The sequence below is a fragment of the Hippichthys cyanospilos genome, chromosome 19 (genome assembly GCF_059441005.1).
Source record: "Hippichthys cyanospilos isolate Australia breed blue-spotted pipefish chromosome 19, RoL_Hcya_1.0, whole genome shotgun sequence".
Lineage (NCBI taxonomy): Eukaryota > Metazoa > Chordata > Actinopteri > Syngnathiformes > Syngnathidae > Hippichthys > Hippichthys cyanospilos.
Window position 1 is genome coordinate 6,192,463 of NC_142387.1, and position 72,089 is coordinate 6,264,551.

Below are 72,089 nucleotides of genomic sequence, written 5' to 3' on the forward strand. Positions count from 1 at the left end.
AGGATTACTAGTAGCAGTAACCTGGATGGGGATGGTTGTTGTGGGTAGAGAAGCGGGCTTAGATACTAGACCATCATTTGTTTTGGAAGAGTCATTGAACATCGGAACACGATGGTATACATCTTTTGGTTGGAGAGGCTTTTGGTTCACAATATAACTTTTTATAAAGGCAAGATGCGCTGTAGTTGTTGCTGTACCGGGGTCTTTTGATGCTTGGGATGCAGAGCCAATCAAGGATACAATATTATCTGCTTTGGACTGAAATGAAGGACCGGCATTTTGACGCTGTGAAGAACTAGAGATATTTTTCGAAGGAACAACTTGACTCTTGAGAATGTTGCTGCCATCAAGCTGTAAAAATGGTTTCATTGTCTTGTTTTGGTGTGAGTTATTTGTAATGAGTGAACTCTGGTCTTTTCTATATTTGTCCTCAGAGGAAGCAGGGGTGTTTGGAATTAACAAAGAGGGTGCCATTTCACTCACGTGTGCTTTAAATGGTCCATTACTCACGACATGCTTGATAGAATCTCCCGGTTGGCTCTGACTAGGGTGGCCATCAGGTAAACTTTGAGACTTTTGCTGTTGTAGTTTTTTAAGACTGGACTCATGCAATTGTTTTGCAAGCCTTACCTTGTCAAATGAATCATCGGAGTGCTTCTCTTTGACTCTACCAATTCCTCCTTTCTGGGCCTTTATCACAGGATTGATGTTACCCTTGCAAACTGGCTCCATCGTAGCTTTATTGCTGCTACTTATGGGGATTTGACTGCTAAGACTTTTGTTATTTGGTAGACTTAGAGCTGGTGCGTCACAATTATTGTTACACAGAGGAATTAAGGGTGTGCTTGGCATGTTTTTAATGTTGGGTGTGTCCGTGAGAACCTTCTGGGTATTTTGCTGCCACCTGGAAGAGGATGACCCAGGTGTGTTTCTGGAAGATCCGACAATTTCTGTGAGCACCCCGGAGTCAGATTGGATACGTTTATGCGATGATACAGCACAGTCGGAAAATAGATTTAAGCCTCTGTCTGGACCTATCCAGTTCTGTTTATTTTCAGATGGTCGTTGACTGGGAAACGCTTGTCTGGAGCACGAAAGACTTGGCTGTGCTCTATTCAATAATTGAGGTGGTTTGGGTGTGTCAGTTGTTACTTTGTTTATTGTTGAAGAAGAAAACAAGCTTGCCTTCGATGTGACTCCTTTACTAGGATTTGTCAGTGATGGAGAACTAACTGGTCGCGTCTCAGGTGCTCTTGGATAAACAGACAAAGAAGAGGGAAGCGACGTAAACATTTCCCTGTCAAGTGTTTTATGAGAGGGTTGGGAAACCTGTGTAGAGAAACGTTTTCCATCGTGGTCACTCTTCAAAGGCAATGGCGTGACCTCAGATGGAGTAGTGTTATTTGAGTTCATGGTTTGATTGTTTATTCTTCTTAGTGACAGAAGAAGACTGCTCGTTGTTGGTTTTGAACTCAAAGATGAGCGTCGCACTAGATGACCATCTTGTGGAGTCCTCTTTTGCCCGTATAGATCCCAGGTCGTACTTGCTTGTGCTTTCTTGATTCCTGTCTCTTTAGCGCTTCCATCCAGTGAAACTGTACGAGCAAATTTACTCTTCAATTCATAGTCCAGGTTATGAGGACCGCTTTTAGAGGACCATCCTGTTGTGTTCTGCCTAGTACTCAGAAACGGGGCTCTCAACTGGGCTTGCGGTATGTTAAATGCTTTCTCCGCACCACTTTGAGATCCCTGAGAGTAATCCTGTGGACGATTTGCGTCGACATTCGCCACACCTGGAAGATGTGCCAAAGTTTCCAAGCTGCCTGTTGCCTCGAACCTTTTGGACCGTCGAAGTCGGCCACTCCAAGAGGGGGCTAGAACAGTCACCATAGCGGAAGACAACATGACTTTACTGGGTTCGGATAAATCCTTAATATCAGTGTGTTTATCAATCTTGGCACCGTCCTTTAGCGTTTGCTTTATTTCAGCTGATCCATAGACAGTTGTTCTTGGTTGCAATCCACATGGAAATATATCTCTCGACTTAGGATCATTGCAAACAACGTTGAGGATGTCTTTATCCTCAGCCAGAAATGGTATCTTCTGTGGTAATGGAGACTCGCTTATTACTTCTCTGGAAGTGTCTGGTAGTGATGTCGGCTTAGTCACCTGTCAAAACAATAATTACTAGGGTTAGGGTTAGTAGGGGTACTAAGGTAATGGTAACTAAAGGTCACACAGACAATAGTGAGCTGAGATACAATTAGGACATTTTGTTTTTGGTTGGTCATGACTTCTGCTTTTAAACCATCAAGCTAGTTTGAAGCAATGTACTGCTTTCCAGAAAACCGACTCAGATGAAGATCAGAACATACCATACCTGAGGTTTTACTGTATTTCTTTGAGCTAAACATAAGTCTACAGTGTCTGTTCACAAGGTGAACCAGGTTAAAATATTCATGCCTAGACAAACAGGTTATTTAGAAGTTCATACACACCCTGCCCATTCTTACTGTATCTTAGATGATTTAAAAAGGATACGATGCCAGAAAGTGTGTTGATATGATCATAAATTAAAATCTTTTGTTCTGACCATGTATTTCATTTTTTTTTCCACAGTAAAAGACCTAAGTAGAAAGATTAAAATAGTGCCGTTTCTACATTTATTCTATTATATTTTACAAAAACATTACAAATCACATTTTATTATCATGTCTGATCCATACCTGAGATCTGCTGCCCACAGTCTTACAGCGCAGTGGCTCATCTGAACTGGAGAAGAAAGCAAAAATTTAAATATAATAAATTAGTTGCAGCCATGTATAATTAGCCATCATTAATTAAATGTGCAATTGAACCCAATTGCCAGTGCAATTTGAGTAATCAGAGACAACTTGACTTTTCACAGCACTTGAGCACAAAAATGCTAGTTTCAGACGGATTAGATTTAACGTCAAACATTTAGGCCCGCAATGCTGAGCAACACGACGGCCAGCATTCCTTTCCTCTTTTCTCCTTCCTTCACTAAACAGTTTTCACACACTTAAGTCACACCTGCATCCATTTATGCAAGCATTTCGAAGGAATGCGTGTCTGTGACATGATTGCAAAGATATCACAGTTCTACAGACTCTTTCACACACAGTTACAGATGTCTACAGTACACGAGGAAGGTTGCGTTTTCAGGGATATGCAAGAACTGCAGGTGAATAGAATTCAGCTAAAGGGTGTGTCACTCCTTCATATGATGCTAACAGAAATGGAAATTCAAAATCTGACTGCAGATGATGACACATATGCACATGTCCAGGAGACAATAACAGGGACTTTCTCATTTCAGGGCGGGACACCTTCTCATTAAAGTTCAGGGGTTAGTGATTCATAGTTTTACAAGGTTGCAATTCATTAGGGGTGGCGCAACACTTTAAAATGATTTCTGTGTGAAATAAATAAATGAATAATGTTTGATGTTAAAGTGGAAAATTGGTGATTTACCACAGTAGTAATGTTGTGAAAGTGAAACCCATGGCTTCTCGAAAGGCAGAGAAATATTTAAATATTTTCTAAAATAATTGATGATTTTTGCTTAAAGCTCCTGAAAAATCCCACTTCTCATCTCAATGAATAAGAATATTATGCAATAATCAAAATCATAAAATAAGGTCCACTTATATCATATTAGTTGCACATCACAAACTACTGGGGGCAGAACTAAGCTTCAAAGTGAAACGTTTTTAGAATTGTTCCTCTAAGAAGACAATTAGACAAAAAAATCCTATTTTATAGGAAGACAATCACATTAACTCTTTCAGTGCCATGGACAATAATTCTCATCTTTTAAAATAGCAATAACGATAATAAATTAAAAAAATTCCCATCAAATACGTTTTTTCATGGAGGGTAGCTGCCACCCTTGACTAGTGCTCATCTAATATTAAGCCAATTGAGCACTGTAGTGATAACTGTGACCATTGGATGCCAGTGTTTCCACACTTACAACAGAGATATTACCTATATGCAATTCAGAGTAAGGAATGGAAATCAATCTTTCTTAGGATTCCACCCATATTAACAAAGAGATGGCACACAATATTCTGTAGGCCTTGAAAGATGAATGAAAATGCTGAATATAATTTTATACACTCAAAGAGTTAAAGGTTCAAGAGCACTATTACAAGTCTTTGTAATCAAATGTAATGATTTATCTAATAATTTGATGTAAATTCCAAGATTTTACTCAAGTAAATATGTTAATATGGAAATAGTTTTTTGAAAAATGTGAATAATTATGGAAAATTCAGACCAAGGGTCACCAACGTGGCGCCTGCAGGCAACCTCTTCCTCTAATAGCTTACAAGCGATAGAACAGTGCGATTTTCCATTTTTTTTCAAACAATTATACATTTGTTACAATTACATTACATATTACACTTGATTTACATATCTACTCCAGCTGTTCCGTAATGATTGCGAAAAATAATCAACATGTTCGGCGTCTTCACTTAAACTGTAAGCCCTTTTTATGATCAATACCAAAGAAGTAGCTTTCATTTTCAAAAAGTTTGGTGACTGACAGCAATTTAGATACTCTTTGTAGATTCCATCAACTTTCCTGAATTACTTTTATTTCGTCAGGATTATTCTGGTGACGTTTGTTAAGGCAAAAAAAAATAAAATAAAAGCTCTTTAATGTCTTTGCGTTTCTCCTAAAGAACGTGCCTGCCTGAGGATATTTTTTTACGTCTACATTTCGCATCCTTGGCATTCTTCAAATACTAGTCTATACAAATTAACATTTTTCAGATGCTGCCGTTCTGAAAATATGCCAAGACTTTCCGTGCTGACCTATATACACAGGAGTCTTGCTTCCTCTTGAGGCTGATCTCAGCTTTATCCAGGTCCAGGTTGTTGGCGAGGGTTAAAACAATACAGGTGGTGTATCTGGTCCCACAATCCACATCCAATTCTTGTGTCGGTCCGTCTGCTCGAAGTGCTACTGCTGTAATACATGCAGAAAACCCAATGGTACACGCTTAGTGTGTTTATAGTGTATATCCTTGTTGCGTGCCGACAGCATTAAAGGTTAATGTTAAATGTCAGATGTGCGTGTTTCACCTTTGGCCGTTCTTTCATGTGTAACAGCACGGCGGCAAGGACGCTGCGGATGTGATGCTTCACACCCGTCCCAATTTCTGGAAAGTTAAAAAAATAAGACATTTAGTATATACCCCCCATTTAATGCTGAGAGGTTATGTTTTTTTTGTATTGATTTTAAATTTGGTTTGAACCGTAAAACCATTTTTTTTGACTTAACCTTTTCACTCCCGTTGGGGCAATGTGTCCCACAGCTTTTCAAGAAAAAGGCAGTGGGTATAGGAATCGTAGCAATAAGATGAAATTGCAACCCAACGCTTAATTACACATCGATCTACGGATTCTAATGGCATTTATCAACTTTTCCATACACAACAAGCCACTGCTGGGCTGACTGTCAACAAGGCAGGTTGCGATGTACAATTTCTCGTCAACCATCCCCCCGGTTTACAACGTCCCTGCCCTGTTTTTTTCACCTTACGATGTCAACAGTGGTGTTTTTTTGTCCCCTGTTGGGGGCGGGGGGAATTAGTAACAAAACAAAAATCTTGTTTCCTCAAAAAAATCTTTTTGAAGTTGAACACAACTTGCATAAGTTGGTATTTTAAGTCAGAAACTCGAAGTCACAATTAACATTTTAAAATAAAATGATGTGACAGGCCAGATTTGGCCCCCGGGCCTTGAGTTTGACAAGTGTGATTTCAAAGATGCGAGTGCAGCAAATCAAACCAAATTGTTCTTCTTTGTCAGTCTTTTTTTAATTTTTTTTTAACCGTCTATTTTTGACCCAACATTTTTTACATTGTAAACTTTACATAACTAAATAAAATATTGAAAGTATATGTACATAAGCAAACCTAAACCAAAATTAAGCAGTTACCCCTGTCCCCTAATTATATCATATTTAATGCTGAGAGGTAGGGTTGAACATTTTGAAAAATAATTTGATCTGTTATACTGGGTTGAACCGTAAATCCGTTATTTGCCTTTTAAAAAAAGACGAGCAAGTGAATCGAACCGAATTGTTCCTCTTTGGAATATACTGTATATATATATATATAATACGTATCAAATTGTTTATTTTTTTTATTGAAGAGATATATTTTTAAAGGAAATGACTAATATTTGCTGATATATATCAAATCGAATCATAATCCCACTTTCTTGTCAATAGTCTGTACAGTAGTCTGTTTTTTTTGTCCCCTTGTTTGATTATTTGTTTATTGGTGTTTGTTTGCTGCCCCAGTTATTGCCAGTCTAGTCAACTTTTTTTTTAGTATTTGTTTAGTTACTTTAAACTCATTTTTTTAAAGTATCATGTTTGTCCTTTTGTAAATGAAATTACTCCCCTTGCTTACACACTAACACCAACTCCGTCAACCCTCAGCTTCAATTTAATCTTTTGTGAAAACATATGTAAATATGTAGACTTTTAAAGTGGGATTAAATCAGTGTTTCTCAATTATATTTTGCAACCCCCCCTCCCAAGAGAAAAAATGTTACGCCCCTCCACTTGCCACACTGTCCATAAACAAGCTTGTTATCTATAAAAAAGTTTATAAGTATACCTAAAACTTTATCCTTTTTAACATTGACAAAAGGAAACAGCAATATAAACCAACTTTCAACAATTATGAACTATTTTTTACAGTATTTACACAGGTTAAAGATTTGTCTAAGCAGAAAAAAAACCCCAAGTGCATCAAAGTGCCAGGAAAAAGAAGAAAAAAGCCAATGCCCCACTATTTGAGAAGGACTAGGTTAAATTGAAGCAAATATTTTGTCGGTCCCCTTTTAACCCATAATTCCGTGGGTTCTTTGTTGTTGTTTTTAATTTACTTTTGTAATTATGTTTTATGTTAAAAAAAAAAAAAAAAAAAAAAGATCCCACTTTTTTTACAGTGGTAAAACCCTAAATGCAAGATGTTAAAAAAATATTGCAGTTTTCCCTCAGCCCCAAATCCCGATTTGAATTTAAATATGGAGATTTATTTTGAGTGTGCATGTCCTAAAGTTAAGATTTGCACCACATCAGCTGTTTCGTGAGGAGGCCAAATTAGGTGAGCCAACAGCTAACCGGCAGAGCTACAGTAGATCCACAGCAGCCCATTAATCGGACCACAGACATTTCCCATACAAAGGTTGTTTTCTTTTAACGATAAGCAGTCTTATGTCAAGAAGAACAAACAATTGTGCTGGATTTCTTCCATCTTTGGCTTTTGTTTACCGTGTCGAGTTCCCGTTCATTGTTGAACTCGTTGGCAGGTTTCAACCCGAAACAAGGTCACATTATTTCAACTGCCTTTCCTTGTTTGTTGAGGAAATAAAAAAAACTCCCTGAGAATATCAATCAAAGCATTATGATTTTATACTGTTGGGATCTTAAACTTTGGCATGTGTGTAAATGCGCAGGGCTGTGTCTTCCATCCAATAAATGACACGCAACCTTCTAGTAAATCTGTCGTTAGATCAGCTTTCTCATGTACCGTAATCAGTTTGACTGATAAGCAGCGGTTATATAATCCAACTGTACACGCATACGCTTTCTTTTACACGCAGATAAAACACCCACTTGCATAGCTGCAAACGCGCGCATATGCTGATTCCACACTCACTAGTCTAAGTGAGCATGACAACACAACAAAGATGAGGCATTTATACAAATATGAACCTGCGACAGTTACACGGAATGATTGTAGGGGAGATAGAAAACGACGAGTCATCCATTTTTTTGCGGGAGGATATCAAATGATTTGCACATCATAAATTCCTAATACAAAAGCTAACCGCCTCAGGTCACATGGGTATTACAGGTGCTCTTTAGCCTCGGCATGATTGTATAATACAAGTAATGTCTGGTGCATAAAAGAAGGCTTGCATGATGTGACAGGTGAGAAACTTACAAAGAAGGGAGGAACATCTTCAGCTCAACACACCTTTCATGCAGATGTCTTTGGTACTGACATTCCCGCAGGCCATGACAAGAAATCAAAACACATCATGCATATTGTACCTGAACTCGCAAGACTTTTTGGCTATCATTGCGGCAAGGGATGAGGACATTAAACCATTTTGTCAAATACTTTGATCTTTACTATAAAGGCATTTCATGTCTAAGAAAAAGCATTGGAAAAAAAAAAACATTTGGGAGCTGAAATTTCACCCAGATGGTGACAACGTGTCGAAGTTCAAATCAAATCAAATTTTATTTGTACAGCCTTGAATCACCGAAGTCTCAAAGGCTTCAAAGGTGAAAAGAGGTCACAGAGATTCCTTTTGCAAAAAAGAAGTCGTACAGAGACATCTTTTCATTATAGGTGCACAACAGCATCCCCTGCTCAAAGCTCCCAGAAGGGGAAGGAAAAACTCAAAAACCCCGATTTGGGGAAAATCAGAAACCTTCAGAAGGGACCACAGGTGGGAGGAGCCCCCTTCCATGCTCAACAGGTTGAAGTGGATGCTGCACGTACCAAATACAATATTAGGCAGGAAACGTCCAGTGCAATGATGTCTTGACAGGAGGCGAAGCCATTGGGCAGGAACCTCCCCACAGTCCAGCCAGGTGGACCGCATGTGGTCGATCTCATTAGTTCAACATGGCACGACCACGTAGTTATATAGCAAAGTGTCATCCTTTGGCTAATATACTACGAGAATTATGTGGAATTATCCAGAAATGATCAAAATACTGCACAAGGGTTTAGAGCTACTGTCGAGACACCCACCTCAAATTTCACCAGTAAATCCTTACCATCAATGTCAGTTTCAAGTATGCAGTCGGTCTGATTTGTCTGTTCTGAACTTATTTGTGTATGTTATAATTTTACTTCCTTTTTTTTCTACATCTGTTCCAGTTTTCATACTCTGTGCAACGGTTTTGCAAATCCTTCTAGGATTTTTAGCAAGTCAGCATGTTATTCTTCGAATATTTTCCACACTGTAACACATCACTTTCCCTGAGGGTTCCATAAACTACTCTGATGCTGTCATTAATAACTGCAAATAAGGTTGCCAAGCACAGACTTGAAACAGACAAACCATCCAACTTAAGGACACCGATTTTTTTAAAATTAATATTCTTTATCTTTTCATATCCGCAAGCATGGCGCTGCAAATATAAGGTAAACATTTTTAAATGCAAACTCATTTGAATGTATCCATAAGTAGTCAAATGTATTTGCAAATGTTTACATTTAAATATGTACAAACATATTTTCAAATACATTCAAACACACTTGCAAACGTGTTCAAACGTACTTGAAAAAACTTTCAAACATCCTTGCAAATATGTTACAACATACAGTACTTGAAAATTCCCATAATGCTCGTATGCTCGTCAACTCCCTGTGGCATTATGGGAACACATGCTATGTTTTTAGCATTTAACCAACAAGCATTTTCAGATGTATTTGCAAATATTTTCAAGCGTGATTGCATATACATTTGAACGTAGTTGCAAATATGTTCGAATGTACTTGTAAGCCAAATGCTAATATTGTAGTATTTTTTTCATCATGCGTTGGGTGTGCTCAACAACACTCCATAGCATTATGAGAACAAATATTGTTATTAGCATTTAGCATTTTTCCTCATGCATTACGTTCAGCAACACACTGTGCCTTTATGGGAAGAAATGCTATGTTTTTAGCATTTAGCCTACAAGTAGGTTTGTGTATGTCCAAACATTTTTGAAAATGCTTTCAGACATACTTGTAAATACATTTGAAAGTACTTGCAAATACATTTAAATAGGTTTGCCAGTCAAACAAAGTTTACTCCACATTGGCAGCTCACCTAAGATTCCCTTTTGTTAAAAAAAAAGTAAACATTTTATGGGTTTGAATTAGTAATACATCATTTAGATTACATTAGAACCCATCGACAAAATAATGATTGAATGCTGTGAGAAATATTCTGCCTTTACAAAGCAATTCATGCTATGTTTGACTTGACATTGTCAGAGAGGTATGTGCATTATTGCGGTTGTTATTGAGAGCCATATTGTACTGCAGTGAAGTTTCACTTAGTTATGATAGAGTAAAAATACTTGACATGGGGATCAGTATGGAGCCATTCTGTAGTGTAAGGTTTTTTTTCTGTTGTTGTTTTTTTTTGTTTGTAGATTATTTTAAGTGGTCAAAACGTCACAGCTAGTCTGTGTATTGGATTTAGAGTCAAGTGTGAACTTCGGGTCTAATTTCACTTTCAGTCCACACATACTGTTAAAATCTCTTTTTTTTTCACAAGAAAACCATTGTCGTGTCTTTCCAGGCAGTGACTTCCTGTACTACCAGTGGCTTTGGCATGCACTTTTGGTGAGAGACTTTTTTTTTATGCAAGAGAGGGGACAACATTACAGCCATACAACCGGAGTAATGTTGCACATTTCAGCTACATTAACAGTCAATTGGGAACACCTTGAAATCTTGTGTTTTTCTTTTTCTTCGTTTAATTAAGAAATATCCCGAATTCTAGATCAATCCTTAAGTCGTCAACATTATGAAGAAATATGAATGGAATTATTGGGGTAAAAATTGTTAACAAAAAAAATAAATATTTTTTTTAATTTACAGATAACAGCTTTGCAAATCTTGGTATTTTCTCAGTCAGCTTTATGTCGTGGATGATGCTTTATAACTCGGAATGACTTTCAGGTGATGACAAGAGAGCATTTTCCAGAGTAAATGCCATAGCTTGATTTTTTTCTTCTTCTTTAACTTCCTCAACTAAAGTTTGAAATTTGAAGGCATTTCCAAACCTTTGCTGGTACTGCACTTCGACTGTGTCAAGTGTTGTCTCCAAAATAAACATAAAGTCAAATTATTATGATACTTTTGTTATTGTGATATGAGTTATTGTCATTATGAGCAGGAAAAATAAACCAATACGATTATTGAGCTCTAGAATGGCAGTTTTAAACAAACTTCTTCTGGAAACACAGCATAGATGGAACAAGTGTATATTACATATTAATCCGTCCCAGCAATCAATTGGCAAATATTTAGCCGTCGCCAAACAAATTAAATGTTCCCAGCTACATGCACATGATCGCCACCTACGAATTATGTCACGGTTTGTTTTTATGACTTTCAGGCAGATGACAAATTGTTTTCTTTGACAGGCTCGTTAGTCTGAAACATTGCGTGTGAGGTATGCCGACTCCGCTTTTAAGGGCCACACTTCTAGTGGGTGTGTGGCCTTTTCAGGCAACTAACACTTACATAACCACAAGGATCCCGTCTGAACTAAGTGTGGGTGTGTACTTAACACGGACAAACACGTAATTGAGATGTTCTAACTGCAAATGATTTAGACCCTAAGTGTCTCTTCATCTTGCAGTGATTTGCAGCAACAAAGGGAGGACGGGGCAGAACCAGACTTGTTTTCTTGAAACCAACACCTTCCCTCCGTCTCACTCTAAGCAAACACTAAAGCTTTCAACCAGTAAATGGCTCTTAGTGCAAAGAAATACAAGTTGTGCAGGCTGTGACTTTGTGTATCCATGGTGATAGCTCTGTTGTAGATCTGAATGTGCATCAAGTGTTACCCACGCGTCAACAAATTCATCTTAGAATTCTATCACAGTCATAGAGTACATAAAACACTGCGTTTAATATTGGCTTAGAAAGATTATATGTACGAATCTGCCAAAATATCCAATTTTAAGAAAGGGCTGCCGTTTGTTTATACAGTATATTAAAAAACACGCACACAGACCAATGATGCAATTTATTAAATTTGTTTAAGGGCGATTTCTTTGCTAAAAGGAATTTATCGAATGTCGATGTTTGCTCGTATCTTTTTTGTTGAACGACAAAAATATTTTCCCACTGAAGTAACTCGTGTCAGAAAAATTCAACGCCTATCGCTGTGAGCTGGTCAGCAACACTAAAAACAAAGCCATAAACACAAGAAAAACCCAATAATCTTAATGCCGAACGACTTGAAATGGCGTTATGGACAGCGAAAGGGACGTTTTGGCAAACTACAGCGGATGCAGGAGCATCATGAACACATCGAACATTTAAACACGCAGTTTGTAAACGAAGTTCGGCGGAGGTAACAGCTCGGCATTCCAGCCCATCTACAAGAACGCGATTGAGGAAAAAACACCAGCAAAATCCACCCCGAACACGATAAGCGGAACATAACCCCCCAAAACCAAATATAAGTACAAAACCAAATAGATTTCGACCCACCTTGCAGTCGAACTCCGTGCTAAGTGTGCTTCACCGTGTTGAGGCGTCACTCTCTCTACTCGAACTGTCAGCTCCGAGTGGACTGCGTCACTTGTTGACATTCTATTTGAACCGGTTCGTAGCTGCAGGTTGACTAGACACGCGCATCTTAAACACGACGTGAGGAATTTCCATTCGTAGCGTGATCTGCACAAGAGTAAAGCGCCCGTCGACGGAAAGCACGCAAAGAGGTCAAAGGGCAACCTGCTGGTCAAGCGCAACCATGGAACTTTCCCCCGACAATAAAACACATCACTGCTGGCAACACTCCACTTGAGTAAAAAAAAAAAGGCACAGATTCTTGTGTAAAAACGAATCTGGTAAATGTAGCAATATGGATCCAACACTTGAAAACAAGAAATCACAACTTTTACTGTCTCAATGATGCACAATAATGATAATACTTTACTAATACTTTGATACGTCTAAGTATATATATATATATATATATATATATATATATATATATATATATATATATATATATATATATATATATATATATATATATATATATATATATATATATATTTATGCGTTTACAACAGCATGGCATTCTGATAATGTCTATCACTCAATTTAAAACCATGAGTAAAGATTGCACAATATTTTATTCCCCGTATCTGATACACCATCATTAACGCAAAATCTTTCTCCATATTTCTCTTGTAGGCTCCGTGTTTTTGTTAATAAATCAGTCAATAAAGTATCTCGATTGAAAAAAAATGAACCTCATTTTGACAGGTGAAAGTACAGATGTGTTTTTTAATCAAATAAAGAAAAATAAAGTCATTATAAAAGTTAAGCCTCTATTGCATAATGTTTTTCTTCAGGTTGTAATGTTTTAGATATTGATGGTCCTCAGTCAATGGTGCAGGTTAATTTATATTTATTATTATTTACTTATTTATTTTTGCAGCATCAAACAGTTCAATTAGCCAAAGGTGTTTTTATTTTTCAATTAAAGATGGTTTGTTTGTTTTTTTTTACTTCTGGCACTTTGATGCACTTTATATATTTTTTCTTTTTTTTTTTCTTCGGACTAACCTGTAACTTGCATAAAGATCTTTGGCTCAGAACTACATCAGAAACTATAAAACACTTTTGCATATTGTCTAAAATGTTAATATGGAAGCGATGAATATTTCAGACAACAAATTTACAAAAGCTGTAACAATTTTACATTTTCGAAAACAAACTAACAGTAGATGAAACAAATTACAATTAAGACAAAGGAGAGTGTTCTGCCTTGCTTTTTTCACTAGCATTTCACCGCGGATGTACATGTTGACCACAAAACAGACAAAACATCACCTCATGTTAATGCTCATCTCATGTCTTTAATTGCATGTTCCTAGGTTCTCTCCTTTGTTTACATGCTAGTACTGCATTTTTGCTCATTTGCATGGCACTCTTGATTTAAACATGCAGTGCAAATGTAATACATTAGCCTTGATCTATTACGTTTTGCTTACATTGGCTTTTCCAAGGTTGTCTTCTGTTCATACTGGCATTTCTATCCACCGAGTAGTCAAACCAATTTTCATTAACCATTTGTGATTTTTCTTTTTACTCCCCTAGATGGCACTGTTGGTTTTAACATCAAATCCTCATGAACAACATGATTTTTATTTTTACTCTAAAACCACAGGAAAAAGCATCACAATTGTATATACATATTAAAAATGGTATCAAAATAATATAGTCAGTCTCGCTAATCACCGCCATCAGTGGCTACAATCATCTTAATATAGCTTTAATTAGAATGACTTTATATTGATATTATAGTCTAGTCTAGTTTCAAATATTAAACGAGTTTTCTAAAGGAAAAATGTGTGTCTCGGCTCAAAAAATGGTTCAAAAACATTGTAATAGAGCATGGCAGCACGGTGGGAAAAAACGGAACTAGTTAACCACTAGTTAACCACTAGTTATCCAAGGAATGCTTGCGTGTACTTGCGTCACCAAATTAAAGAAATTGCTACTATCTAGTGGCTGTTAGTCTGCATTGCAACTGCTGGGCTTCCCATGATAAGAGCAGGAAGAGTTGATGAAAATTTTGGTGAGAGGTGAATCTCCAATATATCCGACGAGATGGAGGGGATAAAGATTACGAAGTTCCGATGGCTAGACTTTTGGATGGATGAATCTCAGACAGCCCTTACTTTAGGGTTTATTAAAAAAAAATGATAGGACCCGTCACAAGTATGCAACATACTATGAAAAACTATTTTTAGGATTTTTATAAATATCCAATATACAGAATACAACAGTGGTTCTCAAACGGGGTACTTGTACCCCTGGGAGTACTTGAAGAAACTTCAGGGGGTACTCGAGATTTTGAATAAAACAAATGTATAAACACACAAACAGACATCCAAAAATCCTTTAAAAATAATTATCGATTACATGAATTGTTTCAGGACAATATAAGTTCATAAAACACATTTTATGCTCAGTAGGTTATTCAATTTCATCATTGCAAAAACCCAGATTCTCCCCCATACTAGAATGGTTGGACCCAGCTTGTCATATGCCACCTCTTGTTACCTGTCAAGTTCATGATTTATTTTTAAGACCACATCTGTACTATGGTCCCAAATAAGGACACTTTAAGTTTGAATATTTTTCTGACAACAAATATTTATTCAGAATCATTTCTTTTTGAGAACAGGTCTGACACTTTATGTTGATTATTTTTGGGCGGACAAAATGTCATTAATAACGAAGTTAATGATTTATTTTTGTGAACAGATTTATTCTGTGACCCCAAAAGAGGACGCTCCATGTTTAATATTTTTCAGTTGACAAATATTTATAATAATTTATTTTTGAGAACAGGTCTGACACTTTATATTAAATATTTTTGTGGCAAAATAGTTGTTAAATGACTTCTTTTTGGATCTATGATCCAAGAACCAACACTTTAGGGTGATTGTTTTTTTTTTTTTTTGTGAACCAATACAAACCAAGTAAATGACGTTTGGAAGAGTATAAAGTTGAATAAATCAGACACTGATGCCTTTTTTTTTTTTTTTTTACCCCAAAATGCTTTGCATTGTTTAATGAATACTTGGCTAAAAAGGGTGCATCACAGAAAAAAAAGCTTGAGAACCACTTCTCTATAAAATCCGTTTACTATGACACTATTTGACCACAAGATGTCAGTGTTGTCATGCTAGTTTTTTTTGTAAAACGTCACCGGTTCAACGTTTTTTTGGACAGTCCATTTGCTTGACAAAATCTAGTCAATAAAGAACGGAAATGAACTATAACATTCATATTATGAAATATTGGACTATTGATATTTTATATGTATATTGAATAGCAGATACTAATATGGATAAAAAAGGGTGCGAGTAGTAGAGTAGTGAGTTGCACTGCTCCTCCTCCTCTCTTCCTCCTCCCCTCAGCAGGATGCTGGACTGGTGCTGAGCTCTGACTCCTCACCACAAGTCTCGATCATCATCACCAGGGCACACAGGGACACGCACGGAATCTTTTTATTTGTTTTCTTTTTTGGAGGGGGTGCTTGTGACTGGCGCTTCTTCCGATTGCTATTCGAATCCTTCCCCGGTTGCCTCCATTCTGCGGGCAGCAGCATGATGGAACTTGGTCTTGTCTTTTAGGGATAATAATGGTCCGCTTCAAATGGACATTTTCACCGAGCTGAGCTTAGCTTTCATTCAGAGTCCAACCGGATCCACGCAGCGGGATGGATACAAATGAGTTTGCAGTGCTGAAACTTTTTGTTGTTGGGATTTTGGGTAAGTAGACTTACTCATGTTTTATCATGGTTTCAAAATGCAAAGTATTTAACTTGAAATTATTTCATCCGATACTGCTTATGAACATTTGCATAGCACACGAGTGCACCTGGACAGTTTCATACATCATTAGCTCGACCTGCAGTATTTAATAAATGACCACTTGTGACGAAGAAAAAAAAAAGATTGTGAGGTTGATCTTTTAGAATGTGAAATGCGCAGTGGATAAAATGTGGCTACACGGGTTGATTATGTTCATGTGAAGAACATTTCATTATTCTGCTTGTCCCTATATTACACTGGCATAGATACAGTAGAATCTACTGAGTACAGCAGATGATGAACAAAGATGGTTATAGGACAAATGAAGTTAAATTGCATCAATTGCCATGCATGGCACACCTAATTATCTCTCAAGGCACATTAGTAGGAAATCACTGAGTGTCATTCTAAGAACTGGGTAGAATATTTTAAACATCTCCTGTGACTTCTTAATAAATTAGAAAATATTCAAAATATTAGAAAGTGTTGTTCTGCAATGAAATTTATGCAACATTGAAATGGATTCCATTAGAACAGTGGTTTTCAATTGGGTGTACCAGTGCCCCTTGAGGAGGTAAGTGAAATTTTAGCAAGGTTTCTGCAGGTGCCAGCAAATTTAATCTGATGCTTTTTAATGCCGTGATCGGAATAGAATGTAATTTTTCAAATTAAGAGCAAAACGAGAACCTGGAGAAACGTATTGCTAAATTGTATTGAGTCCTTTGCCTTTAAGGTTTAAATTTGATAAGGCTGCCAATTGTTATTCGCGTCAGGATTTTCCAGCAGATGATGAAGAAATAAAACAGATGATTGTACATGATCGTTCCTCCTGAGATGCTAAAAAAACTACCACTACAAATGTGGTTAAGACGTTTCATGTAAGACACTAATGTAATGTAATGTTTTGTCGGACTGTGTGCTAAGTAATTTGATTTACACTTTTATTACCAGGTTTTTTGCAAGTGTTTGGCTAAAGAGGGTTTAAAAATAGCAGGTGAATTAAGGATATTAATTACTGAAGTCATCAATTGATTTGGTAATTAAATACTAAAATAATCCATTGTCTTAGGTACTTTAGCGGTTAAAAAAGGAAAGTACAAAATATAAAGTAGTTACAAAATATAAAGTAATATAAAGTACATATATATATATATATATATATATATATATATATATATATATATATATATATATATATATATATATATATATATATATATATATATATATATATATATTTTTTTTTTTTTAATTCAAATATTTTAAAGTAATCAATTCATTTAGGTAATGAGAGCTAAAGTAATTGATTAAATTACTAACCAATTACTTTAGGTAAATATTAATTTAATTGACTTCTTTCGGTAATAATTACTAAAACAATTGATTTACTCTAGGTAATAAGGTATTAAAGCAGTCAATTTCCTTTTAAATTAAGTAACTAAAGTAATGGATTAAGTTTAAAAAAAAACATATGAATAAGTCTTTGGGGTTGAATGAGTTAAGTATAGTTTATATTGAATCAATAGAATATAATACCATGAACCTATTCCTCAAGTGTCAGGATTGTTAATATCCACAGTGTGCATTGACGTTAGCTTTACGACTTGGGTTAAACATGGGTATAATGAGTCAAACGTATCATGAACAAGCAGTCCATGACTAGCGTCCAAGAGGGACTATACCATAGCACGCCCCAGTGGACAGAGCTGACCTATATGGAGGCCAATGGGACCTTCTGGATCTGGCTCATTAGCTGGTCCTTAAAGGATTAAATCATGTATGAAAGTATGTTTCATGTGGAAAGCTTGCGACTGGAGTTTACGTACAGTATGTACAACGTTTGAGTTGGTTGGCGTGAGGAAAAAACACAATCTGGGTGGTCGGCATAGTCATGCCTGTGTTGATGTGGAAGCTCAAACTAAGTTGAGTTCAGTTGACATGATTTTATTCTTTAAATGTTTTTTGGAAACATTTTCTTGTTTCCATTTTTTCTTTTGAGTACATGTCATTTTTTTCCACAAAACACCATAAACAGTGCAATGCATTGTTGAATAAAAAGTTTCGTCATGTTCCAATCAATTTGCTCTTAATTTGAAATGAAATATGTACTGTTCCAATCACGGCATGAAAAAATATATAATTGCTGATATCTGCAGAAACCCTTGTAAAAAGTAAGATGAGGAGTTTCATTTACACAGAAAAATAGCGCATTGCCACCATTTTGTGGCAATCAACTATATTTGACAAGAGTTTAGAATAGAGTGACCCCATTTTCAAAATCAAAAAATGGGACTTGGCAATTTTGCTGAAATATTCAATAGACTCTCATGAGGAAACAAAGAGCAAGTAAACCTGGTGACCGGTGGTTGTGTTTATGCTTCAGCTAATGCTAAATGCTATCTTGTCGGACAGTTCCATAGCCCTTAACCAGTCAATGCACTCACCGTGATTCAATGTTTTTTACTTGGTGCCAATCGTAAAATTTGCAAACCTGCAACTTGAGTCAGCACGTGGCTCTTCTGAATTTGGTTTATCAAATAAATAATAAAATGTTTTCACATACTGTACCCCCAACTATGTGCACACACATACTGTAAGTCGTTGCTGTTCGGGTCATTGAATTTGTATTTCTGTTGATATTTGAAATGTCCGACTGTGTGAGTGGTCACTTAACGCATCTCCAAAAACTGAATGAGAGAGTACATTACTCACTTTCTTTTGTTTCTCCAAGTAGTTATTGATCATTGAAGGACTTAAAAAAAAAAAACTATAAAAGTGAAAATCAGTTGGCACACCATTGGAAACATGTCGCCAGAAAGCTGAGCTTGCACTGGTCGGACTTTATTTCCCATGATTCTTCTACACAGAAGCAGGAAATAGCTCTAGTTCTGGTGTAATGTGAAAGTAAACTGTTTGAAAGTAAACTGTTAGTTTGAACTCCTTTTTAATTGCATTATCACATGACAACTGTGTGCTTAAAATACATATGGTCCAAATGATTGATTTGGCTTAAAGGGAATATGTGTAATTTTTCACATGCACCTGTGGGAGCTTTAGGGGCATTACGGTAAATGCAGCAATACACGCTCCTCCTCCAGCTGTCCGTAGCTATATCAGACAGGGCAACCTCCGGAGTACCACCCCCATATAATATAATTTCATGATAACTAGACCTACGATTACCTTGAAAACATACTGTTACACATTTATTTGCAAGTTTTAAAAATGTATAATAATTTAAATAATTGAAAATGGTCTAAAACGGTCTGAAGCACTTAAAAAAAATAAAAAGGATGTCGATACGCAACCTAATTAAATTCGAGACAAAACAATGGGGCTGCTGAAACCCGTCAGGATTCAGAACTCAGTCTGAAAATTGGGTTAAAAGACTAAAGAAAAAGACTAAAACCATGCGTTTCTACCATTTTAAACAGTTTCTGTCAACTAACATGGGAACACAGTATGCTGTTGGAATGCAACTGAAAATAGAAATGTTCGAGACAGAGGGAATACTGTCGCAAAAGGATTCAGTTTCAGTGGTGCTATCAGCACAACAAAAGTGGGTGACGGTGATAAAGAGGATGGGAGGGCAGTCACTCACCAATTTGGTGTGACTATCAGGAGCTGATTGTGTCGCCGTCATGCAAAGAGTCAACCTTGGCGCCACATTATCCACCACTGACCAACACTGCACACTGACATTTTGCTGAGGATGACTTTTTGAAAAACCTCTTGGAGACATGGGCATATGTTTTGTGTTGTGTTTGGGACCACCCTGCTTAGACATAATGCTTGCATTGCCATTTTTCTTTGTAGTTTTCCTTTCTAGTTCTGGTAAACTACAAAAAAAAAAAAAAAACATACAGGACAGATTCATCTGGTTGCATCAGGTCAGTAAATACTGTCCATGCAGCAGGGATTTCCCCATATTAGCCTCGGTCTAGATGACAATTTTCCCATCAAGCATCCCTGTTGGGATGATGAAGGTTTGAGAGCAGTTTGCTTAAGAGAAATAACCCAGGAGAATCATACCGACTCACTGTGATCTGTTACTTTCACGCTGAGGCCTGCAGTTCACATGAGTGTAAGATCTCCATCTGCACTAAAGAAGAAGAAGAAGAAGTCCAACTGAGTGCAAAGCATCTGCTTGGACCAATAAATAGCTCCGTTCATTCTCAGGGAACTTGCCTGGGGCTTCTTCTGTACCACTGAATTGAGATAGAAACATTATGTGTATCGTCTTTTTGTTTTTTTTTTTGATTTGTTGAGGTTTGGTCAGTTGGACTGTATTATATGCAGGTGGCTAATCTTTGTGGTTCAACAACACATGGACTTGTTTTGCGTTACTTTTAAATCAATCTGTCCATCCGTTTTCTATAATGCTAGTCCTCATTAGCGTTATGGGTCAGCTGTAGCCTATTCTGGTCGTGACAACTCCCCACACTATAAAAACATATGGGTCGAAAATGATCTGTTTCTTTTAACCCAAAAAATTGGGTCGAATGAATAACTCTCAAAACAAACTCAAAAATTGTTTTGCACAAACACCTTTTTCTTTTTTTTTTGTTTGTTAATTACCCCCCAAACACTTTAAAAACAGTTGGGCTTAAAAAAAAAAAAAGCAAATAAAAAAAGCTTAAAAAACAGACCAATTCAATATATTTTCTTATAGGTTTGACCAAACGTTCAGTTGTTTTTTTCTGTGCAACACAAAACAATCCAATTGGGTCAAAACATTTGACAGTTTGACATAACTCTGTACTGTTTTGTATACATATAAAACAACCCAAAATATTGGGTCAATACTTTTTGACCCATAATTTTGAACCCAAATATTTCTGTAGATTATAATTTTGACCTAACATTTTGGATTTAAATAAAAAACCCTAAAATTTCTGTTAAAATAATAATAAATAGCTATGGGTTGAAATCCACAGGAGCGACCCAATATTTGCGTCAATTTGTCACAACTTTATGGGTTATTTTGCACAACCCCATGTTTTTAACCATGTGGGTCATTTTGTGTAAACCTAAAAAGTTGGGTCAAATGGAACCAAATATTGAGTTGGTCCCTTATTTTTTTATTTTTTTAACCCATGAAACAACCCAGGTATTTTACTTGGAGCAACAGTATTGCTTTGTGTAAAACCACCCAGACAGTTGGGTCAAATCCACCCAAATATTGGGTCAGTCCTGTTTTTCTAATCAACTGGGTTGTTTTTGTAAAACAAGCCAGAAATTTGGGTCAAAACAATCCAAATGTTGGGACGGTATTTTTTGGACCGATAATTGGATATTTCTGTTTTTAGAGCGGATATTTGGGATGTTTTGTGGAATTTTGATTTGAATTAAGACCCAACAATTTGGGTTTAATTAAATAACCTAAACAGCTGGGTTGAATAAATAACCTTAAAAAAAAGGGTCTGTCCCTTTTTCATCCAAATTAGGTCATTTTTTTTCCCAATTGTTTTCAAATGAATCATGGATTTTGCAACTTTATAGTTTCAGCATATTTTCCTCACAATATAATGTTTCCTTTTTTTTTAATACAAATAGAAACATGCAAACATGTCATCACACATTCCACCTAATCTTTTACAAAGGACAATAATTTCTAAACGAACTAAAAGAAAGCAAAAACAAAAAGGAAAGCTTTGATAAATAAAGACAAAGTAGAACCCCCAGAGCGCGGTCCGATTTTCACAAGTCCAAGTTTTCAGCATTGGTAATTATATATACAATATTAGAATTAACATACATACGTCGGGCTAATGAGTATGACACTGAATGCCACTGCTCCAGTTAAGTTTTATAGAAGTGAACTCCTTTTAAGAGCATGATTCATCATTCAGGAAGCTGTAAAAATTTCATGCAACAGGAGAGGCATGAACTTTGTCTTTTTGCCCCTTTCTGTTCCTTTCAAAGTCTGACACACAGGTCTCACTGACACCACTGTCTGTCACGGAGCGCGGCCAAAAAGTAGCCTGCTTTTACTCTCCTGGTGAAATCCTGTCGGTATTGACCAAACTGTTGGCTTTTGTGTTTAAGAAACGGCGCCAGTGCAAAAGAGCCAAGTGGAAGGATGCCAGACAGATGTCTATTTATACCAGGATAAAGAGGATCTGACAAGGGGATAGTTTGCAGCCAAAGGCCAAATCACACACTGGATGATTTGGAGTGAATAAATAGGCTGACGGTTCCTTAAAAAAGAGCATTGAGTCATCTAATGGTTGAGTGGAGATCAAGAAAGAAAGCAACAAAGATGGCAGACAGGAACTTTTTATTCCACTGAGAGAAAATGTTCCCAGGATTACAGTGGAAACAGCCTCATAAGATAGAGCAAATGAGGAAAATATTCAAATGACCCAAAGACTGTGTTTACACGGAAGACTTTAAGATTCTGAATTCCTAATTCGGAGTTTAGGGCAGGACCCAGACAGTTTACTACTTTGTATAAATAAAATGTAGAGCAGTGGTTCTCAACCTTTTTTCAGTGATGTACCCCCTGTAGAATATCTTGTGTGCACACATATCAGCAATGTACCCTTTAACCAGTACAAACCATTTTTGGGTTAAAAAAAAAAAAAAAAAGGACTTAAAACATGCCATCAGTGTCCGGTTTATTAAACTTTAGACCCTTTAGACTTCATTTGTACTGATCCACAAAAAAAAATAAAATAAAATAAAATAAAACAAATATATATATATATATATATATATATATATATATATATATATATATATATATATATATATATATATATATATGGTTTTAAACATGAAAAAAAAAAAAAAATATATATATATATATATATATATATATATATATATATATTTCTTACAATATAAATATAAAATGTCGAACCATTCTAGGGGGAGGAGAATTTGGCTTTTTACAACAATGACATTAAATAACCTATTGAACATAACATTTGTTTTATGAACTTATATTTTCCTCAAACAATTATGATTATTTTTAAACAATTTTCACGTTTGTTTGTTTTATTCAAAATCTCGAGTATCACGCTGAAGTTCCTTCAAGTACCCCCATTTGAGAACCACTGATATATATAGTCTGAGGTGAACTAAGTTTGACAATTGGACATAGTTAATATTCATTTCACATATTTATGATTAATATTATAATCATTATTCACTTGTGTGTCATTGTAGTGTTAACTTTTAGGCACATCTTCAGCATTTGCCATATGCAGTAAAACAGAAAAATGGCCTAGTTATTTTGGCCACGAACAAAATCTGAGATTCATTATTAGCACTTTAACTCAAGCATCCTCTCATCACAGAATCTCTGAGCACATCTTCCCATAAAATAGCCTATTTAATCGTAATGTGTTCCATTCTCTTCATTATCCTGTGGTGTATTGTTCTCATTGAATGGACTCTAAAGAAGTGTTGCAGAACTTGCATTTCACTGTCACTTGGTTCTCCTCCGCTGTAGTAATGTTTTGAGTGGTAGAAAAAAAAAAAGAGTAAATTGGCTTCACAGTAGAGGGCTTGCCTTTATCTGGCAGAAAATAATGATCACTTCCTGCCTCCAAGGAGACCATCTTTTTCTGTTTGTATTTTGCTAATTCTACTCCACAAAGTGCTAGCATTGCATTAAAGAGCTTTATATATATATATATATTTATATATATATATATATATATATCCGTTCAGCGGCTACGCTCGTATCTCGAATTGCTCGTATAGCGGGCAATCCAAACCCATGTTAATTCGTGAATGCGTGCAACGCGCGCCGAAGCCTTAGGTAAAAACGACACACTGTATACATATATTAAAATTGAGTGACGTAATCTGCTGTACACTTACATTATATGATAAATACAATGAATCAATAGCTTTTACCTTTAAAACGACGAGACTTGAGCTTGGTGTAAGCAGAGGGGGGCAGAGTCTAACGCTCAAAGATTATACGACGATAGATATGCTATTGGTCTTACAGTGTTACAGTAACTCTTTCAGTCAGGGTGCAAATCACGCAGATACTAAAACATCATCCTCTTATTTCTTTCTTTACCGCTGCTAGTAATTTTAGAAGCTATGTCTAACAGATAAAGTTTGCAAAGTCTTCACAACATTCCGTTTTTCACTAATTTTCTCTGCTTCCTTCCATCCTGTCCCATCAAGCTAGATAAAGGCGTTCGGCCAATAGCATATCGGCATTTCTGTGATTGACGTGTGACGCCGGCCAATAGCATCTCCGTGAGTGAGACCGGGTGACCTTAATCGACCAATAGCATATTCGCATCTCCGTGACTGACTGATAATTATTCGCACTTTTTTTTTTAAACGGTTGGAATGTATTGACAATTAATTTTAAAAAAAACACACATTTAAACCAATGACAATTCTTTGTCCTGCAATCGGCACATTTAATTTCATGTCAGCTGTTTTTCCCTTTAGCTGTACAAACACTACACTTAAATGGTAATATATTTAGACACCGTGAGTGAGACAGTTAGTGTGACGTTGTAAGACCAATAGCGTTCACGTTACTGCCACAAGTATCTACTGATGATTGATGATGTCGCTACTGTTGATTTTAATTACGCAAATTAACGAGAACATTTCTACATACTCAATGGCCGGCATGTCGAATTGCTCGTAAGGTGAGAGGTTTGTTCGTAAGCGGAGGACAAAAATCTCCCTGATCCACGCTCGTAAGGCGAATTGTTCGTAAATCAGGGTGCTCGTAAGCCGGGGGCCGACTGTATATCTTTATCGTGCGACATGTTGGTGCCAAGGAACTATGTCAACGTGCTAAGAGGAGCTTCCATAAGACAGAGCATATAGACTTGTTGTATGAGTACACTGCAATTTGTTTAAATAGAATGCTTTAATAAGTTTAAATGTGTGATAATAAGTTTGAGATGTGTTGAAATCTTGTGTGTGTGGGAGATCTAACTGCTGGGTCTGGAACATGTCCCCATGATAAACAAGGCTTCACTCTAACAGCAAATGAGATGTCAAGGAGGTTAGAATGAGAACTGGAGTCATCAGCAAAATAAACAGAAAGGTGATGAAAGATTTTGGGTCATTTGATTTCATTTTAACACATTTATTAAGGAGTGGAGCTATATGGTGGCCATGGGTGGCCACAGGTACCCTTTTCATTCTCTGGCCACACTTTTTTGCACAAATGCGGTATTATAAAAACTGCATGTTTACATTTAAAGTCATATAAACAAAAACTAAAATTAATTAGTTTATTTTATAAAACTCTGATGTGAATTCCATCCCTCACTGAGGTTTTGTGTCACCCTGGCCACCCTTGTTGAAAATTTTTGGTCTAAGCCCCTGTGCAAACTGTCAACCTCATAAAACCTTTAGAGCTGGGGTCCCCAAACTTATTATTTTTTTTAAATCAGAGGGCCACATTACTCCTCTCTTCTCAGATGGGGGATGGGTCAGTTTATGACAAAAAGTGTGACGATCCCACAGATGTCTCAACGTGAATGTTTCTTGTTTTCCAGAATTCCACACATGACCAAATATTATCGGGGCTCTTGACTGGGAAAAATATGAAAATAAATAACAATATTAATGCCACGTGTAACCAAATATTATATCTGTTCTTGACTGGGAAAAAAATGAAAAAATATAACAATATTAATGCTACACATCAACTATTAATACCACTTTCTGTGAACTTAACAGGAGAAAAAATAAAAATAAATAACAATATTAATGCTACACATCACCAATTATTAATACCCCTTCTGTGATCTTGACATGGAAAACAATTACTTGGTCAGAAAAAAAAAAAATCATAATGCATCTCTAGTGTTATTCTGGGGGCCGGGCAATATGCAGGAGCGGGCTATAATAAAGAAATGATTTAAAAACATAAATCAGTCATTTTTAGACTGTATGTTTATTCTATTATGTTTTAATGTTATACTCACTCAAATTTGTGGCTTTTTGTTTTCTCTCCAGCGTTACACAAGTTGTATTGATTTTCGATAGACTGCAGTTGTTTGCAGAGACAGTGTGTTTTTTAAGGGCGTCACACAAAGATTATGAAACATTTCAGCAGAGTTCTTTTCATCGATCAATATTTGCCAGTACAGTAAGTGCTTGTGAATCTTATCTTTAAGTCCGTTTGTCGTGTTTGTGAAGAGACTTTGAGCAAAATGAGAGTGTATCTCATTCCGCTGCTGTGTTTTGGCTCTTACCACCCACTCCCAGTCACTGTCAGGCTGTGTCAGCCTGACTTTGTCTATTACCAAACAGACAACATGGGGGGGATGTAAATGATGTTGTGTCTTTGAATAAGTAACAAGGGAAAATGTTTTGTGTCATTTGGTCTCTAGTAGAAGACAAATGAGGTTTAAAGGCACACTTGTTTTTCAACATCTGCTCTTTTGACACCGTGCCATGAAAATATTACTACTGTCAAACACGTTTAGTGGAATACGGCTTATTAACGTTTATCATGATGTAATGCCAAACAAATGTTAAGACCTTTGAAAGCTAAGAATGTTCTGTTCCAGCTTTCTTTTTTTTTGCATCATCAATAAGGAAATGGAAGTAAGCTGCTTTGGTCTATTTTTGGCCTGAAATGTGTTTGAAATGGCTGATTTGAGGAGTTGTGTCGAGGAGTCTGAATCACGTCCTCTGTAGTGCTGTTGTTCCGCTTGATTATCCACACAAACTAAACTAAGCTAGCTCGGAATTTGCAGCCTTTGAATCAAGAAATTCTCTTTGTGATTATTGTTTTGAAATTTCTTATCTATCTTCCACAGCTTGGCTTAAAATAATGCCAAGAAACAAAGTATTCACTAGATTTTCCAAAATTGGATGCTGATGAGGTGCTTAGCGATACAGATAGACAGCAGGGGCCTAAGAAGTGATGGGATGATCCTTTTTCTAAGTGCCTGTTACAAAACAGCTTTAAGAATTTACATTTGCATGCTTAGAGTTAAAACATCTGCAGTTTGTTTGCTAGTGGCACTTTTTAGTGCTAGAGTGGCATCGTGAATATTACACGACAGAACTTTTGGATTGACGTTCATATCACAGTTGCCAGTTAGACGCTGTCTCGAAAGAGTTATTAAAAAATCGATTAACCTAAAGTTATTTTCAAATCATCAAGTGATCTACTTAAGTCGAATGTGTGGTTAAGTAAACTATTATTTTTTTAGTACTGTATCTTCTATAAATATGACTTTTTAGACATAAAAAAACATTGCCTATGCTCACCATTTTGCGTCACGATTAGTTTTAGCACGCTAGCAATTACCATTGCCTTCATGATTAGCTTTAGCATGTTAGCAATTACTATTGAACGTCAACAAACAGTAACTCCCTATTATTTCACACATACATGTTAGAGTATATTACACACAAGCGTCCTTAAAGTCATTCCCAGATGATGCTTCAACAATATTCCAAGTTTAAACTTGAGAGTGAAGCTGCCGTTTAGCTACTAAGAAGTCAATAACTTCCTGTTCTTTTTCTTGACATGCAGACTGGGCACTTTTTGTGCTTGTCTGCCCCCTACTGGGTCAAATTGAATTCTGAGTCACCATAAATTGTTTGTAAATTCAAGATTCAAGTTTTTTTTTTTTTGGTCATATGTATAGTAATACTATACAATGACATTCTTATTCTGTCCACTTCCCCGAGAAGACTGTATTCCACAATTGAGCAAATAATAAAGTAGGCAATAAAGCAAAAAAAACAACCATAATAGAACAATAAGGGCTGTTATAATGAAGCACTAATAAATGAATAAACTCACATTCCGAGCATATTATGCAGTATATGGAGTGGAAGAAACTGTATTCAAATGAAGATGATAATACAAGCCTCATAATTTTTGGGATGTTCTTTTGTTTCTTTTCTGATGCTCCATGTGCTAATATCGTCTGTAATGAAATCGTGTTATAATGAAGCTGGATATCAAGATGGTCTTTCCATAAGTGTTGTTTTTTCCCCCCAAAGTACTGCTTGTGGTTGGTATGCCTTTTCCACTTTGCGATAATTGAACTTGTCTTTTTTTTTTTAACTGAAAACAATCTTTCTCCCTTGCCACCATTGCAACACTCTGTACGTCTGCAAGCATTGTTCTGGTGGTGGATTGACTTACTGGACTTGGTCAACTTTTCCCCCAGCCCCATTGCCAATCCAAAACTAAATGCTGGTATGATTTCAATAAGAGGTCCATGAAACATAATAGCATCTTCTATAAAGGCTCCCGGCTGAATTCATTATGCAAGGATATTAAAGACTCCCAATAACTTTAACAGAAAGTGAATTAATTCACTGCCAGCCCAGTTGAAATGCATTTTTGAGGTCTACAGCCCTCAATAGCAGTGACCAAATTCAATTATATCGTGATGACCTGCAAAACTCATGTTTTAAAATCAATTCTACTGCCTTTCCTGACATCAGCAGTGCAGAGAATTCTTTTAGACTCCAGCCATCATCAGTGATCTGCCTCATTGACCTCATGCAGATGACCTCCAGGTTTTGTTTGAGCAGCTGTCTGTCCCCCTAGAACAGAGAAAAGAAATCACAAATTAGGAAGGAAAACCTTTTTCATAGTAGCTTTGAAACTTGGTGGTTAGTATGTCTGCCTTATAGCTGTGAGATTTGGATTCGAAGATGGTGCTTGTAGTTTTTATGTTCTTCCAGTATCATACCTGGAATTGGCGTGGGACCTCCGCCTTCCTCCCATGTCCAGAAACATGCACGGGGTCTCGACACTGTGTCCAATTCATCTGAAAATTTTATCAAGCTATAAAAGCTGACATATGTCAAGAACAATAATGGAGAGGAACTTTTCTTGGATAATTTATTTAGGTACAATTAATTGTCCATCAAGTCACTTACTTATTATTTTACTTAAACTCTCCATCAGGTCACAACTGTTTACAATCATATAACTAGGCTTCCATCTTTCATTCGAGCGATTGATATATCGTTGAATCGAAATAAAGAATGAACCTGCCTTTGTTATCTATAATTAACTTAGCATTTCCCACAAAAAGAAAACCTGAAGGACTTTTAAATAAATCCCTTTAAAACGGGTGCTGAAACACTGAACAAGAAAAATATTCAAAGCCATAGTATGCAGATTTTTTTTATTTTCATTCAGTCAACCAAGTTTTAATGAGTTTTTGTAAATCCTCTGCTCTGAACACATAATATTGGTTGGAAGACCCCATCACACAATAAGACCTCTGTGTTGAACAAAATAATGTTCACGTAAAAGCAAAAATATTTTAATTTTTTTCTAATTTCTTCCTTAGAAGTTACATAAAGTAATTGACCTGTTTTGCCATGCAGACAGCTCTTGGCATAGTAAAATGTTTTACAAATATCATATCTTGAGTGAATCTTTACATTAAGCGAATTTATGGTATGCAAATTTAGAAGATTAAACACTAGCAAATATGGTCTAGCCGTAGCTTCACAAAAAAGTGTGTGAGCAAACGCTGTGTGGTGCGACCAAAAAGGTGGTGCAACTGGTGAAACTACAGCAAAATTTAAGGTAGAGTCTTATAAACGCTAGGAAAACAGAAGTCATTAATAGACACTTCATTTCCAACTGAGCATATTTATGCATTTAGGAACTTTTTCTATTCCACCGACAACATACCTGCAGTGAATCCCTTACATGGGCATGCCATAATTGCTTCTAAATGTTGCAAAAACCCTTATTACACTAATCATAATTGGGTCATGTTTACACTCCTGGTGCGTGTAATTACTGTCTCTGCTTGTAAAATAAATGTAAGCTTGTTCCAACGAGTGACAACGAAAGCAACATTATCTTTTGGTCTGAATATTTGCTGAAGCATGCGTGATTTTTGTTGTTCAGGAAGTCTGCTGAGCGTCACTCTTCTTTTCCTCATTTAACTGATTAGATTAGAAACACATGAGACAGTATGGCTTTGGGCATAAATACTGTCAGACTCCTTAATATCCTGCTTGAGTTGCATTTTTGCTTATATTTTGGAAATTTACACGACACCCAGAAAAAAAAGGCTTACTTTTTAAAACCATCTTCCTTTTTGTTATAATCTAATATATTCCAGCCAGAGTGACTGCAGGGTTCCACTTTATTTACCTAATAGGGTCAACTGCCTGATAAAGAAAATAACTGCCTCTAGTAAGTCCATAGAGTATCTCACAAGCGACGCAAGTCACTTGTAGCTAATGACTCTGCCGATTAGACTGATAAACAAGCAGCACCTCTTTGACTACATTCAGAGACAATTAGCACATTAAATCATCTTCCGTATCCTCATTTCCTCTCCTCATTTCTCGATACAGGCCAACAAATGTTGGATGACAGCAGCGCCAATGGACTATCATTCGTTCTTTAACTGAGCAAGCACTCTTATTGATGGTACTTTTGATTGGCTGGCTTGACTCAAAATGATTTTAGAGTGGTGTTTCAATAATGGCTGTGACAAAAGGGTTGATGCACGGACCAGATTTTAAATGGGCTTTGAGGATGCTGGAAATTGGAAGCCAATTAGCAGTGTAAGCCCTTCACAATAAATAATAAAGAGACTGCCCATTGCGGTGCCCTCTTCTTTTCAGCAGTCATTTTTTTGTGGATGAATTTATGAATGTAGCCGCTGAATATACCATTTTTTAAGCATTCCAACATGTCAGTTTTTCTTTTCTTGAGTTGTAATTGATTTAATGTAGAGGTTCATTTTTTAAGCATTCCAACATGTCAGTTTCTTTTTTTATTAAGATGTGATTGACCTAATGTAGCAGGTTTAACAAACCTAATTCCTCTAGACTAAAAAATTATAGTATGACAGGATGATTGAACACAGCAAAATGTATCTGGGAGATGCTCCAACTCTCCCTCATTGCTAAAATTACTTGTACAATTAAGAACAACCGCAGAAGAAGTATTGGGGTTACATATTACTTTCTGGGAAAATAAGACATCTGAAGACATCCGTAATCCTATTTGCATATAAAAAGTCTACACACCCCTCTTCAAATATGTATATATATATATATATATATATATATATATATATATATATATATATATATATATATATATATATATATATATATATATATATATATATATATATATATATATATATATAAATATATAAGGGCTGGTGCTGTAACATCACTGGGGGTGAATAATCGTTCACCCCATGTCGGCTGGGGAAGTGTTCGTCTTTGAACAAAAAAGGTAAAAAAAAAATAAATGAGTGATTGTAGTGTTGTCTGGCTTCAACCTGCTTCCTCTCACCTCAAGTGACGGCAAATGTGATTCCAACTGTATGCTAATATTGTTTCATTTGAGCTCAACGGTGTCGGTTCATTGTCCCAGTATAAAATAATTGACTGCAGCTCAGTGAAACTCTCTCCTTTGGCACTCTGCTACAATCCAAATCGCAATTTGGCTGTTTGAAATAGGTCCCAACGTGGCATGATCCACTGGGTGAAACAAATTTATCACACATGCTTTTCTGCTGCTGAGACCGGTTCTGTCTGCTTTGCTTTTGGATCATGATGCTGGTAGAGTGGCTTTAGAATTAAAGGGATTCCTTTAGTTTGTACATTCATAATCTAGCCCTTTTGTCATTGTGTGAATGCTGAAAGCGTCATTTACTCCACCATATTTTGCCACTCAACTTCTTCAACATGTCTTGCCCCTTTCAAACTATTACGACTTCTTTGACTTTTTTTTTCCTCAATCCTGTCACATTTTTCTCACAATTTCAACCCCCAAATACCTGTTCAAAAAGTAAAATAAAAAACTTCAGCTGAGCCAATTTAATTTGTGATCAGTTTTCACCCTTTCCTACATACCAGAAATTCGCTACTTTTCACCAGCATTTTGCAGAGATTCTGCAAACTTCTTCAGTCATCTGAAAATATGGGACCAGGTCACCAACAATTTGCACATTTTTCTTATTTCAGTTTTGAATCCATCTAATGCTACATTTCTCAACCGAGTCCTTTACGATGCCAACATTTTTTTTTTCTCGTACCAAAAATGATAACTTTTCTCAATATTGTACATTTTGTACCCTAAAATGTCCCTTCATTCTGTATCACACATTTAAACATTGTAGTTCACTTTTTGAATTTTTCCAATGTTGTAGCTTCAAACTTACACCTTATCCCTATGACAAAATGTTTTTCAAATTTTAACTCAACATTTTTCATTGTTTTTTTCAATTTTTCACGAGTAATTCAATCCTGTTCCAACTTTTAAATTTCTAAATGAAAGATCAAGATTTTTCATCATTCCACTTCGTTCAATCTCTTTCCACATGTTTCCACATTGTCCAATATCATTCCTTATAATTCCGAATCATTCTTTTATGCTCCACGATCTCAAAGTATTACAAATCATTCCACAGACTTTCATAGTTTTTTTCTATTCAGCTTTCATGATTCCCCTGTGGTTTCTCCAGAAAGTGTTCCACCTACTCATTATTATATTTTCAAAATAAGCAGTACTAACAAAAATACCCTTAGAGTGTGGGGGAGCCCATCCCAATAACTTAAAACTAATGACTCTCTTATTACTTAAGGAGGATAAAAGTTGTAAAATGCTTAATAACAAAAAATAAATATACTATGGTCCCTAATACTTCTTGAAACTAGGGCACAGTATTGGTTTTCATTATAGTCACTACTTCAAACATTTCAGCACAGTTGGGCCATTATGTCGTAAATACAAAATGCTTTGACATATTTTGATATGTAATTTGTCTTTAGAAGCTTTGCGCTATTCTAAATGGTTTTCTTATCAACACGTGCATGTGGGCTATTTGTTTGGACTGAGTGCTGCCGTGGGAGCAAGATGTATTTAGATGGAGACGTTATAAATGAGATCCTATTTTTGGACTCCCCTTCAAGAGGGTTTTGTTGATAGAAACTAAAGTCAAGAGAACGAAAAAGCTTCGGGGCCTTTGGAACATATTGAAGACTTGAAGAGTGCCTTCTAGGGTTGCCAATAGTTTTCAATTTGCTGTATTCACTACAGTAATTGACAAGCTAGAGAAATGGACCGAGACGACAATTTGATTCCTGTCTCCTCTGATAATGTAAAATCTACTTGTTTATTGATTGCATTTTAATAGTAGAGCCTCTGGAATGCATAGCCTTCTATTTTAAGATAAAACAACCACACACATCTTTAGAGTCTTGTCTTTTCATGAACATTTGTCTTTAAGCAAGCTGTTGTTTTTTTTTTTTGCTGGAATGTATATTCCATGACATTTGAGCAACATAGTGTGCACACTCAATCAAACACTTGCACGAAATTCAAAACACACACAAGGTTTGTTTTGATCACTTTCAGGTGCTACACTTCCAATGCAGCAGATTTATATAAAAGACACCCCAAGGGGTAAACACTGTATGCAACCTCTGCTAAATTTAGACTTCTCCGTTTAAGGATATAAAGGGCACATGGAGGTTGATTCACTCATTGATTTTGAAGTTCCACATTACGCTACATACTATTCAAGTATGTTCCAGGGATGTCCATTTCATTGAAGAGACCACTGTTGGGCAAGTTCCTTCACAACTGCATGCATTATTTATAACTTACTAACTGTCATTTGTTACATTATAATATTACTGTATTTGAACTGTAAGGCATTACTTTTAGATTACTCTCACTGACATACCCGGAAATATGGATTTGGCATCCTCATTGGCCACGCTCATTACACATTCAGTCGAATGGCCTTAAACTAAACTTAAATAAACTTACCGTATTTTCCGCACTATAAGGCGCACCGGATTATAAGGCGCATCCTCAATCAATGACATATTTTAAAGCCTTTTCCATATACAAGGCGCACCGGATTATAAGGCGCACCCTCAATCAATGACATATTTTAAAAGTTTTTCAATCACAATATAGTAATACTCAAAGTAATAACAATGATAACTAAAATAATAACTCTAAACTCTCAATAGCAAAATAACTCAATGTCAATAAGACCAACCTTGTTCAACTGTAATCACGCAAAAGAAACAGGTAAATCTTACTTTATCAGTTCATTCCCCATCTACGAATCCCAATATCAATATTGATCCATATATAAGGTGCACCTGATTATAAGGCGCACCATCAGCTTTTTTAAAAAAATAAAGCTTTTAGGTGCCCTTATAGTGCGGAAAATATGGTACATGCTCAAAATAATTAAATCATATTTTATAAAATGAGAGTAAAAGAATAAAAAGCAGGCAGATGTGTACTTAAACATTGCAAACACAATTTTTAATTAGATTTTCCTGTCAACCTGTTACAAGCGATGATGTTTTGTTTGTTAAACTCCCTAAAAGTTTAACACACTGCGTCACCTTTTCCCTCTGGTCAAATGACTGTATTTTTTTCACAACTGCGCTCGGGTGTAATCCGAAGAAAGAGAATTTCAGAGTTATAAGCCAGACTCGGTGGCTTTCCGAATTCAGCAAGCAGGAATGTTTGGCATCTTTTAAAGAAACGCCTCCACGTGTTATGCACGAGACTCTTCTCATGGGATTTTAGTGCGACGTCATAAATACACAGAAGTAATGCACATGTTTATCCAGCTAATGTGGCTTTGTTTTTTGAAATGGTTTTATAGATGATACTATTCTAATAACTTTCAATAAGGATAAAACACAACATATTTTGTTTGCAGAATAAACAGATTCAATGCAACATTAAAAAGCAGCTAATGGTTGTGCTGGTGGTTAGCACGTTTGCAGTTAAACTACTGAAATGAATGTCAATACAATGTGTGTGTGTTTGTGGGTGTGTTTTGTTTTTGATATGATGATAGCTATGATACATGCAGTCATGGCTGGGCAATAAATTGAATTCAATTGAATTGCAAGTTAAGCACAAGTTATGAACGTGAAGTTTGCGTTAAAACGTATTTAAAATCAGGGTACATCTTCATTGTTTTTTAAAAAGCCAAACCTCTAAATGTTTGTTGGATTTATTACCTCAATTAAAATTTTAACCCCCCTGAATGAATGGTGAAAATCAAGATTTTTTTTTGGGCCATTTTGGGATGAGGGATGAGGGGATGAAAACATGTAAGGCTAAACGTCAGGGAGACAGATGTGCATGCCAGAAAAAGAAATAAGCTGTTTGAGGCTTTTTTCCAATTACTTTCACGTTTCGGAACAATGTCTTTTCACCATAAGCCTACAAATGAATTTTTCTTTGTTTATTTGCAGTCAATGCTTGGATGGTGGGGGGCTTTTCAGGTAAATTCAATCATTCAATAAAAGTTGGAAAAGCCTTGGATTTAACCAATGGATGGATTGTATTTATGTTTTTTCCCCCATTTGCTTCACAGCGACTGAAAGTTTCAACATCGAACCCACTTCTGCCCGGCCAAAGAGAGCTTGCAATGAGTCGCGCTTGGAGTGGGAGGTGGAGGTCTGTGGGGAAGACTTCAAGCGTGACATGGCTCACATAGACCCTCAGCATTGGTGCAACCTCACTCACTTTATCAGGTGCAGACACACTCTATCTATCTATCTATCTATCTATCTATCTATCTATCTATCTATCTATCTATCTATCTATCTATCTATCTATCTATCTATCTATCTATCTATCTATCTATCTATCTATCTATCTATCTATCTATCTATCTATCTATCTTTCTATCTATCTATCTATCTATCCATCCATCCATCCATCCATCCATCCATCCATCCATCCATCCACAAAATCAGACTTATGTCTGTTACTGAAAATTGAGATATGAACATATTTTAATCCTACACTTAATTTCCTTTTGACTGATACTGTATATAATACAAGGAGGTAGCTCAAAAATGGATCAAGTTATAGCAATTTGAATGTTCAAATCCCCTCGATTTGAGAAAAACACTTGAAGGTTTGGCATAAACATCTTTCAGTGGTGTGCATCTTCTACAAATCTCATATTTTCATACACATCGATTACAATTTTTCGCTAGGAAATGAAAGTCAAGACCTATATATATATATATATATATATATATATATATATATATATATATATATATATATATATATATATATATATATATATATATATATATATATATATATGTATATATATATGTGTGTGTGTGTGTGTGTGTGTGTGTGTGTCTGTGTGCGTGTGAACAGTTTATATTCGCCATTCATTGAACTCGCATGCCTGCAAATGCATACTGAGGAGAATGAATAGTGAGTGAATAAAATTGATCCTCTTTTTAATTACCATGTGATCACAAGATGAATTGGATGGAGTACATCCAGAGGGATGATGACCAGGAGTTCACATGCCACCTCTGTTTGATGCTAAAATTAGACTCTTGATCTTGTAGCATGGGCTCCACGAGGACAGATGTTTGACCTGAGGCTTGCTCGGAAATATCCAGAAAAGATGATGAGGAAGCACATCATGAACACTATGCAATAAAACATAAGTTAATAGAATGATTATTAGAATGTAGGTTGCAAACACATCCTTGCTCCTTTTTGGGTTTGACGCCGACAGTTGTGTTTATTGAACCCAATTCAACTCTACTTTATTTATAGAGCTTCACTTTTAAAAACAACCACAACTAAAACAAAGTGTTCTCCATTAAAACATCAAACATAAATTATGAAGACAACTGCACATAATTTCTAACAGCAAACGGGCTTGTCTCGTGCACTCATCGAGGTCATTTCAGAGTTTTGGGGTCACTCCTTTATTTGTTCACATTCATGGTGTTAAAGAGTGCTTGCTTCTTCTGACTTCCATGTTTCTTCTTCATCCTTGGTCACCCTAATGATGCACCTGGCAAATAGTGCATTTTGGATGGAAAACAAAAAGAAAAGAACTTCTTATTTTCTTTTGAACATAAGTAAATACAAGCATGCACTTGACACACATTGGAGAGCATACGTGTGTACACTGCATTTAAATTGTTTTGACAAATCGCATCTATCAAATCTAGCCTATAGCTACTCACGTCTACTCGACCTCTCCGGCAGCTTCTTGGCTTTGCAGGTACTGCATTTACCATTGTCCGTAGCTATGACAAACATGGCCACCTCCGGAGAAGTGCTACCAGCCATGTAATATAATTTAAGCATAACTAGACCCTTTAACAATTCATTAGTCTGTTCTTTGTTTGGCTTGCTCTTTGATTTTTGGCGCTACCTCTGGCCTCTGTTGATACTACATTTTGTCAAGAGGAGGGACAATCACTGTCAGTGACACATAAGTTGTTCTGTCTCTGTTAAATCATACCCACGAGTGTCTGTAAGTTGTACTTTCTCAGTAAGAATGTTGTCATTTATGATAATATGCCCCAAATTAGTTTGTTTGTCGAGCCAACAACTTGCGACTGTGGATAACATGCTAGTTAATATTAGTCCTTATCTTGAGCATGTTATATGGCGTTGTCTTTGTATGCATTTAGCTTGTTAGAATTGTCGTTTATACCAGGAAGTTCCCTTTGGTATATGTCAGCATATGCAAAGATTTTGCATTGATAAGAACTCATTTGCATCTAATTAATGTTTTGTATTGAAACGAATAGCATTTGTAATTCAGTGATATGATTGTTTTAATCAATGTAATTTGTGTACGTTTTGGTAAGATATATAATTCTTGTATCTAAAAATGTCAAGCATTGACCGGTCCGTGGTAATGAAAAAGTTGGAGACCCCCCCATATAAGTGTCTTCTTATATGTTCATTTGGGAGCTACTGTTATCAAGAATGTATTTCTTATGTATCAGATAATCTGTGTAAAATGTCGGCATTGATTACAGATTGTGTGTTGCCCTGAGACCATGAATAGCCATACTTTTTCAACGTGTTAGGAAATACAGCCGATATATCATATTAATGTTATACAAGCTTGTCATTTGTGGATTTGTCGAGAACAAGCCACAAGTTGACCCCGGCTATCGTGGGAGAGTGCAAGTTCTGAACTTCTTCCAAGTCTATATTTTTTTTTAAATCTCCCCTGACTTTCTCCCATTAATTTCCAACAGACTTGACACAGGAAGCACAGTTACATCACTTTAGTTTAAAACAATTAGGCGTTTACTGAGGGAAATGACACATGTGTTTGTTTGCAATTAGAGAGGGGAAGCAATACAGAGACACAAGAGAGGCGACCCATGCGGAGATGTGTTCTAAATGTAATTTAATGGAGATACACGAGAGCTCGCGCAACAGGGCGAGGATCTGAGTGGGACCCTTGAGAGAAAGGCCAATATACAGAGATGGTCGTGAACAAGGGAACCGGAGCGGTGAGAGGGGATCAAGCTCTGAGAGCAAAGAAGCTCATGTTTAAACAAGCAATGACCCCTGCAGAGTTTCTTGGGTTTGACAAATGCGTCGTGTTTCCCCGTGGCGCAGCTGCTGCACAAACAACCCAGATGATTGGAGAGTTTTAGTTTGGGAGTTGGGTAATACTGAGGGACTCTATTTATGTCTGCATTAATGGGGAATCAATCATTCACCTCCTCATGACTTTTCAATTGATTTGCTGCACTGAGAGACTTCACATTTCAGGAGCAGGAAGTCTTAAGAGCTGTGGTGCCGCCTCATCCGGACTTGAGATAATGTAAATCTGTCTGGCACTCATGAGGTCCAGTTGCGATTCTACAATCATTTTCCGGCAGCCACCTATACAACCAAATGATAATTTTCTCTAAAACCGTAAAAGTATTCTTGCTTGTCTACTAAGAGTAAAGATTCAGCAACATATTCAATTTTTACCATTATATTTGTTATTTTTCAGCTGTACCCAAATTTAGAAAATAAAAATTGCAAATTGCACGTCTCCGTATAACAAACCGGGTCAATTCCCTCCAAAAAGATTGCTGCCACTTATTTAGTCAAAAACAGCATTATAAAATAAAATGTCACTTTAGCTTTATTAAATATTAAAGTGGTTAAACTGATTACTTTATTGAAGAGTCATGAATACATTCACAATTTAATATAAAATAAAATGAGATGAACATATACACACACACACACACACACACACACACACACACACACACACATATATATATATATATATATATATATATATATATATATATATATATATATATATATATATATATATATATATATATATATATATATATATATATATATACTGTTTATATGTGTATGTATACATGTATATTAATTAGCTGTAAATAGTGTAATTCTTCTTTAATTTAGTTGCGTGAGTAGTACAGCTCTCACTCATTTATATTGTAAAACTGTAAGGAAAAGAAAATACACCAAACATAACAATTATAATATATATTACTAAATGTACACAAATTGCACGAGTTAAAACAATCATATAACTTAATTACAAATGATATATATATGACAATAAAACTCATGAATCAATTGAATCAATTCCTTTCTATACAAAATGTTAATTAGTATGATAATCAAAACAAAACATTTGCATGTGCTAACATTTACCAAAAGGAAATATTCAGCACAAACGAAAATGCTAACGAGCTAAATACATACAAGGCAACACTATATAACATGCTGTAGATTAAAGATAAGGTAGCATGTTATCTACAGTCAAAAGTTGGACCAAGAAACGATTAATTTTCAGCACAACTCACAGGCACTCATGAGCCAGATCTCACAAAGAGAAGGAACAACGCGTGCGGTTCGACAGCAACTGCACCCAACTGAAATCCACGTCGCCTTTCCTCACCACAAAATGCACTATAAAGCAACGATTAAGCCAAACAAGTCACAAATCTGGAACTGTTAAAGAATAAACTAAATCAGTTCCAAAACACTCAAATCATTTCACGGACCCCCTGCAGTCAGGCCACGCACCCTTGGGGGGACTCCACTTTGAGAACCACTGATCCAGAGACTCAAGAATGGATGACTCTTATTATCTTTTTGGGCGAATCCGGTACTGAGAGCGCAGATTATGCAAGGAATTCTTAAAAATTCATCAATCAAGGAAAATTGCATTTAGAGTGAGAAATAAACATTTTAACATGGTTAAAAGCTCCAAAAAGATGAATTTCCACAATACGGGCCCTTTAAGAATGTTAAACTGTTTCTTAAAAATTGCTTTTTAGTAATGCAAACAAATGTTCCTATTTATTTGGAATGGATTGGTACGGAAGTGTTTTTTTTTTTGACCAACATCCCTGTATAAACTTCATCCGACTTTAAGGGTTCCACTTTAAATGCAATCCACGTTTTATGTTGGACGCCAGTGGGAGCGCACGCCAAAGGGCAAACTGAATATTTTACATCGGAATGGGTCGCTCAACATGCTACATGTGTGGTGTTGCAACCAAACATGAACTAGGTCAAGTGCTTGGGATCTCTCCTAGCAGATTAAATACATATCTAAGCATTCATATTCTTAAGCTTTAAACAGAATGTCACTGAAAGTGGATTTATGCTTTTTCATTATTTATCATTTTCCCCAGTTATTGACAGTTTTCAAAGAAGATTTGAAAAAGGCACAACTGTAAGTTTTGGCATGATTTGATCAAACATTAAAAAAAACTCTTTAGACCAAAAGCAAACAGGAATCCAATTACAACACAACCTAGTCTCCTGAAGTAGACTCAGAAACTAGACTCAGAAAATTGCCTTGGACAGCAAGAGAGCTTGACTTGATGTTCTGACATGTCCCTAAGAGACTATATTTTAAAAACTGTCAGACATCATTCCTATATTACATAATAAAAAAAAAACAAAGATATGACAGAAGTAATAAAAATGTAAAAATGACAAAAGGTGACATATACATGACTATTACGACAAAGGTAATAAATACATGACCATAATAACTAAAGATGTGCAAAAATATCAATTTACAGCAAAATCAAGATTCAAATTTACTTCAGAAATTATGTAACTATGTTTATCAATTTGACTTCCTGTCCGCTCTCATTTAACTATGACGTACTCACACTGCCAAGTGAGAGACAACATCACGTCATATGCCATGCATGCTGCAAAAGTCAACTTCAAAATAAACACACAAAATAATACAAGGACGTCAATGCCATGCCCGGAGTTCGCTTTTATTTTGAAGTTGGCCTTCACTGCCATGGTTCCTACCAGCTAGCATCTTTCTATTTACATCATGTCAGGTCTCTACAGCAACACACCACCATAAAAAAAAGAAAAAATCATATTCAACTGCTGAATCGGGATGCTAAGAAGCTGCTAGTTATGTTGTCAATGTATGATACAGCACAAACTTCCAGCATTACTCGCAAACTATGTGGTGCATTCAAATACAGTTGAATATTCCCAACTCAATAAGATAAAATGTCTATTTATGCATTAATTGCTAATTATTGCAAATATTTAAACAAGGCAATCTTTCGATCAATCTATAAACACGGACTTATTTTAAGAAGAACAATTGGGGGTGAAATTATTTATTATTTTGCTTAGTTACAATAAATTGTTCATCAAGTCACATTACATTTCCAAATGAATTGCCAAGGCTTGTGCCTTCCATTCTCGTGGTTAGTTTGTTAAGGAGAGAAAAAAAAGAAAACAAGAACAATTGTGGTGCACACTCTGTTTTTGTGGAAATGGACATTTTCTTATCTCCATTTGTCATTCTGTTTTAATCATGACGATTCTTTGCACATCGTTTGCAGATTGAAGCGAAAAAGGTTGTCAATCAAATAATTTGAATTGAAAATCTATTCTGGATTGAATTGTAAGACAGTCAAAAATATCCACCTCTAATAGTAACTAATACCGCAACAATTCTGGATACAAGCGAAAGAACCTACACATAAGACACTGCCATTCAACAAACAAGTTATGTTAGCAATGCACCGAAAACATACCACAAATCCAAGATGCAGCATTTACACAGTGTATTCACCAAAATAATCTCCCTATACATACAAAAATAAATATATGAACATCATGGAAATGTACATTGTTCTATTCCCACGCACAAACATTTACTAAAATAGTATAAATCTTATCTAAGGTTTATCACTCCAATGATGCTGAGAGCGGATTGGACAGGAAGCAAAACGCTCCTGTTTATCGCTGGCGTCTGCTGCGGAATATATGTCGAGACGCACGCCACACCAAATGCATCTCTTTCAAGCGGCGGAGTTGATTTGATTAGCAGCGCTTAAGCAAAGCGCCCACAAAACATTGGTGGCGGCTTGACGTCAGAGAGCACGCGTTCATTGGTCCATAGTGGATATGCCCAGCAATAGGCTGTGATGGCTCATTTGTTGGAAGTCACGCTGGCCTTTCTCTGGTTATTCTTTTGGAAACATTTACGGCATAATAAAAATCACATTTAAGTCAGCTATTATTATTAACTCATTCAATCCCAAAGATGTTTTTTTTTAATTCAATCACAAGTACATAATTACATCTAATTCCATTTTTTTCAAGTGTTTGGCTATAGGAGGGTCTAATACTGGCCGGTACTAATTAAATTGCAAATAAATTGCACTAAATGAAGCAAATGCTTCTGGTACTTACAAAACTCAAGTAATCAATTACTAATTAAATATTTAAGTAATTAAATAATAACATTTAGTACGTAATTAATTTAAGTCTATTATGGCAGGGGTTGCAGAAACAAAACAAACAAAATCATTTAAGTCAAACAAAAGTGCCCTTTTTTTCACCAACACATTCAACTTGACAACAAGTACAGTATATATGTTACTTTCCAGCCATACTGAAGTTTACAAAATAAAAATTGCACGCTTCCTCACGACAAAGTGGGTCAATTTTCCCCAAACATGTTGCTTCCAAACATTTAGTGAAATGTAAATAATCAAGCTCCTTGATGATGGGACATGAATTACGTAGGTCTATTTGACAGAGTTAAAATTTATTGCATAGTTTCACATTATTGAAGATATTAAACTGTTTAATGTGTTGCTTTAGTGAAAAGTCCTGAATACATTCACAATTCAATACAAAATAAAATGAAGTGAACAAAAAAAAATCCAATTTTTGTTCATGACCCAAATCATTTCACGGATCCCTGGGGGTCCAAGGAATCCACTTTGAGAACCACTGCATTAAAATACTAAAGTAATTGATAACTTTGGGTATTTAAATGCTAAACTAATTGATAAAGCAATACAATGTAGTGCTTATTGTTTTGAAGTTAATAACTTTAGTACTTTCATTCAATTCAACGCTCTAAAACGGATGCATCCTATATCGAATTAGAGGTATATGCAATCATTTTAAGCCTTGTAAAAACACGATATAACTTATTTCACATTTGAATTAACGGTATTCAAACACAGATATGTGAAAAAAAAAAAGATCCGTTTTGAGTTATGCGGTTATAAGAGTTGAAAATAAGGAGGAATACTTTGAGAAACTATGTACCTGAATGAATTTCTGGACGAATAGAAATGTACAAATATGACTTTGGGATTGAACGTGTGTTACTTCACGTATTAGTATGTTCAACTCGTGCTTGATAATTTTGAAACATTTTGTCTGATGAATGATTGTCCTTAGCTAGAAACCGAACATCCTGACTTAACACAAGCACTCCGTTGTTACTTTGGATTTTGTATATAAAGGACTTTTACTTGTCTGCTTCTGGGTCCAAAATCTGTTCTTCATCCGAAACAGGGATTTTCAATAGTGTGTCCCATTAATTATAGAGCGATTGCTTTTGCTGGACCGTTGTGATTTTCATAAATTATTATTTCGTCATGAACCAGCAGCCTTCCGGTAAGTTCATGTCCTCATGTTGATGTGATTCACAGATTTTTTGTACGCCTCCCGTGTAGAGCCAGAGAGTTAAGTGAGACACTTCAAGTGTTAGTAATTCACCAGTGAACAAGAAAATGAACTAAAGGATTGGCCATTTTGGACAAAGAGAAGGATCAGGGCGGTTTTAATGTTGAGCTCTAAAGCCTTCATGAAATCTCTCCCCTTGCTTGTTGCGACAAATAGGATCGCTGAGCCAAGAAGGGAGTAAACGGCGATGCATTCCATGTCACTATGATGGATTAGGTCTGATGCTCTCAATGCCAGTAACTAAAACACTATTGGGACTTTATTAGTTTAGTATCAGAAAGTGTCATGTTGTAGTCGTTAGAGTCTTTATATGTGAGGAGTTTTCCCTTCTTTCTTAATTGTGTGAATCCTGCCGACATGTTTATATCTTCGGCAATTTTTGACCGGTTCAAACCATTTCAACGTCAACATGTTAGGGAAATTCAAAGTTCCAGAGATATCATTTTTATGTACCTTCACAGTTTTTCTGCAAGTCAACATTTTTTCATGTCAATGAAAGGCATTGATTTCCAAAGGGGGATTTAAAAATGTGTTCGCTTTTGAAGGTCGAAATGTTTACTTCAGTTACTTCACCTTTGATCAGTTTTCAACATTCCCACAGTATAGCAAAACTTCTATAGTTTTCACCAATTTGCACTTTTTTAACCAATATAGTTTTTCTTTTCCTTCATTTACTATATTTCTCAACCGAGTATGACTTTTTTCAACATTGACATATTTTAAAAATTCGTTTTTTAAAATTTATTTTAAATATTTACACCTTTCTAAATATTCTACATTTTATACCCTCAAAGTCCCCATTTATTTCCTTTAACACAATCAGCCCTCCCATATCAAATTACTTTCTCGTTGATACAGTTCCAACTTTGAACGCTTTGGCTCACTGCTACCACAAATTTTTTTTAAATAAAAGCAAAATATAGTTTTCTTTTGCTATTAGCTTTCATCTTTTACCAGTTCCCACGTTCCAAATGTAAACAATTAACCTCACCTTTACCAAAATTATTTTTTTTAATCAAAATTTCAAAATAAAAATTAAACAGACGTTCTCCTCTAAACCCTACATTTTTTTTGTACCATTCCACACCCCTGCTACATTTTTCTATGGGTCCATTGTTTATGCTCTAGGCAGGAACTTTTAGTGCAATCCACAATTTCTATCTTATTCATTGAAATTCAAGTTCAGTCGGCTAGATTAAGGAGAGACGATTCAAAAATAGATGGTTTCGATGGGGCTAATGTTAGCAGTTAGCAGAAATCATCGTTATTGTATTTGACTGTTTAATGCTTCATCTTCAACATTTTCATCATTAACACATGGACCACAACTATTTTTAGACTATAGCAATTGTACAATGAAAATTAGTGTTAGCTTGTTTTCTTTTCGTTAATTTCATTTACTATGGCTCAGCTTGAAATGGTTTCGTCAAATTACTGGTGCTATTTGGTGAAGTGGACAGCTCTTTAAGTGTTGAGCTTAAAGTGCACCTAATGATTATATTCTTCTTTATCGCTGACGAACTGAAAGTAATGGGGCTATGTCCATCTCGTGTTCGAATTGTCCATAGTCAATCAGTGGTATGCTGCAGCCGCACACATCTCTGCTGTTGTAGCCACTAATAACAGAAAGTAAACATTTTGCCCAAGATTTTCTCCACTGATCTCGCACGTTGTGGCAAATTTTGGGATGACTAAACACTACTTTCAAGTTAAAAATGCATCGTAATGCATTGCGTTACTCTCATTTGTACAGCGTAAAATATTACTATTTTTGTGTGTGTTATGCATTACACTTCCGCGTTACAGCAAAAAGTAATGCATTACATTAATTACATTACTTTTGAAATGCATTTCTCCCAACACTGGTATTGAAAGTCTGGTATCATTGAACATTTAAGTTAAAAACAAGATAATATAAATGGAATATACTGTATTTTCTGCACTATAAGGCACACCGCATTATAAGGCGCATATTCTAATGACATTTTAAAACCTTTTCCATATATAAGGTGCACCGGATTATAAGGCGCACCCTCAATTAATGACATATTTTAAAAAATTTTCAATCACAATATAGTAATACTCAAAGCAATAAAAATAATAACTCAAATAATAACTCTAAACTGTCAATAGCATAATAACTCAATGTCAATATGCCCAACCTTGTTCAACTGTAAACACACAAAAGAAACAGGTAAAGCTTACTTTATCAGTTCATTCCCCATCTACGAATCCCAATCTCAATATTGATTCATATATAAGGCGCACCGTCAGCTTTTTAAAAAAAATAAGGCTTTTAGGTGCGCCTTATAGTGTGGAAAATATGGTAAATATTAATTTCAATTGCTTGTAAATGGATGATTTTTATTGAATCCTTTGTTTTTCTGCCTCATTTTCTCCCCAGCGAGTACCATGTCTTCACGCTCTGCACTGAGACCAAATCATTGATTGTCCACTGCTACTGGCCCAATCCACTGGTGGAGAGCTACATTATTCGCATACACAAGCACTTTTTCTCCAACTGCACTTTGGAGCAGGTGGTATGGGTGGACCCCCCGGACAACACGCTGACCATTCTCATCCTAATTCCTGTTTTCCTCACCTTGGCCATGATTGCTCTGGTGGTGTGGTGCAGCAAGAGGAGCGACAACCTGGCTTAGAAGGACAGGGAGACATTATTTGATGAAGGATGAGGGAAGCTGGATTTTGAGTAAAAGACAGCATCTGAACATCACTCTACACAATGACGTGGTGCTTGAAAGATTTGGGAGTTTATTAAATTGGCTATGTGATCTGCAGACGTGCCAGCAATCCATCATCGAAAGGTATGAGATGACGATAAAAAAGTTGAAATATTTTAGGATGCCACTAGCATCCTGTAATCAGTTTACATCTAGCTTTTACTCATTTTCCCCATCAGTGCAAATCATTTTATTTGGACCAACTATTTGCAACTCTTAACGCACTGGAACTGTTCAGTTATTTTGAGAAAGCAATTCAACATTAATACGATCCAAATACACTTAAAAGATGTAAAACTGACAAAGAAAAATGTTTCCTGTTTAGCATGTTAGTAATTTGCATGGTATCCGATAGATGCACGTATTTGGATAATCAAATGCACTCACCGAGTTTACTAGAGACTGCTGGGTTGCCAGCATAACAAATAAAACATATTGGCAAGAGAGATTTTGTGTTAAATTAAGCTGTTTCTCTTTCAGGTTAGTACAAAAAAACATTCTTCCTTTTTTATAGCCTTTCCACCTCAAGCAAAAGTACTGAGGTGTGGAGCTGTATGCAGTAAACATTTTTGACGGGCATTCACAAACATATTTACGAGTATGTTCAATGTATAAATACTTGCGAATACATTCAAATGTACTTGCAAATACATTTCAATGGACTTGTAAATACATCCCAACGGAATCGGGGGCTAGTGCTAAAAACATAGCATTTGTTCCCAAACTCGTACAGGGTGTTGATGTGTGGTCATACCCCATAACATCATGGGGAAAAAAAAAAGCGTTGTTTTAAGCTTTTAGCTAACAGTACTAGTCTTTTTTTTTTTTACTCCATGCTTTGGTCAAGTACAGTATTTTTTGCAATCCATTTGTGATCGCTTTGTTTGGATGTGCATTTTTTATTTTTATTTTTTTTAAAATTTATGTGACAATAATTAAACATCACTCAGTGAGGAATTTCAACTAGTCTGTATATATATATATATATATATATATATATATATATATATATATATATATATATATATATATATATATATATATATATATATATATATATATATATATATATATATATATATATATACAGACTACAGACAAAACTGTTTTGATGAGCAAGATGGTTGACTGAGGCTGTTCAAACATATTTGCAGGTACGTTTGAACATATTTGAAAATACCATTACATATATCTGAAAATACATTTGAATGTACCCTTAAATATGTTTGAATGTACACACAAGTACTTTTGAATGAGTTTACCAGTGAAAAATGATTTCTCAGCTCATTATGTACATTTGTGTACATATTGCCGTAAGGTGACTTTAAACTAGAAACACAAGCTTTGCCCAAAGCCAGCCATTGTTGTGACTAAACACACAGGGAGTCGGTGGTGTGAATACCATATCGAGCTATTTTATTCGTTGTCTTTAACAGTTTCCTACCTAAACATGATCACCACAAAGGGGGTTGCAACAAGCCCATTGTGACACTTTCGGACGCCAAAGGTTTAGAGAAAGACATATTTCCCAAGTATTCTATTCTACTTTTATTTATACAAACGACAACATGCTTTATCAAAACTAGCAGATGGAGTTTGCTACCTTCCAATCATGAAGATTGAGTGTTTATTTTTTTGCTTTCTACGAAGCTGTTCTTTCAGGCACTGGTTGCTCATCCAACTCTGGAAAGAGTTCATGTATATTTGCCAAAATTTCAAGCTATTTATTGTATATGCCTTAGAGTTATATGTGCATATCCAGTGCGAAACAATGTTGTTTAGGTTTTGAACTTTTTGATGGATGAATTGACTGGCCAGACTGAGACCAGTGACTGACCTTGGACATTCTTGTCAGTCAGAACACTGTATCATAGCTGAAGGCCAAAGTATCCGGTGGTGGAACTCTTTTTAACTCATGGGAAATAACATTCCCAGTGGACGTTTCAACATGATACATGAAAGGATGAAAAGGAACCCAAAGTTAGACTTCAAGGGGTTCTGTATGTTTCCATACACTGCTGAGTTACTCAAGGGACAGTCATCACTGGAAAGGACAAACAAACAAGAGACAACACGAGATTCAACCATTTTGAGTCTTCTGTGGCTGTTTTGTAACAGTGTAACTTATCAAATACTGATGAATAAAATAATACAACTTCAATCTTGTCATTGTTTCGTCTTATCTGACGTCATTATTTTGTGTCACACACAAGTGACAACAACAACAACAACAACAAAAACACTGAGACAGACTTGTAAAAACAAAGTGAAAAAGCTGGACACTACTTTGTACTCTTCTTTTCCTGCCATTTTTGCTCTTCAACCATAAACAAAACAGATTTGAGACGTCACTTGCATTGGTGTAGAAAAATACGACAAAAACCAAGGCGCAATCTATTGTTATAATTTATCAAATACAGTGAAACATTATGACAGTCATTTCTGTACAGGTTTGTTTTCTTCATATTACAAAAACTACAAAGAAACTAAATGAAATAAAAACATCGTGAATTTTTCTTTTTCTACTGCTTGCCCACCTCTGCCTCCACATTGCTTGACTTTAAAGGTAATGTAACATTTAATGTGGAGTTTTTGAAGTGCTTGGAATGAGTTAAATGCAAAATGCGATTCATAATACGGGGAAAATCATGAGATGAAACCCACTCTGGAACAGATTGATTAATAAAATGAAATATTACACAAATAAGGCGTTTAAAAACCACATTGATACATTGAAAACTGAACATGTATTGTATCGTTTTATATATATATATATATATATATATATATATATATATATATATATATATATATATATATATATATATATATATATATATATATATATATATATATATATATATATATATATATATATATATATATGCATGACAGCTGTTGTATTGGGAAATACTACATTGTCCTTTGGCGTGATTTGGTGTGTGATTGGTTGTTTCTGTGTGCCTTGCAATTGGCTGGCAACCAGTTTAGGGTGTCCCCCGCTTACTTCCTGAAGTTAGCTGGGAGGGATAGGCAAACACAAACCTGCGACTCATGTGAGGATAAGCGGCTCTAGAAAATGGATCAATAGATGAATTAAAATAAGTAGGACGGTATGCCTCCGTGGCATGAAATTACAGACTGAATCAACAATGCATTACTTTAGGAAGAACAAAGCGAAAATCCACAAAAAGCTTCGGTTTCCTTTAAAGCATGTTATGACATCTTGCAATAGGACAATCCAATGAATGGACTGCGCCAGAAGACATGCAACAGACTTGCAATAAGAGGGGATAAGAGTTGATTTTTTGCCAGTCAACATCACACCTCTCATTCAGCCAATGGATCAAGGCATCATTCGTGCCTTTCAGGCACTCTACAGCCGCTCGATGATGGAGGACTCATCTGCATAATCGATGAAGGCCAGGAAAACATCACCATGAAAGAATATTGGCGTGGATATGAATATTGCAACATGCCTGACCAACATTCAAAATGCTCTGGATGAGAGGAAAAAAACTGTGGCCTAAAGTCGTGCTAGACAATGCAGGCTTCAGGATTGACTGTGAATAAGGCTGTGAGGCTAGCGCAGCTACTAGCCCGCAACAAAGGATTCAAGGGATGATCAGAGCCGTCGACTCGGCAAACCCTGTCAGAGCCTCCGGACTAGTTATATGTAAATGCCTGTAGAAGTTTGGTAGGTATGCACATCTCTTTCGGGACAGAAAATGTGCGAGTGAGAGAATTTAACATTGAATTTTATTTTATGCACTTCGTTTATGTACATACAATGTCCATCAAGGGGCAAATCCTACAATATGTGTGTGTGTGTGTGTGTGTATGTATATATATATATATATATATATATATATATATATATATACAGTATATATATATATATATATATATATATATATATATATATATATATATATATATATATATATATATATATATATATATATATATATATATATATATATATATATATATATATATATATAAATAAAACAGGGTGCTTTAATCTGGTGATGTCATTCGATATTTGGAGGATCCACTGACAGTAACAGGCTGTCAGCCCAATTTCTTCAACGTTCTTTAAACATTAAAATCCAATTGCAGTGAAAAGGGATCATAAGACACACATCTGGGTGTTGCATTAGCAGCAAATGCCCTTCAGTGGCTCTATATGGATCTCATCCAAACATTTTATTACGGCAATGGAAGCCAACAAACAAAGACGCCCTTGATTTTCACTTGCAGATCTATTACAATTCTTGCTTTATTGCTCTTAATTGTTCTTTTACATCAACAATAGCTCTTAGATTCGGGAGTGGGGGAATTTTTTTATCCTCTGGAGAATTTTGTCCTGGAAACACATTGTCTCATTGGTTCTAAGGGAGTGTTTATTCAAACATTTTTACACGTATTCTAGCAGAGACATCATTCTTGAATTAAGTCAACAATAGAGACGTATGCAAACGTCCAGACTAACGTCCAAATAACAAATTTGCTCTGTGTAAACCTATAAAACAATAAGAAGAAAACCAAGACATGCCGATTACATCTTATCATTATATTGTGTAAATAGAGAGTCAAACAATTCAGTCATCACTGGCAACGGCCGATGGTCGATGATGTTGGTTTTGTTGTGGACACCCACGTTAATCCAGAATGAGTGGACCCCGAGGACGAAGCCGGAAACCACAAACTCAGTGAGTACAATACAATGCCAGTATCATAAGTTACTATCTAAACAAACACACACTAGCACAGAGGCACTATTTATTCCACCAGAACTCCAGGAAAGAACCGAAGAGATTTTGTTTCTTCAGAGACATAAAACAACGGTGTTTATAGACACGTACGGTAGGGGCCATAGTTTACGAGAGGCGGACCGAGCAGTGCAGGTTCCCTGAAGGATGGTTTTCCACAAGGCCTTCTTAGCCAGCCACTTGGCGGCAGGAAGGATATTAAAGCTTTTTCCCAGAGTTGACAGAAGAATACAGGGAAGTGGGTTGACCCAGTGCTTTTTGACCAAAAGCGGCGCAGGAAGTATGAGGGTGCCATTCAGCTTCCATGGAGAGTTGCTCTGTCATGATGAACCAACTTGTGGCAAAGTTTATTAATAAGTAGGAACTTTCTTGCATTACGGTAAAAAGGTTAGGGTTAGGGTTAATCTCTCAAGAGGCCATTGAATGAGCTGAGTTGTTCAAATTTAACTGAACTGAAACTGAAAATTCCACCAAGTCCTGGTGATTCAAAATAGGCTTTTGCCCCACTGAAAACCGTTATATGCCATCAAGCAAAAAATCCAATTTGATCATAGTGGTAACTGGATGTGCATTTATAGGACACCATATGTTATGTAAAACTCTTTACCAAGCCGTTATATTCACTTTTTAGTAAAATAGTCGTAGCGTATCACCACTGAAAAGACAACGGACTAACGTAGCCGCATTGCCCTAAGGTAAAGGTTTTCATTTTTAATTTAAAATAACCCTCAAGACCCCTTGCTATACCAAAAGCAGAACTCAAGATTTTCCTTTAAAGTGCCCATATGATATGCTAAATGTTTGACAATTATGCATAGAAATTACATTAGACACATCGGTAAATTAATGAAATATTAGGTCTTTTGGTACTGATATTTCTAACCAGGAAGTCAAGCGTCTCATTGACGGAAGCTGCGCCTCTCACTATGCGGCTGCTGTGCCCCCATGACATCGCTCAGTAGTTGACCGGCCACGAAAAAACAATAGCAAAAAAGCTAATGTTGCAGCGATCACTAAGGGGAGTCAGAAGCGTAGACAAACCACTGACATCGAAATGAAATGGGAGATCCAACAAAGCAAAAGACGTGTCAAGAGATCACACACACTAACAGTGAATTATGTACTACAACGGTGATGGTCAGGCTGTGTGCTCCCAAACACAGATTTTTGCCATTTCTGCATTTCCTAAAATAAAACTTTGTAACTAATAAATGAAACATTGCTGTTTACTTGGCTGTCTCAGTGCAAAATCTCTCCCCCCTACCCGGAATGAAAACAAAAGAAAAAAATATATGGATGTGGTGGGTGTGTACAGTATTTACTGTTGCACAGATGGTACGGGTGCAACGTAGAAGCCGTACGAGGTCCTTCCTCTCTACTGTAACGTTACATAATGACCTGAGAATGGATGTCTTTTATTATCTGCTTGGGCAGGGTCTGGGCTGAGAGAGCAGAATTCTTCGAAATGCATCAAGTATTCTGTCCAACTTCAACAATAGGTCTTTATTTTCTATTTTTATTTTCACGAGTCTTATGAACTATTTGGGCAAATGTGGGGCCTCGAGTATCATCTTGTGCCATATTATGCAAGAATGTGTGTTTGAATGACAAAGATTGTCTTATCCGATGATTACATTGAAATTTTGTTTCCTTTTCTGTCATGTTTGCGCTCTGCCTTCTCATTATTATTTTTTCCCCATCTCTGTGTCTTAGCCTGCTTGTGTGTTTCTTATCAGGTCTGTCCAGCTTCTCTCTAGACCAGGTTTGCCTACTTAGTTTGCCTGTATTTAGTTCCCTGGTTTATTTCAGTCCTGTTGGTTCATTGTTGCCGTCTTTTTTGCTGTTGCTAGTCCTTGTGAATATTATTTCTCCTTTTGGGTTGAAATTTTACCCTGTGTTTCTTTGTAACTTTTGTAATGTTTGAATTGTGTTAAAAGCTTTGTCTTTTTATGTTTTTAAATGTTTTTCTTTGAGACTTTTGTACCTTTTTTCAGAGTTCTGTAGCCCCTCCTGCATTTGGGTCCTCCTCTTTTTGGCACTTTCACCACACAAACCCAATTAACAAGATATTATGTTAAAAAGAAGATTTGACTGTCCCTCCCAGTATACATGACATTGCAATTAGCGATGCTGGATAGACCAGTTTGTCAGAGATAATCGGTGCTTCAGGACATGAGCTCCAGTCGTCATCAATTGAGGTTTATTCTTGGTTCCAGTGAGCCATCGCAATAATAACTTTTCAGTAGTTCATCATGGTAACCATGGTGATCTTTGCTGAAATTGCAGTTTCTAACCATACACAGAGAGAAGAATCAACATGTAATTCTTCTGCTCATATCTGAGATGAGAACCAGTCAAAAACTATTAAACATTTCTTATTAGAAAGATAATGTCCAAAAAATAATAGCTACTTACAAATTTATTATATTCATACTGTGATCTACAGTATTTTGATTCCTCGATTTATTAAAAAAAAAAATAACAATGACAGCTGCATTACAAACTCAATGAACAAACCCTTAAAAAAGTCAGTTCTCCAGTTCTCACAATCGCTAAAGCAGACCTCACACAAACACACAGTTTCCCACAGTAAACTTGCTCCGAAGCACATGACCCAAACAGGACATCCTCCCAATCTTTCACCCGCTTAAGGTCCCACTCTCACCCTGCCACTGCACCCTTGTCATTTTCTCCTTTTTACAATTTAACCTTATTTTCCCCTACAATGACTATTGAATGAGGTCACTTGCCCAAGTTTAGTGTAAAAGCAGAACAGGACCTGACTTCCTGTAGCTTTAAATGTTATCAGTCCTCTAATCCAGTGCTTCTCGAATTAGTACTACCTTAAAAATCTTTGGCTTTCCAAAAGCCACTATCAGGACAAACGCAAAAACACAACATCATAGTAGGCCAAATTCAGTGGTGTCCAAACTTGCTGCCCTCGGTCCATTTTAAAGTGGTACACAGGGTTATTGCTTCGCCACGCTCCAAGCACCCTCGCCATATCTCCTGCTTTTCATCCCGCATTGTTCTTGGGTATGGGTGGACCCCCCCGGACAACACTTACAACACTAAGTGGAGACACTTTGGGTTTGTACTATGTGACTTTGATTTGATACTTTACCTTTTAGGACTGTTTTTGTTTTCACGCCTGGCGTGCGCCTTCAGTTAATAAATATCATTGACTATTTACATCCTTGTGTGGTTCGCTGGGGTCCCGAATCCACTCGGGTTCCGCGGTTATTTGTGACAGAATAACCCGACCACCGTGAACCCCGCCGACACCCGAGCGCGTACGCAAGACACTAGTAAGTCGGGGACAATTCGTTGGTCAACGCCAGCAGACGCTAAAAGAGGTCCAGGAAGCTATGGCCGCATTAGCAATAAGCATGGAGGATATCGCTTCTCGCATTACAGCGACCAACCCAGAAGCCTCCGGAACCAGCCATCCCCCATCCTCCACGTTACACTTGTGTTCGACCAACAACCATTGACCTACCGGTACGACTGGTCCAAGATTGCATTTATTATGATTCTCCTCACTGACAAGGCGGCCGTCTGGGCTATGGACGCGAGTGCCGCCAACCCCGACCTCCAAGACTCTCGCAACATTCACTCAAGAATTTCGGAATGTGTTTGACCACCCAGTACAGCGTCGCTAGACTGGAGATCAGCTACTAGACACTAAAGAAGACAACTGCAGCGTGGCCATTCGGCTCGACAATCGACTACGAGAACGCCGGAGAGAGAGAGATGCCGAACGGGTGCCTTTCCATGCGCCTTCCCAGGGAGGGGTTATGGAACGAGAACGGATGACCAGCGCTTCTGCGTCGGCTGCAGCCAGCAGCAAACCCATGCAAATTTGGGGGGGCCGTCTTACTCCCGGCAAAAGAGAGCGTCGGATGCGCTCACGCCTTTATTGTGGTCAACCTGGTCATGTGATCGCCCGGCCTGTATGCTGCGGCCAGACCACAACACCCACCGTCACCAATGATCACTGAAATGCTTACAATTTTTCTATTTTAGCACAAAAATATCAGGTGACCTCATTCTCTGTAAGCCCAGTTAAAACGGATCTTTGATGTCAGTCGTCAATGGCAATGAAAGCGTTAAATATCATGACATGCTTAATATTCATACTGTAAATCCAATCCAATCCAATCCAATCCAACTTTATTTGTTAAGCACTTTAAAACAACCACAGCTGACCAAAGTGCCGTACAGAAAAATAAAAACATTAAATACTGTAAATGTCCGTGTTGACATTGTTTGATGTCCACGTAATCTTGTTTCATGCTTTCACTATTCTCATATTTGTCTTTGCCTCATCGTCCTCCCCCGCCTCTTTCCTTCTCCTTTCCCCCAGTGACCTGTGGCCCTCCCTGTCCGACTCCCCCGTCCACTACACAGCTGGACTCAGTCTCGCGTACACAGCCGCTCACACACACAAATTATGTAATTTGGTTACTTCAAATGTGTTTTATCGCTCGGGCCAACAAGCTTGGGGCGATAGCATGTTGATTTCGTTCCGACAATCGGCTCCCTTGTTTTTGATTTAAAACTTTGTTAGTTACACTTCTACTTTAAAATGTAAACATGAAAATAGGTGCTAATGAATGAGTTAAAAAGTGTGTTTGAAAAAGTTTAAGTGTGTTTCAATAAGTTTAAAATGTGTTAAGAATGTTTAAGCTATATTGTTGTTTATTTAGTTTATTGACTGGACTATGAATGGGTCATTGGCACAATGCAAGTCAATGCGTATTATATTATGGACTCTATTGCTGACTTTGTTTTTAAATTTGTGCCTTGAATGTTGTGATAACTGTGCTTTCCTTTCCCATAATTCTTCACCTCTTCTCCCTAAATGACAAAAAACATGCTTTTCATGCTTTCAGAGATCTGCAATAATATTTCTTTAGAAACTTAGAGAAAAAAACAAGTCCCTGATTTCATGACTACTCTGTCAGAGAAAACAAATGGACCCTTTTTGCATTATTTTTAATGAATTAGCGCATAAGAAAGCCCTTGTTTGTTGCTTGTTTCGTATTGCTTTTCAGTCAGTTATTGCTTTTATTACACACATATACTGTAGATACAGTACAGGCTTCTTTAGGGTGCTTTTATTTAAGATATCAGCAAGTCTATCCTCACCACAGCCATCTGCGCATATCTGAACCAGCTCATTATGGCCTATCTTTATCCAAACCCTCTAATCTATATTGTCCCTCTGATGAGCCCATTACTGATTGTGACAATCTTTGCTACTTCTGCTTTTTCCTTCATCTTTTGATCATTTTTTTGGGGGATGGGTGGGCTGCTTCGTCTTTTTTTTTTTGTCTTTTCCATACCTCTATTGTCACGACCAAGAACCTTTCCATTTTCATCCCCCGTGGAGCTTTCCTCACTTCGTTTTGTCTAATCTGTCCTCCTACTGTTTCGCCAATTCCAACTTTTCTGTCCACCTTTCTCTTTTATCTCTTTCAAAGTCGTCCATCTGTCTACTCACACCCTTTCCTCACTTATCAGGAACCATCATTTTCTTTTTAATCACCTTAACCTTCTGCAAATTCTTCTCAGCTTGATCCCTCTTCCTGGCCCATCCGTACAATACGTTTTTCTCCTTGTACTATTCATCATATAGACTACTTTCTTTTTGACCTTTACCACTTCTCTCCAGTCTACATTATAAAAACGGTTATTTCATTATCCTATTTTTTTTTCTTTTTGTTTGTATTGAGCTCAAATGTGTGTGTGTATGTGTTTTCATGAAAGTAACCAAATGATTGAAATTAAACACATGCTGAGTTTTATGCCAGAAATATTTGTTTGGTCAAAAATCAATCTACATAAGTGGCAGTGGTCAATATGATGAACATGTTATTGTTTACATACACACAGTATACATATACTTGCAAGAAAATTATTCCAAATGTGTGACTAAACAGTACACCGTAAGGGTAAGTATACTCTATAAAAGTAAGCATACTAAGAGTGGTTTTCAACCTTGTTTTCAGTGACATATGAAATATTTTTCAAATAAGTAGTTTCTAAATCAGACCAAACCATTTTTGGCTGGGAAAAAAAGAAGTTAAAACGGGGCTGTGCCAACATTCTCTGATTAAATAAACTTTGGAAGTAAACATAAACCAACAACAAGCACAAAAGAACACTCAACAATAAACTCGATTATAATGAAGATTTGTACACAAAAAAATATTATCAACATAAAGCGTAATCTTTTTGGGATCATAATGAAGATCTGTACTCAAAACCTTTTTTCAATGTCGCTTTTAGTTGGGCTTGTTTTGTTCACTTTGTTCTTGTATCCCCTCATGTGTTACGCACACTTTTTGTTAGTAAATGTTTTGCATTGTTACTTTGATTGTCCAGTTTCTGTTTGGGTCCAATTATTCTTCCACCCGGTACAGTTGACCACAAACATGGTTTTAAAACAGGACCACAAAGCATAGCCCTAGTAAAAAGATGAGCTCATAATGCTGTCAAAGTAAATAAAAAAATAAATATTAAAGTGATGTCGCCTGACACATCTTGCTATTTGTGAGGTTTAAAAAGAAAAAAAAAAACTATCTGAAGTGCTAAATGTCTTTTAAGCCCAAGTATGAATCTCCAAATTGTGGGTGTTGCTTCCTGCCAATGTCAGTACAAAAGTGGAATCAAAGGATACTTTTTCTAAAAGCAGAGTTCCCTCCACTTGGATTTTCCTGTTTACAACCAGCCTGACAGAAGAAATGGGTACCTGCACAGTCACACCACGTTGGACCTCACGCAATGCACCAGACAACCACTTGACAACCATTTTAATAAACAAGATTTCCTATGACATCATCCACTCAAGCAGCGCCTGAGAGTCTATTATTTGGGAGGAAAGACCTTCTCAGTGGAATGCAAAAGTGTTTTTCTTCTATTAGCATGCACCAAATTGAGCTGATCACTTGTTCGTATTGCACTATTCTATCATGCCTGTCATGGCTGCAGGACCGGCTTGATTAGAATGTATAAAACGAGACAAAGACCAAAATGACTTATATTTTTTTATTTAAGAAACAAATACTCATTCGCTGACACTGACGATTATAGACGTCAAACATCAATTTTAACTCGGCTTGCACAGTCATTTATTTTGCATAACAAGGAAGAATCAACTGACTTTGCAGAGATAAATCATAATCTCTCTTTTAGATGGTCTTTCTTGTCTTTTCACCACCAGGGATTGGCAGATATTGCAAGCCGTAACCATTGCAGCATCTCCTTCACAGCGTGCATTTCAATGTCATCCTTGATAGTTTCGTTTTGTGTGAGCAGACCTGCTGTATTACCTCTAAGAGGATACAATGGATTATCATTAAATCACAGTTTGTGGCAGGGCGGAATGACCGTCATTCCATCATCCAAGATCCCCGGGCATAAAAATTGGAATTAAATTTTAGGGGAAGAATATGGCTCGCAAAGTCGCTGTCATTCATGAAGAAAACAGATTCCAGGAGACTTCAGCTCACAAGAGAACAGCACTTTGCTTTTTCTTAATATTTTTGAGCAGTTTTTGCAACGCTGATTCCAAAAAAAGAAAGCTTGAACCAAAGGTGTGTAAAGTTCCACTCGAACTTGTACTGGATGTTTTTCTTGAACGCATGCTATGCTAACATTGACTGTAGTTTTTCCCTGTTCAGACAATTTAATGATGCCAAGAAGGTCTAGCTCACTGGTCCATGGAGCCTTTCAACAAGAAGGTTTGCTCATGTGCGTCAGTGTGCTGTGCAACTCTATATAAACAAGACAATATGAGTTGATATTTCCTCTGAGAGATTTTCATGTGAATAATACATTTTAAAGGGAAAGTCAACCCCCAAAAATCCTATACAGAAATATTTTCTATGAAACCTCACTATTCTGATCAACTCATTCAATCCCCAAAAATATATTTTTACGTTTTGTAGGAGTCCTGACGTTCAATCCCAAGTAGTACTTATTTATGTATTTTTTCAAAACAAAATTCAAGTGAGAGTCTAAGAATGGCTGCTATTAAATAAATTAAGTAGTACAGTAATCAATTTCTTGAATACATTAAATGAATCAACTACTTTGGCTACTTTAGTGGGAGATTAGGTAAAGTAATCAAATACATGAATAATTTTAGCACCTTAAGTCATTATTTAATTGATTTTTATGTTTTTGGTACCCAATGTAATCAATTATTTATAGGATTTATTAATTACTTAATTCTTAATCCACGAGCCATGTTTACGCTCTTCATCAGCTAAATTTAAAAAAATCAAAAAGATATTAAAGTATTTTCTCTCTCTCTCTCTCCCGCTATATATATATATATATATATATATATATATATATATATATATATATATATATATATATATATATATATATATATATATATATATATATATATATATATATATATATATATATATATATATATATATATATATACTAATAAAAGCTGTTGTTTGAAGATTTTTCTGCTTAATTTATGTTATATATAATTTATAATGGGAGCAACTAGAAAATAATATTGTAGAACATAATATTGTATTTTGTTGACTCCCCTTTAAGAATTACTTCATGGACTGTATTGATTTGACTTTTTACTATCAATTGTTAACTTTTTTGTGAGTTAATCAACAGTGTTTTATAATTGTTGGTTATTTCATGAGTTGAGTGTTGATAGTGAGTCCCTGAATTTTTTTTCAGTACATGGAAACTACAAACTTTTATCAAAACCTAAAATCTTCAGATTTGGAAGTTCCATTCAAATCTTACTCTCTAAATGTATAGTAAGTGTTTTTCTGTCTTCACACAGTCAGCTTTTACACCTCTTGCCGTTAAGTGGCCTTAGTCACTATGGTAATGAAAACAACGTATAATCCATCTGTCACTTCACTTCTCATCCTCCAATAAAAGCCTTATAACACTTCGGTTACCAAGCAACCAGAGCAGATGTGAGGCAAAGTGACAACTATGATGTGTATGTTATTTAGTAAGCTCATTAAGCAAATCCTTCCTTTGTGGTTTGTTGGAAGTATGTATTGGAATATTTTACTGATAAAATATCCTAGCCTTGTGGCAACACAACATGCTTATGTGTGCTCAAGGTTATTAAGTATGATGTGAAAAATGTCAGAAGTAGAATGCAGCTTATTCATGCAGGATCCTATTAAAGCGCTTATTTTATGTGTGATGGTGTGTACGGCAAAGGCACATTGTGCAATGTGTCATCTGCACTGAGTGGACAAACATTACATACTTCCTGCCCCTTCTTGGTATGCGAAAGACGTCCTTGAAGTAGAACATGGTTGATGTTTTGAGGCTGCTATTACAGCTCAGTACATGAAAAAAAATAATAAAAGACTTGCCAACATAATGGAATAGAAGCAGGAACATAAGTTGCATTCATAGTTTTGTTCAAGGATACATCCAGTATGTTAGTCTAGTTTGGGAGTGAATTCATACGAATAAAAGTGAATGATATCTCACATTCACACGAAAACAAGTGTGTGGTTTTGAATGTTTGGGCATTTCCACCAAACAAAAGCTGACAGCTAAATGGATGTACAATGTTCACAACAAGAACGCTGAGCAAGACTTGGACAGTGCTCTGAATTATTGAGCAGGGACTACAAGACAACAAATGTTTCCTTGGCAAAAGAAGGTAAAAATTGTTTTCTAGCTTAAGTAAATAAAGTTGACCGGGATAAAGTGGATTGAATATTTAAATACTATGACTGATGACTGATGGTTTGATGTCTACCGTTCACATATTTGCTTCTTGTAATACGACAGTTTAGTCATGTCAAGGCAGATTTATTTAGACCATCCTTCATCCGAAAAAGGTAAAAAAATTCCCAGCTCACCCTCTTCACGCCTTCATCTTAACATAGTTACGTTACAGTTGTAACTGGGTTTTTAGCTGGAGCAACTGCAAAAAAAAGTTGCACAGGGGGACTGAATGGAGGAGTTCACAATCCAATAGATGTAACTGGCTAAAGCTCAATTTGCTCGTGTTTGCTTTTTTCGAAACATTTGTACACGTTTGCTCGCAAGTGTTTGTAAAACATTCTGCATGCATGTCCTTAAAGGGACAATGTGTAAGATTTAGAACATTTTTCATAAAAAAGAAATGAATTAAACGATTATAAATTTCAAACACTTGCAATTAAATGCGTTCTTAATGACCAACAGTATGTTTTAAATATAATCGTAGGTCTAATTATCATTAAGTTATACTGTATTACATAGGGGGTGGCACTCCTCCGGAGACTGCCATTTCTTTTATAGCTACGGAAAATGGTAAGTACAGCACCTACATCTGTCTGTAATTAAAAACGGTCTAAATTTTACACATTGTCCCTTCAAGAGAATAATTTTATCAACTACAAGTCCCACAATGCATAGCAAGAACTTTGCATTATGAGAGTCAGGCTAAGCCACTCAATTAATTGAAAGGCTTGCAAATGTCAAAAATTGTCCGTTATCGCCCCTGGTGGTTTTGGGGTCTCAACTTATGATTTTCTATTACACCCTCTTCGCGAGTTGCCATTGAAAGCATTAATGCAAAAATAACGATAAAACAATATGTCCAAAATTGACAATGTTTCCAATTTTCAATGGTAGTAAATGAGCCCGACATGGGCGAAAATTGACACCCCCTACTCGACCTCCGATTTGCAAGCATTTCAGTAAGGACAGCAGGACGGCATGTTGAAAGTCAACATGTTTTGACAAACTGTGCAATTTTTATCCTCCTTGTGTTTTTTGTATGCTTTTCCTTTGATATCACACATCAGAAACATCTAAAAGCCCAAATTGGGTTAAAAAGGTGACAAAGACAAAGTGGGGCCAAAAATCCACATCACTGTTTCATCAAGGTTGAGAAAATTGAAAGACAGGTCATGGTTCAGACAGACAGAAGACAGGTTCATCTGGCAAATTAGCCAAAGCGCACTGACAAAAATTAAGATCTGCTAATGTTTGTGCCAAGGTGCAGATGCACCGTCTACAAAAAGAGAGCTTCAAAGAGTACAAATCTGCAGTTAATTTCTAAAAAAATGCATGAAAATTCTTTTCAATGGCAGTTATGAAAGCCCCGCAGTGACTTTGCACATTCAGAAAGTTAATCATGGGATGATCTTGTTCTCACTTTCTCAACTCATGAAACACTCCAGAGACCGCAAACTCACTATTCGTCATACGCATTCATTTTACGACAGAGGGAGCGGGAAGAATGGAAAAATTCACCCCCAGGCCAATAAAGTGATGCTGGATAAACAAAAGTCTTCTTAACAGTAAGTTGATGGCTTTCCTAATCATGTGAATAATGACATCTAAAGACATGACGCAGATCTCCTCCTCAGGGACCCTCACAAATGCTGTTGACCTCTTGTTGGTGACATACAGAAATTATGTTCATGTTGCATCCTTGTTTATTTATCATGTGGAAGCCCTCAATGAATGATGAATGTATGCTCGATTCTGTCTGCTTGGAGTGTCACACTTTGCATTGAAACACTGGCCCCATTTCAGAAATTGCACTAGTAGAGGCTTCGAGCGCATGCATCTACCACTCTCGCCAGCAATAAGAATTTTTATATAATCCTGAGATTATGCCATTGAATGTGTATATTCTCTACCTCCCTATCGAATGCATTTTACCTATTCAAATAAATTCTGGCAAGATCCATGGAGCATCTGTGTGCTAGTTTATCCCCAGCCAGATTTCTGTGTTCTTTTCTTTATTCTTGTTCCCGCTCAACACAAACCATTTCAGTAATGTTATTATCAACAAAATAGTGGAATAAATCTGTCATCTCCAGTTAAGGCAAATTGAAGAGCTGCCTAAAGCCACAGTAGGAACTTTCCAGGCTCATTTACCTGCATACTACTTTGGGAATTCTAGGCCTCCAGATTCCGAATTTATCTGCACACTTCCTTTTGTCTCTCCTTGCTGTATTATAGTTGTTGGGAAGGATGTTTGGCTTTATCTAATGTTTGTGCGAAAGGTCCTGTGGATATGTGTTATGTATACAGACAGATAATGCTGTTTGCTTTGAGCACTGGCCTGCATCCTGCCCAGAGGACTACTTGAGAGAAACACAATGGACCCCCATGGATCTTCCTCAGGGGTCTCAAGCTGTTTACTATCTCTCTCCCCTCGACTGAGATGGAGCTTTATTCATGTACTGTATGTTATGTGTTAATGAGGCTCATCTCATTTGATATTTCATTCCAAGATGATGGAAAACCTCACTTAATATAATTTAATAAAATGAATAATAATAAAACACAAATAAAACAATGCATACAGTAGAAGTGGACCACAAATTTAATTATGACACTGGTCAACTACATGTACTGAAGCATAAAAACAGAGGGCGTTAATACATAAAGAAATACCAAACAAAAAACAGCGACAGACCATTTCAGGCACATATCTTGAGTGGGAGGCCAGGAAGTTGTGTTATTTTACAGAAAATTCCCTGTTGCCCTTTGAGCATTTATCCATCAGTTATTCACGTCATCACTTGGCTGTCCTTTCCATCCACAGGGAGACTTCATTGTTAATCCATTGATGAAAATTGTTACTGTTTACAATGTCGTGGGAACCATCTTCTTATGAATAGACACATTCACAAAAAGGGTTATATTCATCAAAATGTTGGATTATATGCAAATTTTTACCAAAAAGCGTCAGAATACTATCAGATATGAATTACAAGTTCATAATTTTAATTTTTAAATTATAACAATATTCTTTCTGATACAAACACATACACACACACACACACTATATATATGCATATATATATATATATATATATATATATATATATATATATATATATATATATATATATATATATATATATATATATATATATATATATATATATATATATATATATAAGGCGGAATTAAATTGAAAAAAACCTGACTAATTCTGTCTTTACTTTCCATCAGTTCATTTATTGCTCTCAACAAATTGCACCAAGTAACGGAAAAATAATGTCAATGATGTGTTTGAGCCATTTTTTGGTCACTTATTTTAGTCAGTGCTTGTCGTAGCGAAGTAGTCACCCCACCGCTTTCGTCCCACCCTTCTCTCAGTAGGACAGCACTTAAAGTTAAATATAGTATCGCGTCTGAAAAACCACTGTACTCATCAATGTCACTTCTGCCTCAATGAGCTGTCAAAATCATGAGTTGAGGTCAAACATGTATGTCTCGGTCCTCCCTGCAATGCGGGCATTTGAAACCGTAATGAAAGTAGATCACAAAACCTGGATCAATAGAAATTCTGTGAGTTATACGCCAAGGACATCAACTTAGCTATCAAAATTTAACCTGCATGGGAGTTTTAGAGGAGGATTTTGTAACCTAGCAACGATAAGCGCTCGAGAGAAGGAAATGAGGTCATAGGCATTAGCGCATCTGGTGCCTTCGTGCAAACACCCCAAACATGGTGGACGTCTGGAAAAAGTGAGTTTACACTCGCATAAAATTTGTTGGTGATGCATCTGTCACTTTTACGCTCCTGTCACTCAATCTTTCTTTTCTTTTTCAAATCATATAGCTTCGCTTGTCGTGACCAACCCCTGTATGTCATATTCATATCTCTTCTCGCAAGACACAAATAATACTTTTTAATGATTGCGCAAAATTCTTGTACCAGTAGTAAGAGAAACACAGATTGCTAGAAATATATGATTTGAAGCTGGGAAAATTTGACCAAGTCGGGTTGTCAAATTTAAAGACAGGTCAACTAAAAATATCTCCTTGATGCTCAACTGAAGCCATCTTTGCACACCGTTTTCTATTTGGACATTTCTTGCATACATACAGTCACGCAATGACAACAAGAGAGAAGAACTATGGATAAGATGAATATATTACATCCACTCACAATAATGAGCAGTTTCAGGTTCATTCTTAGTGGATTATTTCAGAAAAAAGAAAAAAAAAAGTTTGATTTTGGTGGGTCGATTATTCAATGAAGAATGCATAGGACAAACGATTTTAAAATAATTCCATAGTGACAGCCCTCGTTTGATTTGTTATTTTACTTAAACAGTAAACAAAGATATTAATTAATGGCAATGTATTATTTTTGTCTAAATGAACCTGTTTAACATAATTCCTTGGCACAAAGATGTCCAACAATTGCAGCAAAGCCTTACGTTTGTCTAAATGAAGCTCCTCAGCTCATGAGTTAATTAGCGTTCAATTGTTTTTATTGTATAGAAAGACACAAAATGAGCAAACCTTAATGTGACCCTCACGCCCCCCTAAAAAAAGTAAAATCAGTGAAAATGTAGTTCAGAAATTCAGAATCTTGAAAATGGATCCTTGCCATTCTTAGGTATTATTTGGAAATACACATATGTAGTTTGTTTAACTTGCAGTGAGTAGTAAGTTTAATTTTATGTTTTACAAATGTCACCACAGCATTTTCTGGGCAGATTGACAAGGAACAGTCGTTCTCCACTCGAAAAACTGTTCTGAATAAAAGTGGGGTACAAACATGTCTGCCCACATTAGTGTTCCAGATTTTTTTTTTCAAATTTGCTTGCTGTGAGCACATACCAAAACAACAGGTGGGGGGTTTAGTTGAAGACTCTCATGCACAGTCTACAAAGGTAAAATGAATAAAATGGAGAAAGTGTGTACACATCTCTAAATAGTACTGTAAACTTGAATCTACAATTAACAAAAACAAAAATATAAAATGAAATCACCAGCCCACATACATGCATAAATACTGTATATCTTTTTGACATCATGAACATTTATATAGCAGGAAATTTGTACATAACCTGGAGTTCCCTTCAGTTTAGATGCAGGATGCGTCATATTATCAGGAGATGGTAGTATTAACTGAAACGTATGTTGGCAAATGTTTGCGTGATCTGCCACTCCTGAAAAACCTGCATACATTTTTAGTATTGCAGATCCCCATACTGAGTGTATAGCTGCTCAGCTTTTTCACTCTAATCGGACTAAAACATCAAAAATGATCTCTGTACATTTTCCTTTGGCTGCAGATGTCTGGATGACAATCTAACGTTTTCAGCATTGTGTCAGTCACGCTTGAGTAGTGCTACCACATTAACATTATTAACTGCGCTGACCGCAGTCTGACCCCATGGGAGACAAAAGGAAGGAAGATCAGTGCTCATGACCTTCCAATTGACACGTGTAATTAATGCATCCCACTCCAAATACTCCAAATACAGTATCTCAATAACAATGTGTTCCAAAGAATGGGAGCCTGAAGTGGAAAATAACAATCAACAGCAAAAAAACAAACAAAAACAAAAACAAAAAGATAAAAAGGAACATAACAAAATATAAAAAATAATACCAATAAACACAAATAAAAGAATGAAAAAAAGCATAATAGCAAATGTAAATACAAAGTCAAACAAAATGACAAAAAAAAACCACACAAATAACTGAATAAAACAAAATACAAAACATAAAATCAGAAACACAAAAACATAACATCAAATTAAAATACACATTGAAAAAAAACACAAATACAAATAACTAAACAACACCACAACACAACAAAACACCCTGGCAAAGTTATGTTCTTTGGAATGGGAGACTGAAGTGCACACAACACAACAACAACTAACCACAATTGCAAATAAAAAAAAAACAACAAAAAAAAACAATGATAAAAAAACCACGGTAAAAAACACAAGTAAAACTGAAAAAAATATATCATAGCAGAAAATTACAGTTCACAAAAATATAAAACACGTGTAAATAAGCAAACAAATTAAAGTCAAACAACTGCAACAAAAAAAAACCCACAGCAAATATAACTCCATTAAAAAAACACACACAAACAACAAATACCAAAGCACAACATAAAAAAACAAACAAACAAAAAAAACACAAATACCTAAATACAAAAACCTAAATCACCGCAAATGATAAAACACAAGATTATCCAATGGTGTGTTTAAAAGTGCTAATGGCACCAGCAGCTATCTTGCATCGCCACCATCCAATCTTGGCGAATGTGAGTACAGTGATTTTAGTTGCCAAATGTCCCAACTGGACTTCATTATATTTATTTCTTTATTTATTATATTAATTAAATTGTATTAATTTTTTTGAAGCACAAATGATATCGACCAATTTGAATTTACAATTGTGATGCTAGACTAAATGCTATGCTTTCAGAGTAGTTAATGCTTTAGGATCTGAATTTTGTTTTCCCTTTTATGTCCTTGGTAATAGCAAAGCAAATCTGGCAGTCTATGGAAAAAAAAAAAATATATATATATATAAAAAACCATGGTAAAAAACACAAATAAAACTGAAAAAAAATAACAAAACTACTTTGAAAGGACAAAGAGTGTTTTAAAAAGAAGCTGTCTTCTAAAATTAAATTTGTTCTTGCATTTCACTCTCACAACAGGTCCATTGGTCTAGCATTTGTTATACAAGAACTCAAGCAATAAAAGAGATGCTTACATAAGTGAAGCAATTCATTTAGCTCGTCGATATGTTTCTGCCTTCTTGCATCAATTTTCTTTGATCCATAATGGCCTCAATTCCACTGCTCTGTGACCTTTTACTAGTAGCATATGCCATCCCTAACCCTTTTACTCTCACCCTCTTTTGCTTATTGACTTTAGCTTGTTAACAAGACCGATGAATGCCTCGCTGATGCTGTAATAAAATTATCTGATCACATCACAAACTGTTGTGCTAATTTTCCATTGCTTTGCTTGTGAATAATCAGACCTTTAATCAAAGCTTGGCTTCCCTTCTTGAGTTTAAAATTTAGAAATGTTGATGATATTACGTGCTGTTTGTTTCCCTCCACATTCACACAAATTGCTGTAATCATCTCATTTAAGGGAAACTTTTGCTTGAGCTTAAGGGACAGAAGAGAAGCTCCCCTGACTAGTGTAGATGCGTTTCTTTTTAGCTAAGCAATTATATCGTATAAGCTTTTCATTTTCTCAAAAATTGAGAGTGTACCCTATACTATGACACGGGAAGGTAAGGGAAAAAACACATAGTACGTGCATTAAAGAACATTAAGTACAATTTACAAAACGTACACTGGGTTATAAAGAACAGATAAAGAAGAACGAATTCAGTTATAAAGAAGAATTTAATAACACAAAGAACATGTAAAACACACTCGGAATCAGGCTACAAAGAAAATCAAGGCCCTAATAGAAAGTGACATTGACAAAAAGGTGCCAATGCAAACTAACAATGACAAACAACGGGAGGGGCAGAACCGACAGGCCGATGACATCTAAAATGCAATGAATAAAAGTAGCAAAGGAAAGTGCTGGGACAAAAACTCAAGGAACAAACAAAGTAACGTCTGAAACAGATGCGGAGAATACTCACAAAATCCAAAGTAGCAATTGAAGAAACAACAAGGAGAATAACAAAGAAACAAACTAGAGATTAGCTCAGAAAAAACTCGGAATGTAATGTTGGCACGGATGGTCAAGAGAATAATCCGATGTCGTCATCCAGTCCCAGCTGCACTTAAACAGTAGGTGATGTACATTGCAAACAGGTGTCCAGCCGGTGGTTCCTCCCCCAGACATGCAACACAGGTGTGCCCTGCCAGAAAATACGATTTGTACATATGAATGTATACATCCATCCATTTTCTAGAGCCGCTTAGCCTCACAAGGGTCAGGGGCTTGCTGGCGCCTATCTCAGCTGGCTACGGGCAGTAGGAAGGAGACACCCTGAATTGGTTGTCAGCCAATCGCAGGGCACACAGAGAAGAAAAACCAACCCATCACTCAATCATACCTAAGGACAATTTAGTTTGTCCAATTCACCTGCCATACATGTTTTCGGGGTGTGGGAGGAAGCCGGAGCACCTGGAGAGAACCCACGCTGGCTCAGGGACAACATGCAAACCCCACACGAGCGCTGTGTTCCGTATTTGTTTTTTTTTGCTGTCATAAAAGTGACGGTTGAGATTGACCCTGCCTCCCCACAGCCATTCTTGCGGGCCGTGGGCACGTCCGCACCGCTTGTAAAAGAATGACTAGCGCGTGCGCCAGGGCGAAAATGGCTGCCGCGCCGGTTGCACAGCCCTTTAAAACAAGAGTTCTCTACAAAATAAAATGCGACGCAAGAGCAAAGTTCACCTGATGAAACGGGAGCAAAAAGGGGCAGAACAATAGTACAATGTGGACAGTACAGTAACTATAGAGTAATCTATTTATTTTATTAATTATTTTGTAGTTATTATTTGTGTGGGCTTAAACTGAAATTAGGGTTAAGAATGGATCTACGTCATAAGTCAAGGACCCCCTATATAAATATATATATCTGCAGTACCAAGCCCGAACATAAGTGGCTTCAGAGAGTTTAAAAAAAAAGCAAACTCCATCGAGAAATTCCTTCAAATCACTGACCTCTAGCAGACCTAATGTGCAGACTCTTTCTGTGTGTTACTACTGCAAATTAAAGGCCTGTCAGTTGGGGTCTTCGAACCTTGTCACTTGGAAGGCTGCGCTGTGTAAGGCAAAGCTTGTATTAAAAAGACACAGGGCTATCGGTAGTTGGTATTCACCGTGGGTTGCCCGCAGAGCCACTGTGATTATCCTTTGGTGTGGGATTGAAACGTCACATAAATAAAATAAACTTGTTTTGAAAGTTTGGTCTAGCAGAATTCCACATATGGCCCAAAGTTGCAACTTTATGAAAAAAGGAAAATCACAATTATATTATTCACTCGCATAAACAAGAGAGCCCATTGTCGTATATGAGCAGTCAAAAATAAAAACAGAAAAGCATAAGATAACAGGCTCATTTTAGGCTGCCGTATTGTGGCAGAGACTATAAAAGCTAATTATTTACCTTGCCTTTCCCTTGGGTCAGTCAACCCACACTTGACCTAAGTTGCTCTCTGAAACGAGACGGTTGCGCCTGCACAATTAAAGCGCATATGAACACAAAGGCAGGAACTTAACTAAGTATAATGTCTTACTCACCATACAAAACAGTGGTACATTTTCTGGGAAACAGGACACTGCTTGGAAACAAGTAGTTCAGGTTCCTATTTATTTCAGAAGTTGACATAATGTATGTGTTTAGAGGATATAGTTTATTAGGCGTCATGTCTTGATAAAAAAAGTGTGCATATAACGTTACATATGTACGTATGAACCTAACTCTAACCCTAACCCTTTCCTTGGAAGGTTGTGAAACTGTGGTTGACTATTAACAACCTTTTAAAAAGTCTGAAATTTAATCATAGCTCCTAATTGGATCTTAACAGAATGTAGAAATGGAAGAGTTTTGCTTCTCCTTTGTTCTGAAATAATTTGGTTGCCAAACAATCGCAGGGCAAATAGGGACACACAACCATTCACACACGCAATCACGCCTAAGGATAACTTAGTATTCAATGCACCTAACATTCATGTTTTTGAAATGTGGGAGGAAACCGGAGTGCACTGAGAGAACCCATGCGGCATGGGGAGAACATGCAAACTCTACATATGAAGGCTGGAGTGAGCTGAGATTGAACTCGGGACTGAACTGTGAGGCGGGCGTGCCAACCACGACTCCACCGTATCGCCTGCATCCTAATCTGTCACCATCAATTGCCTGAGCTTCAATCATTGATTAGTTAAGTTGGTTAATAAAAACATATTAAAGACATATTAGGCGGTGTATCAATCATCACAAGCTGGCTCAATTCAATACTACCGTTTTTTACACTGGGTGGAACTTTGTAAATTATAATAATAATAATAATAATAATTTTTCCAGTGATGAAACAAAACTGTTGCTTGCGTCAGCAATGTTTAGTTTGTCGTTTTTATCAAGTTTTGCATCCATCGGTAAAGTATTTGCGAGGAAACTGGGTGTCCGTAGGTGATAAACCGACTGACCCTCTGTCATTCCTGACGTAATGTCCATCTGTGATCAAAGGATGATATGATTAAAGATTAGACAAACTAACCATGAATGTTGGAAGACTTTGTTGAAATCATGACCTCCACCATGGCTAGTGTATAAAAACATTGTATAAAAGATTGTGCTTGTCTTTAATATTGCAATAGTGACCCATTTCATACTGGAGTCATCCTTTTTTTCACAAGTATGCTGTATTATGCATCCCGGACACATGCACACACATACACACACATCAAACTTTTTTTTTTTTTTTTTGAGAATCACAATTTTCTCCCTCAGAACAAATCTTCTCATGAAAGACATCAATCATTATTGTGCAGGGATAAATAGATAAACGGAAACGCCGCAGGGTTAGAATGCAAATTCTTACATGTACTGTATGCAGGTCAGCATATTGCTGTATTCCATCATAAGAAAGTCGGTTGAAGTTTTTTTGTTTTCTTGAATAGACTAGGCTTGACTCCAAGGCAATACAGAAGCATTGTAAAATATCTCAAACTCAAAAATATTTAAATAATGAGCATTGAGGCTGGTTATGAACGTATTTTAACATTTGTAAATAAGCCAATATGATTAATATGGAATTTGGTTGATTTTCACAGATTACCTGGGACACTTTATATGATTTAGACTGTTTTTGGTACAGACAGCAGGAGGCGCTGCCGTTGCTGCATTTACCATTGTCCGTA

General features: G+C 36.3%; 2 protein-coding genes across 3 annotated transcripts in view; one reads left to right on the forward strand and one right to left on the reverse strand.

The window, feature by feature from the left end:
• LOC148407739 (uncharacterized) overlaps nt 1-12,394 on the reverse strand; it is a 16,848-nt gene extending 4,454 nt beyond the window's left edge. Inside the window, exons 1-5 of the mRNA XM_088402384.1 lie at nt 12,294-12,394; nt 5,116-5,192; nt 4,846-4,999; nt 2,727-2,772; nt 1-2,169 (exon numbers count right to left, since the gene is read on the reverse strand). The exon at nt 1-2,169 is cut by the window's left edge and continues 4,454 nt beyond it. Of these exons, the coding sequence (XP_088258510.1) occupies nt 1-2,169; nt 2,727-2,772; nt 4,846-4,999; nt 5,116-5,192; nt 12,294-12,394 (2,547 nt within the window). The remainder of the gene's footprint in view (nt 2,170-2,726; nt 2,773-4,845; nt 5,000-5,115; nt 5,193-12,293) is intronic.
• A 3,366-nt stretch (nt 12,395-15,760) lies between these two features.
• LOC148407740 (receptor activity-modifying protein 3) lies at nt 15,761-47,655 on the forward strand. Of its 2 annotated transcripts, XM_088402057.1 has the most exons (4): nt 15,765-16,099; nt 35,354-35,383; nt 35,476-35,635; nt 46,330-47,655. In XM_088402057.1, exons 1-4 carry the CDS (start codon nt 16,048-16,050, stop codon nt 46,583-46,585), a joined length of 498 nt encoding a protein of 165 aa, XP_088258183.1. In that variant the 5' UTR covers nt 15,765-16,047; the 3' UTR covers nt 46,586-47,655. The 2 variants fall into 2 exon arrangements, with proteins under 2 accessions (XP_088258184.1, XP_088258183.1); XM_088402058.1 differs by lacking the exon at nt 35,354-35,383 and having other exon boundaries at nt 15,761-16,099.
• The last annotated feature ends 24,434 nt before the right edge of the window (nt 47,656-72,089 follow it).

Coding starts and splice junctions, on each gene's coding strand:
- LOC148407740 (XM_088402057.1), top strand. CDS start 16,048: ATGGATACAAATGAGTTTGCAGTGCTGAAACTTTTTGTTGTTGGGATT. Junction 16,100..35,353: donor TTTTGTTGTTGGGATTTTGG/GTAAGTAGACTT, acceptor GTTTATTTGCAG/TCAATGCTTGGATGGTGGGG. Junction 35,636..46,329: donor AACCTCACTCACTTTATCAG/GTGCAGACACAC, acceptor TTTTCTCCCCAG/CGAGTACCATGTCTTCACGC.